We start from the raw sequence: 72,089 nt of genomic DNA, 5'->3' as shown, positions 1-72,089 counted from the left end.
TATGGCAAAGGAAGTAAGTCTCATTTATTTATTAGGAAAAGCATATTTTAAAGCCGAGAAGCCTTCAAATGAGTGTGTAGACAGGTATTTTGTTATACGGACTATCACATACAAAAACAGTAGAACGGGTTTAGGTATTGGTTACTCTCTCTGTCAACCCTAGGGGGTAGAAGATATGCATTGTGATATTCCTTGATATACCCAATTACGAGGGGTTGGACATCAATTTTCCAAACTTAGGACATCATTACGATGCCGGTTAGACCAAACGTCCTACTGCTGTCTACGCGAGCCCTTTCTGACCGCCGTGGCTGAGAAGAATTCTCCCCCTGCCGTATTACGATGCAAGCGCTATTACCGCTGCAGTAGCAGCTATGGCGGAGCACATATCCCTGAATATGTTGCTGCAAATGTGTACAAAACTCACAGAAAACATTTAATTTGTATACACATGCATAACATATGTGGAGATATGCCTTGTGCACCCGTACCCCATTGCTGAAGTGTGCCAGAATTTGCTCAGTCTAGCCAAAGGGAAACATACGGCAGAAGGACTTACCTGTATTCTGGAGCCCACAGGATTGTTGTCATCTGGGTTCAGCTGCCAAGGTATTGGGGGGACCTAGAGGAAAGAATTCACGGCGGAGTCTGCTGGAGAAAAGAGTGCTGAAGTGAGTTAGCACCTCAAATCCTTAATTTCCAATGACTAAAGGCAGTCAGTTTGACCGCAATGGTTGAGTCGTCAGTCGGTCGGAGTTCCCTGTACAGCTCTATAAATGCAGTTTGTCTCCAACTGCCATCTAGGCGTTCAGAGAAAAGCTGTCAGAGTCAGCGGCCTTTCAGTGGTCGGACAGAGTGCACAATATTGGCGGAGGAGCTCTGCCCCACCTCATGTCTCAGAATCAGCAAATGAAAAATAAAACGATATTCTAGCATCGTTTTATTTTTCATTGCCGGCTCTGAGCCAGCGCTGTAGGGAGGGGAGGAGTGCTATTTGCACTCCTTAAGTGCGCATATGTGTTTTGGCCGGCTGTCTCAGGCTGACCAAAACAGATAGGCGCATTTAGGTTTCTCCAGTCGGGCTGCAATGAGCAGCCGGGCTGGAGAGACCCCACAGGCTCCCTGACCTGAGTGGAGCGGAGCATCTTTTCAGCCCGCTCAGGCCAATCCCTGAGGCACGGTGATTGGATGGAAGTCAGTCCCAGGGGCTGATGGGAACCGGAAGAGGAGAGGAGGTGCGACGCGATGCAGGTGGCGGCCGGCGTCTTCAGGTAAGCTCTTTTTAAAATTAATATATTATTACTAACACCCACACATGACGCGACCCCTCCCACGTTCACTCCACTCGCCCCGGCTGGCACTGGTACATAATGCATGCATTGTAATCCGGCGGTTGGACTCACCGTTTCCGAAGAGACCTTCAATAGTCGGCAGTCACTTCGACCGCCCCTGACTGCCGTCGGACTGACTGCGGAAGTAAGTTTGACAGGCACCATAATCAGGCCCTTAATTGTGTACATATTTATTATTTTATGACTGCATGCCTGTTGGCTCCTTTGATGGAAAGCATATGTTCAGTACAATAGTCACTGATGATGTATATAGGCCTTAATTGTTCATAGGGAAATAATATGTCAGATGTCCTAGATCTACTGTATGAAAAGTCTTGACAAAGCAGTTGGCTGGACATGTTGAAGCCAATAGTCCTGTTAGGCTGGATTTTTATTAGACTGTGTTAAAGTTCATAGACAAGTATTTTGTTATAAAGAATCTCACAGACTACCATACAAGGCAAGAGTTTTGTTGTTGGACTCTCTTTGAAAAGCCCTGGGGGTAGAAGATGTGTACAGTGAGAACATTTGTCAATCCCTCTAAGGATGGGGCTGTGTATTGTTTTGCCAACAGTAATTTTGTACATAATTGTAATTTTATGGCTGATTTCCTGAGCGTTGCCTTGTCAGAGGCTCATTTTCAACCCATTAGACCAGATTACATTACGATGACAAACCCATATTGTTAGATCTGGGGTTTTCTAGTTGGCAGAGGTAGGTACCAATGTTCTAATAGGGACCCTTGCTTCTAGTAATGGTAAGGGGGATACACTCTTTGAATAACCCCTGCTCACCCCCTTGGTAGCTTGGCACAGGCAGACAGGCTTATTAAAGGCAATGTGTAAAGTATTTGTACCAACACTCACAGTAACACCGTGAAAGCACCACAAATGGACTCCACACCAGTTTAGAAACATAAAGTATTTTTATCTATACGACACAAGACCAAAATGACAAAAATACAATATACAAAGTTCAAGAATATGATTTTAAAAGAGTTCTAGGGTTTGCGTCAAAATAATCCACAGTTGCGTCACTTTTAACCCAAAGTACCTGTAGATGCAACAAAAGGTCCTAGCGACAACTGCAGCGTAAAAAAATAAGGGATGCGTCACTCCTGAGATCCTGGAGAGGCGATGCAACAACCCCGCTGCATGCAGCGGGTGTGTTGCGACTAATCCGATCTGTATGGGGAGTGATGTGACACCTTGTGTAGATTCCAGGGTGCAGGTTCTCCGGTAGAAGCATCACGCACAGGTACGATGAGACGATCTTCGGGACGACGATGATCTTCGTTGCAGCGGCGATGCGCGGTGCAGCGTTGATCCTTTTCTACCACGGCCCTCGATGCATTGGCACTGGACTCTACGACGATGTTTGCAGCGACAAGATGCAGTCTGCAAGCAAGCGATTCAACGGTCTATCAGTGACGTCAAGCTCTGTGACAATATTCGCAGCAACAGGAACCTTCCCGCCCCGGGGCGATGCACTCCGCAAGCAAACGATGCGTTGGTTCTTGCAGTGGCAACAGGCGTTGCGACGATCTTCGAGGCGACGGGATTTTTTTTACACTGTTGACGATGCGCTCTGCAAGCTAGTGATGCATGCAAATTGTAGATCTTCTTTTCCAGTTCCCCAAACAGCAGGAAACAACCTCCAGCAGCCCCAAAAATGGATCAAGCACTCTAGGCAGGTCAGAACTCACACAGCAGAGTTCAGTGGGGAAGCTGATAGTGAAGTCCTTTTGTTCCTGGGACTTCTTATCAGGAGGCCAGGTCTTCTCAGGCCCTTGGAGATTTCTTCAAGCAGGGGACACAGCAACCTCAAAGTCCTTCCCCACTCCTTGGCAGAATAGCAACTGCAGGTCAGCCTACAACACACAGCAGAACAATCCTTCCTCTTCAGTCTTACAGCTTTTCTCCTTGGCGGAGGTTTCTTCTTAATTCTAGGGTGATCTAAAGTCTTGGGGTCTGGGTATCCTTTTTTATACCAATATTCTCTTTTTTCTCTGTAGGCAGAGAGGCCTTTGCCTAGTCAAAACCAGTTCTGGTCAGTCCTGGAGCACTCTGTTTACATGACTCCTTCTTTTCTTTGAGAGAGAGGGGCAGGGTCATCAGCTGCCCAGCTGGAGATGGAAGCATTGTGAAAGGCAGACACAGCCTTATTCAGGCCCGGGTGCTATCCCCTCCCACCACTCAAGATGCAGATGAAGCTATTCAGCCTAGTGCTGACTCACCCAGTTTCCTGGAGCCAAACCAGCACCTGTCACTCACAAACAAGACAGTCAATTCACAAACAGGCAAAGGCACTCAGAAAGGTCAGACAAGAAAACAGCCACTTTCTAAAAGTGCTGTTTTCAAACACAGGATTTAAAAACCATTCTTCCTAAAAGATGGGTTATTAAATTCTGAGTTCATGGATACCAGACTTTAATTTTCTATCTTGCTCCTTTGGTAAGATATGCAGGTAAACATTATACACAGGATTCCCCATTCTAGCGTAGGGGCAAGATAGCCTTTCAACAGTGAAAAACGAAATTGGCAGTATTTCACTATCAGAGCTAACCCTGGGCGGAGTTCGCGGAGTGGGGCTTCGCGGAGCTACGCGAAGTGGGCGAGAAACTACGCCCACCTCCGCACTCCGCGTAGCCCCACTCCGCAAAACCACTGGCCGCCAGCCCCGCCACCCGCCTCCCTCCCGCCCTCCCTAAATACTTTAAAATAAAGGAATGCTATAATTTAAAAAGCACTTACCTTGCCGCCGCTGGCCGCCGCGTTCCCCGGGGCTCGTTATCTTCCGTCTTCCGTCTTTATCAGTAATGCGCATGCGCGGGCCGCCGCGCATGCGCATTTTCTCGTGAAAATGCGCATGCGCGGCCGCCCGCGCATGCGCATTACTGATAAAGACGGAAGACGGAAGATAACGAGCCCCGGGGAACGCGGCGGCCAGCGGCGGCAAGGTATGTGCTTTTTAAATTATAGCATTCTTTTATTTTAAAGTATTTAGGGAGGGCGGGAGGGAGGCGGGTGGCGGCCAGCTACGCTCCGTCTGCGGAGCGTGCGTAGTGCCGCCTGGCTCCGCCAGCTCCGCAAAATGCGGAGTGGGCGGAACTACGCACACTCCGTGCACGGAGCGTAGCTGGCCGCCCACCCCTAATCAGAGCATGTCACCCATACTAGTACATGCTCTACTTTTCACATACACTGCACCCTGCCTCGGGGCGTACCTTGGGCTTCCATAGGGGTGCCCAATGTGTACAGAAAGGGAAGGGATAGGCCTGGCCAGTGGGGACACTGATCAGAACAGTATGGCAGTTAGCAACTGCACACAGGCACTGAAGTGGCAGGCCTGAGACAACATTTTAGGGCTACTCATGTGGGTGGCACAATCAGTGCTGAAGGCCCATTAGTAGCATTTGAATCACCAGCCATGGCACACTCAGTGCACTTTACTAGGAACCTACTGGTAAAACAAATATGCCAATCATGGATAACCAATCACATTAACAAATTACACTGAGGGCATATGCACTTTAGCACTGATCAGGGTAGTAAAGTACCCAGAGTCCTATTGCCAACAACCACAGGTCGGGAAAAACAAGGGAGGAAGAAGCAATAGGCCTGGTTGGTGTGTGGCTATACTTATGTCTGCTGCCATATCGCTAGTCTGTTTATATTTAAAGGTGATGAAAAAGGCAGAAGGCCTTATCTATTGATTGTGCAAACATTGCCAAAGGCTGACCCCTGGTTCTTCTTAAGGGGGTCTGGATTTGCTTTGCTTTCAACAAGATCACAATGGCAAAAACGAAAGATACGGTGAGGGAAATAGTCTTCAGGATGAAAAGGCAGTGGTGCAAAAACACCAGCTCAAGTATACCTGCACTACCACTAGATGCAACTGGTACAACAATCAACTAGAACAAGCACTGATGAACCAATGATCTACAACTGTATTGAAATACTGGTGACTTTGTGCCTGATTTCAAGTCCACTGTCTGCCGCATTACGACTTTGAAAGTCATTGCTGTAGAGGACCACCGGCTGCGCCAGGGAAGAGACAGTCCCTGGCAGTGGGGCATCTGAACCACAATGTAAGATGCTCAGCGGGACTGGTGCAGTCCCACTAAGCATATTACTAGGTCCGTGACTGCCATGAAAAGGCTGGCGGTGGCCCTCCACTATGGCATAAATTCACGGGGGCTTAATATGTTGCCCCCCTTGTCCGCATACTCCCAAAGTCCAGCGCGGCATGGGCATCACCCATTGTGGTGCCTGTTTTTCAGTCACCGCCTTGGGAAAGGCGAAGGCCCTTCCGCTGTACACTAATTCATCTCATAATAGTTCCTTGCATGGGTTTTGCGCAGTTGCCCCGGCTGCGAGCCGGCGAAACTGCGTCAAACTCGTAATCAGCTCCTTTGTTTCCTCAGCTGACCTGTATGCCTCAAATCAAGGAAGTGACATACAGGCATAGGAAGACAAAATCGGTCATGATAGAATGGGAAAGCCTCTGAGAAAACTGCTTTGCCTCTTTCTTGGTCTGGTACTCAACATTAGCGGTAGACAATAAAAGCCATTAAAGATCCTTTGTATGTCTTTCTAAACACTGTTTAAGCCACACCTGCTGCACAAGCCTTCCTAAAAATCCTCTGCTCAGAGGAGAGCTGATGCACTGATGTTTCACCATCTTTAGCCACCAGTGGACTGACCAATGCTGCTTACTTACATGCGTTGAGTGCCTAGTCTCTCGAGTCCACTGTTCAGAGGGACCAGGAAGTTCCAGCATGGATGATGAGGCAGCACCCTGCTTGGTAAGCAGTCCAATCCATACTGCAGGCTGGCAATAAGCATGTTTTACGATCATTAGGTATTTCATGACAAAATACTATTACACTTTGGTAAAGCCTGTAGAAGAGTATTTTGTTACATGGAATCTCAGAGATCACTGTAATAGATAAGGGTTCTGGTGTTGGCCATCCCCTCTGGAAATGCATCTGGATAATATATTTTTGCTTTTAGAATCCTTTCTAGACCCTCTGAAGAGGGAGTTATGCTGGTTGCCAAAGGGAATTTGTAATTGTTTTCTCAGTTCTTATCGGTGTGTGTGTTTCAAGGTACTTCTGAGACCTGGTCTGATTACTTTAGCTTGTCAGGCCTTTGTAATTTACAAAACATCGTAAAAAATACAAATACATGTACAATTATATACCCATGTGCTCCAGTGCTTTAGTTTTCCATTTTCTAATATTAAAGGTCGCCTTTCATTTTCTTTCTTTTCCCTTTTATATTTTTTGGAGTGTCCTAAAACTCCCCAGTCAGAGCTTTTGGGCATGTTGCTTGTTTAATCTGCAGAGAATCGCAGCCTGTGTGGGCACTGCTTCTGAACCGGGTGACCTTCTTGAAACGGAATTGTTTACTGTTTCCTTGTTTTATGTTCCATGATGACCGGTGTGATTAGAAACAAAATATCAGCTACCTTGAATCAGTACAGCAGAAATATACTGTACACAATTGCAGTTCAAAATGACTGCCCACTGGTATGTTTAATTGTTTTCTTGTCTTTTTTTTTTACAGGAAGCACATGTACAGAACTTTTTTTTTCTTTATTTTGCGTTTAATATTTTTATTTGTATTGCACATGCTTGTTGATTTTGTGCTTTGTTTTTTGGATGAGTGCACAAATGAGTCAGTGGGTGGATGAAGGATGTATGACAGCAAGGATGAGTGGTAGAGTGCATGTGTGATGAGCAAATGAGTATCTAAACTCACTAGTAACTGAAGAGGCACCTTCAGTTATAAGCCAGGCCTGTTCAACTATTGGCATTGCCAATGTTTTTTCATTTAGTGAGAGTTGGGCTTTTAAATACAGGAGTAAGTTGGAACGAAGTAAAAAATGAGACACATCTACTCACTGAAAAAGCTTCAGAATCGGGTCCATTGCTTGTAAGTATTTTGACTATTTCTATTTGATCGAATGTAAATCCAGGAATAACTAACTAAACAAAGATGTATTGAGATACCTGCATTTTCCCCTTGTATCCTCACTCACTCCATGAAAGAATACATTAAAGGTAGCTTGTAAGTAGTGTATTTCAAGTATTCATATTCAGCACTGCTTGCTACAGAAGTTGCAGTTATCAGCTATATAATTTATGACCGACATGTGTCCTTCACATCACTAAGGCTTATCAGGTCAGGAATCTATCCACATCTATGCTGCACTTCACTACCCTATTGACGATGTGAGTTCTTTAGATTGTAGTGATCTCTAATTGTATATTGAGAGGGCAATAGAAGTGTAATTAACCCCCAACTCGGTGCAAGAGTTGTGCTTCGCCGAAAATCACGTGCAGACTCTTTACACGCAGATTTACCTTTAAATTAGACCTTGTTTGGTTCAGTTCCTTGTGCGCACTCAACGAACCTCGGACACCCACCCTCAGAAACAACCAGCCACTGCTATCTTCCTTCCCAGACTGCCACTGAACCGTTTAATACATGACTGGACATGATTGCAGTACAATATCTTTTCACTGTAGGAATAATTAGCTCGCGCGCTTTGGCAGCCATCTTTACACGCAGGTCATTTTGCCGCATCCGCGCTGCACGGCCCTCTCTATTGGGGTTAGGAGTGATCAAATGTGATGAATGGGCATAGTTATCTTCCACTTAACTGCCACTGGCACCGATGCCTATGTTAAATGTTAGAGCAAACTCTACATTAACATTAATCATGCAGACATGCATATTTATAGCAAGTGAGAGAGTGACATTTCACTGTCCTTTACACCACGAAATAATCAGATAAAATCGTGCAATTTTTTTAAAATCAAAAGATAAAATTAAAATCAGGTATTAAAATGCATATATTTAATTTAGTTGTCCATCTCCGTCAGCTTTTTTGCAACAATTGTTGCATGCAATATTAATATACTTTGTGTAGATAAAAATATTTATTTACAATACTAAAAACACTAAGAATAGAAAAAAAGTGTCCTTAACAACACTAAGAGATTAATCATGAACAATAAACAACAATCTGACCTAATAACCAAAATAATATTAAAAGATACAAGTAGTAATTATACGATTCCGCCCTTAGATCACTCACACCTTGTCCCATGTGTTAATCACATGCAGGAATATGTAAGGTCTAAAAATGTGTCTGGTTCCCCAATAAATTGATTTGCTTTTGACTTGTTTGATGGCCTGATCTGTATAATTCTGGTACTAGCTGTAATAAAAGCCTCCTTAGATATTTTGTCCCCAGGTCCAGAAGTGACAGACATATGCAAATGATATGCTCAAGTGACTTATCCTTATATCTGTACAGTCTACAGCTCTTCAATTTTGGTCACTGCAGTACCCTCAAATTGGCATATCGGTGTATGCAATAACCAACATCTCAGGTATTTTCATAGGGTGGCTCCAGTGATGACAACAGTAGTGCTTTTTGAGATTCAAATAGGTATGGATGTTTTAATCTGTATGTTAGTGGGAAAGCAAAGTATTAAAAGCCTTCAGCTTGCTATTAGTCCTGAGGGTCTTCTGTACCAAAGCCTTGCTGTGTGGAAACATAATTTACCACACAGTCTGAACCATGCAGTGCCTTTACAACGCAGTCTGAACCAGGACCTTGTCTTTACCATTCCTGTAGCATACACTTTGTTACATCGTCTTGCTTTAGGGAATGTTCTGTTGGATTTTAAGTCCAACACCTTCCCTACTGATACCCAGACTAGAGTTGGAATAGTAAATTATACTATTCCAAAGTCCAGCGCTTCCCTAAGGCAAGTTGTTGACTTGCGTGCTAAAGGAACGCATGGTAGTGACGCACTCATTGTTCAGACTGCATTTTTAAGGTACGCATGGTTTAGGCATGTGTGGTTCTGTCATATATCCCTAGCCGAGGGATCTTTATGAACGTTGTTGTCTGCAAAAATCTTATCCACAGCTGCAATACTTAAATCAGTATCAGGTTTGATGGTTTGTCTTAATCCCTCCACTGCGGGGGGTTTTCCCCCCGCTGTGCCGGGGGAGAGGGGCCACGCGCGGCTCAGCTATGCTTGTGACGAGCTCGGCTCATCATGAGGCATAGTGCAGCTGCACTCATGACGAGCAGAGCTCTTCACAGCCACACCCGTTTTTGAACGTTCAGCACAGCGGGGAAATTATCCCCGCGTGCGAACGTTCCAACGGCCGTGACGAGCTCAGCTCATCAAGAGTGCAGCTCAACCGTGCCTCATGGCGAGCTCAGCTCGTCATGAGTATTGGAAGAGGTTAACCTCACTTATATCAGATGTTTTAGGGAGTTTCTCTTTGCGGTGAATCATTTACAGACAAAACGTAAAAACCACTGCATGAAGAAACGACAGATAGGTTAAAGATAGCTCAAGTCGCAATATGTTCTGCGAAGTACATGATCATTTATTTAAGCACAGAAAGGATAGATGTGCAGGACGGAAGGGGGGGCTAACACTTTACTTGAATAGGTAGTGTCCTGTCCCCACAAAAAGGGCAGCTTTACCCTTATAGATAGCCTGGCAGACAGGATTGGACTGAAAGCGGAACCTGTGCACATCAGAGAGCTTCTTTGAAGTCACCTCCACTCATCCAAGAAACTTTTGGGTATAAGTACTGTGTCTCTGACCTCCTAAAATGTGACATTTCTGAATCTTGAAGTGAACCTCTGTCAGAAGGACTGTTGTGCTGCTGAAATGATTCAACTGGACTGCTGATCTGGATGACCTTCTTTTCTGTTTCTTTCCCTGCTGCTTTCCGACTATGCTAAAGGAGAGCTGGATTCTGCCTTTCCTACATGTGATCTCCAAGGGCTTGTTGGCATGCCCCTTGTTCATTAGCGTAAAGATGCTTGAGGGGGCACCCCTGCAAGGTACATGGAGGGGCCGGCCCCACATTAAATCTCAGCCCAGAGTACCTTTCTGAGGGGGTCCCCTGCAGCTTGGTGGCCCACCCTCATTGCAGGGTCTGCCAGGGCTACGGGGTCTGTGGGGGCCTGTGTTCCATTAGTGCTCCTGTTGCTTGAAACTCAGGGATATCAAAGTCGCTACCCCTGCTCCTGTGCCTGGCTCATTGGAAGTGGCCCGGATTCTTGCAACATAGATTTCAATGCATCTCCTGTCTATGTGTAACAGAACCAGTGCATCAACCCTCTTGCTGGAGTAAAAAAGCACATTGCATCAGAACCAGCGCTTTGCCTTCAAAGATAGATGCGTTGGACAGCATATCACTGTCATGGCATGTTAGTGAGATTGACGTATCCACTCAAAAGTATAGCAAATTCTAACTCCTCACTCAACACCCCTCAACTCTGGTACCCATGTTCGAAATTGATGCATCACCTTCACTGTGTGGAGAGGACCTGTGGTTCCACAAGGTCAGTTCAAACGATGACTTTGCCATGATCCAAGACAGAACAGAAAGGTCCTTCAGGTCCAGAGGCGGACGTGCACCTCTGGGAAGTCAGGCGGACAAGCCAATCACCCATGGCTTCTTAGAGCAACTGTTTGGGACCCTCAGAGATGACTTTGCTGGCTTGCGATGGGAGGTTGCTGCAGAGATGAAGCAGGTCTAAGCAGAGATGCAAGAACTTGGGTTCCGTGTGGACTCCTTGGAGCAGAGTGGCGATCGATGGGAGAAAGAGATCACCGAGCAAACCTGGGAGGTGTTAGAGCTAAAAGATCGCAACGAGGAGCTGTTTCTCTGGCTAGAAGACCTCAAAAACCGGTCCCAAATATCCAATATCTGCATTAAGAGAGTTCCTCTTCTCGCTGATGGGGACTGGGTGATCCGGTTCTTCAAACATGTGGCGCCACAGCTGGAGGAGAAATAAATTGTGCTGGACCGCACTCACTGCGCTGGGATGGCCGGCCAGAGACCCAGGACAACATCAGGATATCCTCATGTGCCTCCACTCGTTCCAACAGAAGGATCTCATTATGGCGGCCACCAGAGAAAGAGCGACCATAGCCTATGAGGGCCTCCAGATCGGGATCTTTCAGGACTTATCCCACTCATCCTCCAAATACACAAAGCCCTGAGACCGCCATGGCCTTTCAGCGGGACAAAGGAATTCACTATCGCTGGGGGCACCCCTTCCGTTTGTCCTTCGTTTGGGACCAGGTGACACACTCAGTATGTACTCTTCAAGAGGCACAGGAAGTGCTGGGCCGGGAGCTGACAGACGATGACACCCATGGGGCTACTGAAGGAAACGCAGCCGTGCTTGACAAACTGAGGATGGGAGGGTAGCATCATTGAAGGGTGAAATCCTCTCAATCCTCTAAACCCACTGCCACAGAAAGCCAGAAAGAGAGGAAGGTGCTGTTGCGACGTCTCCAGCACAGAGAAGGGTTCAGGGGCACCCCAAAAGCCGAAGAGTAAATTCCACACCCAAGCCCTTCTTCTAATGTTGCAGGCATGAGTCCAGAACAGGGGTGTTGAAAACCGGCTCCGGCGAGACGGGCTCCACCTCGCTGTCAAGATGTCGAACCACCAGACACATGGACCCAAGCACGACAGTGGATGTATGTTAGAAATGGGGGTCTCAAGTTGGCAAGGGCCTGCACCTTCGTCCAAATAGGGACCCTTCTTCCTAGTCAGGATAAGGAAGTTACACTCCTAAAATAACCCCTGCTCATCCCCTTGGTAGCTTGGCATGAGCAGTCAGGCTTATCTTAGAGGCAGTGTGTAAAGCATTTGCACATAAACCAACAGTAATACAGTGTAAGCACTACAAAAGGACACCACATCAGTTTAGAAAAATATCCAATATTTTTATATTTTTGAGACAAGACCAAAAACGATATAAATCCACAATACAGTACTTAAAAATCTTCAGTTATCAAAATAATCTTGAAAAACAGTTCCTTGATGTCGATAGCTTTGTCCGGGGCAATCACGGCATCATGAACTAACAAATCCAAACAGTTCTGGCTGACCGCAGCGTTTTGGGCCAGCTACGGTGTCGGGAAGACCCGCAAACAATACCTTTTAGAAATGCAGGGTGTCTGTGACCTCTCGTTGATCTTCTGAAAGCTCAGCATCCGCAGGATCTGGAGGTCAGTGCAGGAGTCGACGGGACCCTCGAAGCCACAAATGTTGCAGGTCAAACTCCTCTTTGTAGAAGTCAGGAGCATTGGCGTTGGCAGGCATTGGGTGCTGCGGTGCGACGTGCAGCAGTGCAGTGTGCGGTGCCCTCAGGTCCCGGTGTGAGCAGCGGCTTGGTGGTGGCATCAGATTGTATTGTCAGTGAGACCAGGGTTGTGGTGCAGCGTTGTGGCGGTGCATAGTTATTACGGTGCTCATTGCAGTACTGACAGGTGACGGTGCAAGCAGCGTCATCGTCGTTGCTGAAGTGCTGTCGTCGTCTGACGAACTGGAGTCGATGGCACTGGCGTCGGTAGGCCAAGGCTGCGGTGCGGGATGAGGGTGGAGCGTCATGTAACTTTATGAGTGGTGCCCTCGAACCAAGGTGCAAGCAGCGGCGTTGATTCTGGCATGGAGCAGAGGGGATACCTAGGCGTGGTCGCAAGACGGTGCGGAGTGCGGTACCCACAGGTCGCGGTGCGAGCAGCGGCTTGGTGGCAGCATCAGCAGGCATTGTCAGTGAGACCAGGGTTGCGGTGCAGCATTGTGGCGGTGCCCTCTGCTGTGCAGTCAGGACACAAAATCAGCAGCGGTGTCGTAGACGTCGTCGTGTTGCTTTTCTTCTGTTGCAGCACAAAACACACAGTCCCCAGTGCTGAGAGCAGAAGAGCTTGAAGTCTTTGCTGTTCCTGTGACTTCTTGAACAGGGGGCAAGCTCTACCTCAAGCCCTTGGAGAAACTCACAAAAGTAGATTGCAGAAAGTTCAGTCCAGTCCTTTCACTGCCCAAGACAGAAGCAGCCACTGCAGGCCAACAGAGCAAAGCACAAAGCAAAGTGGTAGTTCCTCCTCACAGCTTCTCCAGCTCTTCTTCTTGGCAGCCTTCTTGATCCCAAAAGAGTTCTAAAGTTCTGGGGTTTGGGCCCCAATATTTATACCACCAAATCCTTTGTTCTCTAAAGGCAGAGAGTTTCTGTACCTAGTCCAAACCAGTTCTGGGTGCATTCTGCCAGTGCACAACTTCTTCCTTTGTCAGTGTGGGCCAGGGTTATCAGACGCACCACAGAAGGTGGAGCCAGCCTTGTGGAAGCCAAGCACAGCCCTATTCAGGTCCAGGTGTCACTCCTCCCACTACTCCCAATGCAGATTGGTCTATTCAGCCTAGTGCTGACTCACCCTGCCTCCTGGAGCCACCCTAGCCCCTGTCACTCACAAACCAGACATGCAATACACAACCTAGCAGTGTCAGGCTGGATGGTTAGGCAAGAAAATACAGAATATTGAAACCAACTTCACTAAAAGATGTATTTTATCATTCTAAGTTCAGGCATATTAAATGTGTTTTTCTACCATGTTCCCTGGGTCAGTTATGATTATAAGATGTTATAAACAAACTGCCCATTCTGGCCAATGGTAACAGATAGCCTCGCAATACCGAAAAACGAAATTGGCTGTAATTCACAATCAGGACATGCCACAAATACCAGGGCATGTCCTACCTTTCACATACAATGCACCCTGCCCACAGAGGTACCTTGGGACAACCTTAGTGGGGACTAACATGTAGAAAAGGGAAGGTTTATGGACTGGCAAGTGGGTGCACTGTAGTGTAGTTCCTATTTTCCCAATAGGCTCTGCGCATTGGAATAACATAAACAGCAGTGTAGACGTAGGACTAGGTCATCTAGGTCTCTACTGACTATGTTAGACTTAATTTAATTTTGCCAGCTAGCTCAGAGGTCACTAGAAACTTTCTCGAATGAATAGGGAGGGGTTAACTTCCCTGATTTAGACAAGAAGGGATTCAGCTTCTGACAACCGCATAAACATGACCACTTTGCTCCCTCAGAATAAAGAGTGTATCTCTAGAGTTGTGTGAAAACAATAGACAGCTATTTCACTCAGCCAATCGTGCATACTTAGTTTCACCAGAGTGCAGAGAAATAGAGAAACAGGCGTTTTCAATAAAAAGGTGTTATTTTATTGAGCAGTCTTCTTTCTCATGCAAGAGAAATGAATTGCCACAATTGCAATACTTGTTATAAAGTAAAGTGCGTACAGTAAAAGTAGTATTACGAAATAATACTGTAAAAGCATAGATATGGTTTCTTAGCCATATGATACTTAGAATAGATAAAATATATATACATACATAAAACCATTGACTAACGTACTCAACGGTGCTTCTAACTACGCCTACCCCGATGTACCTGACCTAAGCCTAACACTTGGGAAGGAGTAAGTAAGTAGCAGTTTAAGTTAAGTTGGTTAAGATTGTTTTTGCCAAGGATCTGATTCAAGAATTCTCTTTAATGGTTTAGTCAGCTCCGTACCTTAGTAATAGAATGTGGGATGTCTGGTATCTCTTTCTTCAGGACTCGATCTCCCAGCAACCCGCAAGGGTGACTCGGGAACACCGGAGCTGGATTTTCTCGGTGTGAGAAAAAGTAGCTTCTCCGGCGCGTCAAAGGGGAGGGGCGGCTTCCGCGGGCTCTTGCATCAGCTGGGCTCTCGGGCAAGTAGATAGCCGCTCTGCTCCAAACCACTGTGTGTTTGCTTAAGGCAACCGTTGGTATTTTATACCTGAAAGGTGCCGGGTTTGACGTAAGGTTGGACATAAGACGTCACTAAGAACTAACAGTTGTTGCTGGACTCTAGGAGTTCTTGTTCAAATCAAAACAAAAGCAGAGGGGAAATTTCCCGGGCTGCTGGAGGCTTGGTTTGTTTAAAGAAAGCGTTGTGCTTTCTAGGAGTCAATGGGAGTAGCCGTGCTGTGCTTTGGACGGCAAGGGCTATTACTGAATATGGATATGATTCTTATGCCTTTGTAAGGATATTGTAAGGATATTATTGATTATAACCGCACAAGGGCATGAATCGGGAATATCGAATTAGGGTCCTAGATAGAAATACAACAGCACTTCATCAAAACGAGTAGATAAATATCCCCTCCGGTCCGGTGCACAGCCTGTGATGTCATTCACCATATATATTTGCCAAAAAAAATCAAATTAGCCAAAATAATCATTCCAGAATATTCCAAATGAATTTCATGCATAGTTTTTATTTCTCGTTGGCAATCAAATGTGTGATGCAGTAGCATTTAAACAGCCCTGGGGCCTTATTTATGAAGGCCTTGCGCCGCCGGTGCGTCACTTTTAACATGGGAAAAAGTGACGCACCGGTGGTGCAAGGCCTTCATAAATAAGGCCTCTGGTGTTTTGGGATTCGTAGTGCGGTGATTTTCCCCTGGATGCACCACTGCCTGAACTGAAAAGCAGACCATGGGGCTTGGAATCTTGACAAGTTCGTAACATGGGGCAGCACGCTGAGAAATAGACAATCCACGTCCTGGGGCCCATCCAGGGCAATGATTGGGGACACATTGAAGATGGCACCCATCCAGGGGAAAATCTCCGCACTACGAATCCCAGAACACCAGGGCGAAAGCTCATTGGAGCAGTCTATTGGGCTATAGGAAGGCAGAATTTCAAATAAAAGGTGTGGCAAGAAAAGCCGAAAGCTCTGTGAACCAGCTTATGATTAAGGTATACTCACCGAAACGCGTCAGGCTACATCCCGGCATGTGAGAGTTGGTCTGAAAGAAATTGTGGCTGCCAGAGTTCATTCTCGCCAGTGGGCAACTTTTGGAGCGTTATATATATATATATATATATATATATATATATATATATATATATATATATATATATATATATATATCACGAAAAGGAAAAACCAGCACTCCGCTCGTTGGAAGCAATGAAGATTTATTCAAACACTGTTACAGCTGTAACAGTGTCTGAATAAATCTTCATTGCTTCCAACGAGCGGAGTGCTGGTTTTTCCTTTTCGTGAAAGATTAACCTACGGGACCCGGTTCTGGCCCCCAACCAAGCATTGACTTGCCAAGTTGTTCCCTCTGCGACAGGATCGTTTGTGAATAATATATATATATATATATATATAATTTTTAGGTGGCAGACACTATTTTGTTGTGGTAATACGGTGGCTGGTACCTAGGCAGAAGCAATTTTGTCCCTGCCTGCCTGTCCCGAATTGAAGTCTTTGGGGGTGGGTATTTACCATAATATGGTCAAGTTTTTTGGTGGATCAGGGTTGTTTTATTGGTCCAAGTGAGCAGGGAACAATAGTAAAATATGCACATCGACAATGTTTCAAAGTCAATAGATAGCGGTGTGCCAAGAAAGAAATTTGCAATGGAGTAGAATCCTTGTTATGGAAAACAGTTTATTGTTCCTCTTGTTGTGGCCAACACGTGTTTCATCGCAGGGAAACAAACTGCGAATCTTCAGGGCTGGGTATAGATACAAAAGATGCATTTGTATGGTTGTTCTATATGAGCGAAGCATTAAAAGTGGTTGGTGAACCCTTCGTGATAAAAAGCGGGCATGCCATAGGGTGACATAGTGTCATACACGTGTGACTTGAAATCTGTAGCACTGGTGACTTCAGTGTATGTGAATGGTGATGTTTTTTTACCGTGATTATACAGATTGTGTGGCAGTGACTTCAGACAATCTACGGTTAGGTCATTCTAAAAGCAAACACATTGACCAGTATGCGTAGATACACTTTAAATTTAAGAAAATATCGGAGAAACATAAGAATTGGTAGAAACGAGTGAAAAGTGTCTGTGCTTGTGATCAGGTATACACCCCATTGTAACCTGTAGTGACTTTTTAGTGAGTCTTTTTCAACCAAACTATTTGTCAAAACATTTTGTTGAAGACATCGACAATTTTATAAAGTACGACAGGCAAAAGTTGTATATCCTGTTATACATACAGAAAGGGGTGTTATAAGGTTCTATAAGTTTTTGTATTGGTTAATGGATATTGTCGATTTACACGACAGAGGATGCAGATAGATGGAGTGATGATGCTCATCCCCTGGTATTTAGGACACGTAAGAACTGCTCCAGTTATTAGTTTGTTGTACAGCCATGTGGTGGTGTCAACATATTTTATAGAAACAAACGGTCATTCCGTACGCCACTGGTCAATGTGAGCGCTAGCCAGGGGATGAGCATCATCACTCCATCTATCTGCATCCTCTGTCGTGTAAATCGACAATATCCATTAACCAATACAAAAACTTATAGAACCTTATAACACCCCTTTCTGTATGTATAACAGGATATACAACTTTTGCCGGTCGTACTTTATAAAATTGTCGATGTCTTCAACAAAATGTTTTGACAAATAGTTTGGTTGAAAAAGACTCACTAAAAAGTCACTACAGGTTACAATGGGGTGTATACCTGATCACAAGCACAGACACTTTTCACTCGTTTCTACCAATTCTTATGTTTCTTCCGATATTTTCTTAAATTTAAAGTGTATCTACGCATACTGGTCAATGTGTTTGCTTTTAGAATGACCTAACCGTAGATTGTCTGAAGTCACTGCCACACAATCTGTATAATCACGGTAAAAAAACATCACCATTCACATACATTGAAGTCACCAGTGCTACAGATTTCAAGTCACACGTGTATGACACTATGTCACCCTATGGCATGCCCGCTTTTTATCACGAAGGGTTCACCAACCACTTTTAATGCTTCGCTCATATAGAACAACCATACAAATGCATCTTTTGTATCTATACCCAGCCCTGAAGATTCGCAGTTTGTTTCCCTGCGATGAAACACGTGTTGGCCACAACAAGAGGAACAATAAACTGTTTTCCATAACAAGGATTCTACTCCATTGCAAATTTCTTTCTTGGCACACCGCTATCTATTGACTTTGAAACATTGTCGATGTGCATATTTTACTATTGTTTCCACAACCAGAAACTACTGAGATTTTATTGCTATTTTCCTAGAGCAGGGGCTTTTGTTGTTTTTGTGCATTTTGTGTGGATTTCTGATCCACCTTTGAGCGGTTACGAGGGATTACCGCCCGCCCCTTTGCCTGGAAACTGATACCTTACAACACCACAATACCCTGCGGTCACTCGGCTGTGCGCCTGTCCTAATCTGGAATACCTTAAACCCTCCCAGTAGATCAACAAGTGAGCAGGGAAGCTATGTGTTCAGGCTGCCACTTGATTCAGGTGCACAGGCAGTTGGCTGAAGGTTGCCATGATTTACAGAAATGTATTGTTTGTTAATAGCAGTTCAGGTTGAAAGGGAACAGGAGGAAGTTCACACCTGGACAACATAGGAAGTTCAAGGTTAGGTAGAAAATTGAATGAGGTTCAATTGGTAAGTGACATAGGAAAAGGGAAAGGATTTTAGAGGTCCCCCTTACAGTTGATCAGCTCTGATACAAGTATGTTATTGAAGTTGTTATGGGGAGGGTTAATTTTAGGGTGGGGTAGTTTATCATAGGTCATTAACGATTTATAGTGAGGTTATATTTTTGTAAGGCAAAGGCCCAGGTTATGTTGTAATGTGCACCTGTTTCAATAAAGAGGCCTTTTTCACACAATCCTAGTGTCAATAGGCTGTGGTGTCCCCTCTTCTGCAATGCGCTGGCAGTGTCGACGCGCACTCACATGCCAAGCCTTGTGACTAGCTGTAGCGTGATCCGCAGCTCTTTACACTGGTACACATGTGGCCCTTATTTAATGCCACGCACCTCAGGCCCCTAGCTCATGGACGTACCAAAGGCACGATTTCTGGAACTATTACTGTGTTTATATATTTTATGAACAAAGTTCTCACCTGCCTGTCGCTTTAACAGAAGTAACATTTGCCAAACAATCACTAACGATGGCATGTCGCAATGTTTCCCATGCACCAGGGCCGGCCCTAGGCATGTGCAAACTGTGCACCTGCACAGGGCCGCCAAACCCCAGGGGCCGCCACGTCTCCAGTGGATGAAGGGGGCCCCTCAGCTGAGCTCTCCGTAGAGAGCTGTCTCTCTCTCTCTTAAAGCAGCTGCTGCTGTCTGCAGCCTGCTCCTCACTCCTCGCACTGCTGACCTTTGACTGAAGAGAAACAAAGTATCAACTTCAATTGTTTCTCTTCAGTCAAAGCCACGAGCCAGGCCTGGGAAGAGGAGGGGGTGGGGGCCCTGAGATAGTGCATTCTCCTCAGGGCACTATTCCTTTGAGAAGGGAGGAGGCCAGGGCTGTGAGGGGTGAGGGGTGGGGGAGGGGGGGTTGTCAGGGTTTGGGGGCCTACATGGGCTGGGGACCTCTTAATGTGGTTGTGGCACCCTTAAAAAAACTGCTTCCCTGCCACCGCCTAAAAGTTATCTAAAGACACAATTACAATGCTGAAGCTGGCTCAGTGTTTCCACATCAGCATTTTAAAAGCATGCTTACATTTTCTGGATGATTTTAGCCAGCTCGACTACGCATGTCTAACATTGCGAAAGTGAAAGCGATTTGCACACCCCTCTTGAGTGGGCCTCGGTAAATGAGGAGGGCTGGCATGCGGCGAAGACGCAGTGTTCTGCTGTGTGCCTTGTGCACAGGTTGGCCCATGGTGAATTATAATTATTAGAAAGAACGCTCCAGATGCAGAAGCACTTCCTCATCCACCAAGTTTGGGACAAGGAACGAGACAGTGAGTAAGTTTCTTTTTATTGTTGAAAGGTGAAACAGAGGTCCCAGTGGAATGGGAAAAGGGGCCTGCAAGGAAGGGAAGATTATCTCTGTTCAGTCAGCCTGTAGGTCCTTTCTCCAACATACGTGCCTGTGTAATATAGTTTGTAATCACTGTGACATTTTTAGGAACTTTTATACATAATAGAAATTGTGTTTTCTGACAAGTCATGGTTCTTTTAAACAAAATACAATTTTAATTGCTTGCTTTATCGTAGTCCGTTTCACGCTCACCCTGACATCTGTTTAAGTCCTCCGAGTCATTTGTTATTCTCTCGGTGTACCAAGTCAACCTTCCCTCTGAGTTCGGTAAGCTGAGTTACAGTGACAATCGTTATGTACAGCACATAGAGTTGTCAAAATGGCATTTGTACAAACATTAATTTTATTGTGAGAGAAAAGCATCCTCATTAAAACATGAATGCATGTGAGGGTGATGTGCTCTCTGCCCACCCTTGTTTGGCCGATATATTGTTGGTAGTTCTTAGTATTTAGTGTGCATCCTTGGCTTGGGATGGTGGCACTTTCCTTGTATAGCCAGAGTACATATGGATACTGGATGAAAACTGCAAACTGATAGTAGAGCACCTGCCATGCATTTACTAAAAATAAAAAGCTTGTCTATTAGGTCAAAATTATTTTGTTTGAAGAAAGTGATCAGCTTACGTTTTGGAGTCCAGGTGGAGGGGGAGAAGGGTGCAAGGCAGAGGGGAGAAGGGTGCAAGGCAGAGGGGAGAAGGGTGGAAGGCAGAGAGGAGAAGGGCGCAAGGCAGAGAGGAGAAGGGCGCACGGCAGAGAGGAGAAGGGTGCAAGGCAGAGGGGAGAAAGGTGGAAGGCAGAGAGGAGAAGGGCGCAAGGCAGAGAGGAGAAGGGCGCAAGGCAGAGAGGAGAAGGGTGCAAGGTAGAGAAGGGTGCAAGGCGGAGGGGAGAAGGGTGCAAGGCAGAGAGGAGAAGGGTGCACGGTAGAGAAGGGTGCAAGGCAGAGGGGAGAAGGGTGCAAGGCAGAGAGGAGAAGGGTGCACGGTAGAGAAGGGTGCAAAGCAGAGAGGGAGAAGGTTGCAAGGCAGAGGGTAGAAGGTTGCAAGGCAGAGGGTAGAAGGTTGCAAGGCAGAGAAGAGAAGGGTGCAAGGCAGAGAGGAGAAGGGTGCAAGGCAGAGGGGAGCAGGATGCAAGGCAGAGAGGAGAAGGGTGCAAAGCGGAGGGGAGAAGGGTGCAAGGCAGAGGGGAGAAGGGTGCAAGGCAGAGAGGAGAAGGGTGCAAGGCAAAGGGGGGGAAGGGTGCAAGGCAGAGAGGAGAAGGGTGCAAGGAAGAGGGGAGAATGGTGCAACGGGGAGGGGGAGAAGGGTGCAAGGCGGAGGGTAGAAGGGTGCAAGGCAGAGAGGAGAAGGGTGCCACGGGGAGGGGAGAAGGGTGCAAGGCAGAGAGGAGAAGGGTGCAAGGCAGAGAGGAGAAGGGTGAAAGGCAGAGGGGAGAAGAGTGAAAGGCAGAGGGGAGAAGGGTGCAAGGCAGAGAGGAGAAGGGTGCACGGTAGAGAAGGCTGCAAGGCAGAGAGGGAGAAGGTTGCAAGGCAGAGGGTAGAAGGTTGCAAGGCAGAGAGGAGAAGGGTGCAAGGCAGAGGGGAGAAGGGTGCAAGGCAGAGAGGAGAAGGGTGCAAGGCAGAGGGGAGTAGGATGCAAGGCAGAGAGGAGAAGGGTGCAAGGTGGAGAGGAGAAGGGTGCAAGGAAGAGGGGAGAATGGAGCAACGGGGAGGGGGAGAAGGGTGCAAGGGGGAGGGGAGAAGGGTGAAAGGTGGAGAGGAGAAGGGTGCCACGGGGAGGGGAGAAGGGTGCAAGGCAGAGAGGAGAAGGGTGCAAGGCAGAGAGGAGAAGGGTGCATGGTAGAGAAGGCTGCAAGGCAGAGAGGGAGAAGGTTGCAAGGCAGAGGGTAGAAGGTTGCAAGGCAGAGAGGAGAAGGGTGCAAGAGGAGAAGGGTGCAAGGCAGAGAGGAGAATGGTGCACGGCAGAGAGGAGAAGGGTGCACGGCAGAGGGGAAAAGGGTGCTCCAAGCACGGTACGACCACTCTTATTACGAAGGGATACTCCAAGCAAGGTTCGACCACTCTTATTATGAGGGGATACTCCAAGCAATGTACAACCACTATTATTACAAGGGGATACTCCAGTCAAGGTATGACCACTCTTAATACAAGGGGATACTCCAAGCAAGGTATGACCACTCTTATTACAAGGGGATATTCTGTGATCCGGGTAATGCATCCTGCTTTAGTGTCCAGAATCTGCTAAATGCCAGAGCACCGGCTGCTTGAATGAATTGTGTGATCGTGGGCAATATTTCAAAGTCTGGTAAATACTGTGAAAGCTGAGAGGCCTGGCTAAGTTTGCACTGCCCGTCATACAAGAAACACTGCTCTCCACTGATGTGGCTCCTTTTTTAATGCTTAGCCAATGGATACGTAGCCCCCCCCCCACACACACACACACACACAAACCCCTTTCTTTGCATAACGCTGGCACACACTTGGACAAAACTCTAGCCTTTCCACACTCTGGCATAGTATCAAGCCATGGCACGTAAAGGAGTGTTTGTCATTAAGTTGAGGGAACCTACAATAAATCAAATATTTGAAATAGAGGATGAATCATTTCCTTTTACTATTTATTGACTGTTCAGGTATCTTAGTTCACAGGATTCCACCATAAAAGGGCACCAGGTTGCACCAAGAGTACTCCAAAACTGGGGCGCTGCTAGGCGAGAGGGGAGAGACAAATTGGCAAAATTAAATTTTATCTGTGGCTCTGAAAATCTTTCCACCAAAGATGGGAATAGCCAGAATGCTACGGCAAGGAATATTCTAAATCTCTGGATATTTGACTCATGTTCTCAATATTTTTCATATTGTTTTCCAATTCACTGCCGCATTATAGTTAAGTTCGCCGTGCAGTGTGTGGCATTGCGCCCTAATTTTCCCCAAAAGAAGCTTTGGCTATTTTCCAACCCATTTTCTGCATTTCTGGAAACTCGCAACTACTATGTGTTCATGTACAGGACCTGGTGGAAGACCCTTATCGCTCCTTCTGCATGAAATACTCGGCTCCCCCACCCACCCCACGACCCTTTTAACCTCTCTTTCAGTAAAAAAATGAAAACATTTTCCTTCATTTGTCAGCGTAGGTAAATCCACAGTTTGATATCTCAACTCCACCAAACCCTTAGTGTTACACATTTTGCCAAGAAACTCTAAATTGAATAATAGAAAACTAAATAATAATAAAAAGCAACATTTAGGCTTGGATAACGTATTCAAAGATAGACCTCCTTTAAAATTTCTATAGAAATCTGAGCTAATGGCCCTAGATTTTTTCTCTTTTGCATTACATGTTTCAAATCATGTACAGAAAAGCTCTGTGATGCAATATCAATGGGAAACTGGGTGCTATAAAAAAACAAGCATTTGCAATCCAACAGGTATCGCATTATTAAAGTTTGAGCTATTGGTGTTGCATTCTTTAGCAATGCCAATAGCTAAAACTTTAATAATGCGAGACCTATTGAATTGCAAATGCTTGTTACCAATTGCCTCTATTGTGTGCACGCCTTCTGTGGCCTCTTTTTATAAGTTTTAATACACAATGGGATTGTGCAGCAGGAGAACACTACTAGCTGTGAAGTGCTTATGCAGAACCGTTTATTGCAGCGAGCAGTGCCCACTCTTTTCAGGGAGCGTTGTCACCAATGCAGTACAGGGAGCAGTGCTCATGCACGGCAGGCAACGGTCTCTACAAGAACACTGCCCCTTAACTGCGTAGTCGGGTGTCTACTCTCTTTAGGAAGCCACGCCAAATCACTACTGGTGGCAGTGCACGTGCACCGATGATGTGAGCTCAAATGCACCTCGTGGTCTTGTGTCGATTTACTGCTGGGACGGCTTTATTTCACTTAAGGAAATACTGGCCATAGCAGTGCAGGGCTCAGTGTTCCTTCACAACAGGGGGCAGTGTTCAGTTTACTACGAGGGGCAGTGTGAATTTATGCAGGGTGTAGTTCCAGAGTTACCGTATGCATTGTCCTAAATTGTTGACATAATACAGAATATTGACTTATACGGCCAGAAGGGGATTGTTCGGTGTCGTTGAGGTGCCTGTCCCACAGAACGTTAGAGCGGCCAGAGATGGTTTTTCAGTGCCAGGGGTTTTCTGTGCTATTTGCAGATGTTTCAGCCTGGTGCTCTGTCAGAGGCTGCCTAAACGCAGCAAGGTATTTTCGTCAGAAGTTACGCTTTATCTTGCCTACAGAACTTCGCAGTTTTTATGTGAAATGCCAGATTTATTTTTACTCCATAAGCACCAACCCATTTTTTTCAGTGTATACAGAATCCCGTTTGTACACAGATAATAAGATGCTTTCGAGGTTCAACAACGCAACCAACGCTGTTGGCGCATTTCGAATGTCAAAATCGATGCATATCCCATTGTAACTTTTTCTTGCAGAACGTGTTGTATGTTATTGTTCGTATGTTGCCATTTTCATGTTTTAATGCCCCACTAAAGTTGTTTAACAGAGTGGGCCTGTGGTATGCTCACTACTACCTCTTCTTGTTTTCTCTGCCATTTGTCTCATTGTTTGTCTGTAAGTGAATGTCATCACCCCGAGCAACACACGCACGGCTTCAGTTGTGCTGTAAACGTGTAATCACATAGTGCACACCTTGGTCTGAGGCTTCTCCTGAGCCAGACATAGCAGGAGCCCGGAGCGTCGCTGCCATTACCTGATCCAGACTGCACTGAATACGCGCTGCATTTACAACTCTACAGGTCGAAGTGCAGAGCAGTAAGCATGAGCGCAGGGGCGGGGGTAAAAGGTGAGGATATCGGGCGACCACTAAATTGCATTAGAACACCTGTTCTGTTGCACCGCCTGCCCTTCGCGCTCTTGCGCATGCGTCGGCTGTACACTTGTATACGTCAGGGCAATTTATGATTAACGAGTCTGAAAAGAGGCTTTACTCTCAAGAGCAGTGTCGGTTTCCTGACAAAGAGATTGGGAGAGAGTAGAAGCGAGAGATAGACATGGATGACATTTTGGGGGTGCCCAGAGGAAGCACCTGCTACAGTGTGTTGCCTTTTGACCTCCACCTTGCCCTTTGGTGACCGGTCTCTTTAGCAAAGTCCTTCCCACATCCCCTACGTTTACCCCTCCCCCAACCACACACACACACACAAACACACCACACACATTCAGCTTATGAAGAGAGAGAGATAAGAACAGAAGCTAAAGAGGGCCCATGGAGCTTTGTTTACTTTTCTGTTGTCTCCATTTCTTGCTCTTTCCATAACACCTCAAGCAGTAAATAAGAGGCCGTCGAAAGTCCAAGGTTAGACACACCTGTGATGTCACTGGGTGTGAAAGGGAGTGACATGTCGCTTTTGTCACCCATAACATTTTGGCGAATCGATGTCCATGAGGGTCCGGACCCCCTCTTCCGGGGCCCCCACTAACGCTCCCTGCACAGGGCCACCATGAGCCTAGAGCCGGCCCTGCATGCACAACACACCTTGAGTTTTCTCAAGACTCGGATACTCCATCCTTATCGGTACTTTTAGGAAGAAGGAATTGCCACAAACCTGAACAAATAGTGTGTTTATTAAGAAGTCACCAGATGCGTGCCATCCCTGGCAGGCGGCACACCAACTGTCATTTCTCTAGCCTCAGTCCTCACATTACGAGACAGAAGCCGCTACATAAATTCTTAAAGCAATATACAACACTTCCGTTGCCCGGTTTTCTGTGCAGGCTGCATTATACGAGCCATACGGGGCACTTAAAATCATAACACCTACTTTTCAGGTCAAGGCTGACCCTTCCCAAGGTTGGTAGCACCGATCATACAATTGCGCCCTGCTGAGTATAGGAGATGAAAAGTAACACCAAACAAATCACGCACGACCAAGAAGTAATTTTACTCACCCAGATCACTCTTGCTGAATTTCAACCTTCCCTTCTTCCGGTAATGTGTTGTTTGTACTTTGTAGCACTGTGCTTGCTTCTGAGATGCCTGACTCAGCTTTTCGTGCTTGCAAGATTTGTATACCGAATGTTTCTAAGATGGGTATTAGTAACACTTACTAATCACAGGGCTTTGAAACCACAAACTTGTGAAAGAATGAGCTATATATATAGAAACACGTTATTACATGTTACTATAGCATCCCAGTCTGCAGGTGCACACGCACTGCTGCCTGCTTAAAGGCAGGTGTTTGATGTGGCTGATTCTACAGTGAATACATATTCTTCCAGGGCTTCATGGGTGCTATCCAGCACATTACCTGATATAACCTCAGCAGTGTAAACAAAGTCAGGGTGCAATACAAGTCAACATTATTTGTATCATCACATCCAGGGCCTCATTTAGTAGAGAAAAATCCCTCCCAAGTGCAGCCACGCATCATCTGCTTCCCTCCTCGACTCTGACCTCTCGTTCTTACCTCTATCTATCACAGCTGACTCAGGACGCCTTTCGTCTCACACCAGTGATCGTGTTACAGCTTCATTCCATCATTTACAAAATGTTCTCCCTTGCCAGTGTCACATCTTCCTAGCTGGTACTCTCGCTATCCTTAAGGGTGCCCATGGTTTTGATCTGTGTCTTTTTAAGTCGTCATGAAGCTCTGGCTGACTCCAACTCGGCCTGTCCTTGTTCCTGCGCCTTCCATTGACCTATGACCTGACGTGCTGCGACGTAAGCAAGTGCATCGTGTAACACTGCATTCGTGCTCAACGCAATGATGCTCAAAAGCATTGTCCCTCCATCCTCCTGTAACACGTGCTTCACCTGCACCCATCCCTATGACGTATGTTGTTGACATCCCCTTTCTGTGCCTAGTCACCAATCTCACCGCAGCATTTTTATTTACTTCTCATTCACACCCCCAGGACAGCTTGAATAAACCCGCTACCCTGCTCCACGTGAGACATGAATGATCGCCATGACAAGAAGGATGTGACCGAAGGTACCCGAGTCTTATGACCTATTATTATTATTAAGATTATTGTTTCATATTTTAAAGGTGTAAATGTCCACCCAAAGGCATCTTGGAGCCGACAGAATTGGAACATCTGAAGTAACGAAGTTGGGGAGGGGGACCTGATAGTTCAGTAGAAAAATAATATTTGTAATGCTTCCCTGACAGGCAAATCATTTCAGATGGGCCGAAGGAGTAGGGGCAAGAAACGCGAGGCGTTGTTTGTAAAGAAGGGCAGCGACCGACCCTCAGCCCGCAATTTAATATTACATGTTCAAAGGGATTTCTCTTTTGCCCCATTCCGTTTTGCAGCGGGTGCTGCTGTTTTGAGGCAATACAAGTATTGGTTTATATGTTGTGTACTGCAAATAAAGCAAACATAGCACATCTTTACAGTCTGTAGTATTGTGCGAAATAGCACCTCGGTTCATTTTACACCATCCGAAAAGTGAATTCAATCTGGCCTCTGCGCTCAGGTTTTAGCGTGGGCGGGCAAAATATGAAACCACAGAGTTTGACAGAATCGGGTTAATTTCATCTCTTAAAAAAAAATAAGTTCTTCTCGACGAATGCATGAATTAAGCTGTGTACGAGGCAGCAACGAGAACACGAACACAGATGTTTTGCGAGCTTTGATCATATTAAATAAGTGTATGCAACATAATTGGAAGTCTACAGACGTGGGACGGTGAAGGCGGGATGTATGACCGAACACACCAAATGAGCGGCCTCTTCTGAGGGAATTACCTTCTGCAACAGAGACCAGATGTCCTTATTTCCATCTCAGAAAGATAAATTGCTTCAGCGACATACAATTATGTAAATACTCCGCTCGATAGGGATGTACTGTGAAAAAACCGAAGCCGTATCTGGCCTGACATTAACCTTTTCGCTAATCAGGCCTTAGATTTTCCTCATACTTCTTGGTATTAAACATATTAATGTTGACTTGCAAGCAATTATTTTTGATTGACCCAATGCGTTTAGGAAATTCCAAGACCCATGTTAGAAGGCAACGATGGATTCTCTGTATGAATATGTGCTCTTGGTAGTACTAGAGGTGGGTTGGGATGATGCACCTCTCAGTTGCAATGGGTCTGCACAGGCAAACATTCTACTTTAGAAGCACAGAGTACTTCATTTCCATTCCATTCAAATGTGCATAGGGCGAAAAATCCCAAAATGAAAAGACTCCGCCCTGACTAGATGATTATGTCATGAAAATGATCCGAGTAGGTACGTTTTGAATGGTTTCAGAAAAAGGGTGAGTTGCAGGATATGTCTAAAGCCACCAGGCAGAGAATTCCATAGCAAACTCACCATACCTAGGACAAACCTACGCTATGACATCGACACACAGGGAAGTGAAAGGAACATTGCCAAACATGAAAATTTCACTAGGTAGACCCTTAAATAAATATTTCACGGGGCATCATATAGTTATATGTCTAGAAAAGCCTACCTAAGTGTTGGTACTTACATCTCAAGCAATTCAGCAAATCTAGCTCTGCTATTTTAAAATAAAGGATGTTTTTTACTTTAGCTGTTTGTGGTAGCTTTTTATATGAGCCAGTTCTCAAAATTAATATGCTGCATCCTCAGTTTTTAATGAAAAAGCTCAGCACAGTGATCAAATGTTCTGTGAAGTGATCATAATGAGAGTAGGTGGTAGAGGGGGCAAATAATCTATGTTTTCGCGTCCACTACCCCAAACATTTTGGTGGAATTCGGCATCTGTCCTTGTTGGCATCTGCTGGAGGTAGGGGCTTAAAGTAGCCTTGAGTAGCTACTTTCTGCCTCAGTAAAAAGTTTTTTATTACCCCAGTTTACTAAGAGCTGCTCTATTTTAAAGCATTTTGTCGAAAATGATTGCAACATCAAGGCAGCCGAGAAACTGTACAAAGGTCAGCATTGAAAGACGTGGAATTTAACCAGAGACTCACACAGTGTTAGTTTGCCTTCTTTGATAGAAAAGAGACAGTGGGCTGGATCTGGAAACTAGGCAGTGTATTTTTCACCGGCCATTACAATGAATCAACTCAACCGTTAAGATGGTGCTGCCACCTTTGGAGTTATTCTTCAGGAAAAAGACTGTAGTCCCCATCAGAAGAGACATTTGAGAGAAAACCACACCAACAGAAAATCGAATGCGTGTGGCGGGTGGAAGAACTGCAAATGTATCTCTAAAGGGGAGGTTTAGTGTCTCTGACCACATAACTAGACTTCCTAACATACTGGAGGGTTTGCCAGCAAAGTTATGGACATCACATTTATCTTTCCATCACGCTTTATGAAGCCGTCGTTTACAGGTTTTGTTCACTAGATGTCCACTAGAGAACAGGCAGGGGAATTGACACTATTTCAGGAGGAGCCACCTGGAGTGAACGTGGGCGATGTTGGATTTTCCACCTGAGAGTCGCCATGAAACGCTTAACTCTAAATATAGCTATGCAGCAGAAGGCATAGTCAGTGAATCGATTATTTTTATGGTGGATTCTTTATAAATATTCTCCTCTACTCAGGCCTCGAAAGGGAGATTGGTTTAGTATACACAAGTATGCACAGTATTTTTATGAAAGTAAGTTCTGACCAGATTTCATTTCATTCAAATAAATCTACTGGTAATAGAATATCATTTACAAAGGCTGGAAAGCTACAGCATGAGCCACTGATATAGGAGCTAATTCTTTAAAATGAGAACATCTCTGCCTTGTGAAAGTCAACATATAACTTTAAGCTATTAACAGTATTTCCGAAGCTAGTTTGGATGAATTATTGAAATTCCTTACCATTGTAACATCATATGTTTTTCCTAGAAATATTAGTGAGTGCTGACTGGTCGAATTTTGGCTTTGGTCTTGAGACAGCTTCATATAATCAAATGAATCCATGAATAAAATATACATACATGTTTTTGGGACGGGAATGTCCCCTTCATGGTGAAGAGATGAGTACTGTTCCCCTGAGTCACGTGAATCTGTAATTCTGAAATTCTTTTGGCCCAGCACATACAAAATCCTGCATGCACTCTGAGGCTTAGGCCCGAAATCGACCATGAGACCCAGAATCTGGCTTTAAGATCAAGGAAGTGCACTAAAAGTGTCCTTCACAGTTGACACACTGTCTGTCTTGCTGGGCATATACCATGAGCAGTTGTGGCAATATGATTTTTTTTTTAATCCAAAGGCCCTCATTACATTTTCGGGCTCTGATCGTGGCCGGACTGGGCGCTGCAGGCATTGGGCAGTTCCCTGGGAGGCTGGGGACTGGCTTTGCATCGGTGCTGCAATATCGTCTCCCAGTAACAAAAGCAGCAGGCAAGCACTTCTAGCCTCCTGTGGCCAGGCAGTGTTTCCCCAAGGGCTGGCCCACAAACATTTCCTGGGCTGCTTTGGATTCCCAGTCACGCCCTTGGTCAACTCCTATCCCTTTGCAATTCGTAGTTTGTACAGAGATAGCAATTTTGCAATGCAATTTTCCTCTGATAGATTCCTTTAGATTAAACCTGTCAAGATGTATTGGGTAAAAGACTGTGAAAAAGCAAGCATGAGGAATTTAGTCAAGGGAACAACGTTTCTGGGCAGGACCTGGGCCTTTGGTATTCCCTTGAGTGGCCCATCAAGCAAAGCTTAACACTTACTGTATTCATGTTATAGGTACTCATGTTTGAAGTTAGCATCATCACTACCTGCTGTGAGAGTCATAACCGTACACAAAGAATCTGTCTGCAATACAGAGAGAAGATGAAATTATGAAAAGGAAATATCCCATACCGGTTCCTGCACTATAGGCAGTGGATTGTCATTTCTGTCTGGAAATCCTCTATAAAGTGGGCCCCAAACGTTCCCACTTATTTCCAGTTCACCAATCAAGGATGGAGGAACTCCACAAAATACATGAAGAACTGCTGTGATATATTGCTGGTATCACAAATAGTCAGTCTTCCAAAGGTAAGCAACCATTGTCTTAAGTGTGCACAACATGCTATAGAAGTTATGGGTCTATTTAAGAAAATGGATTATTAATTGAATGGGGTGAGAACCCACTTCAAATAATAATTGCAATCCTTGGCAGGCTGAATGATAAACAGTCAGTAAATTAACCTGTGCTTAACCCTATGGTAGCTTGGTACAAAAGCAGTCAGGTGTATCTTGTAGGCAATGTATAAAGTATTAATCCAGTGCTTAAACAGTAATAAAGTAGAAACACAACACAAGAATAATCCCAAACTAATTTATAATAAATAGAGGATAGTTTAATAAATAAAATAAGAATAACATGATAACAATTTAATCAGTAGAACCAAGGATATAAGAGTTTAAAGCTTCCATTAACAATAGTGCCAAAAAGCACACAGGGCCAATTGCATGTATTTAGTTTAGCTGGACCAGGTCAAAGTCACAAGTTCAGACTGTGAGAAATTGGGCTGTTAATTAACTGGGGTGTGAGCCCTAATCATACAGGAACCACAATCCTTGTCAGGGTGAGGCACAAGCCAACCCTAAATTAACCTGTGTTCAACACCCCGGTAGCTTGGCACAGAGCAGTCAGGCTTACCTTAGAGACAATGGCCTAGATGTAGGTAATTTTATTTTACCGCTTCTAAAATACCGAATTTTACAGATTCGGTATTTAAGACGTGGTAAAATAGAGGGGGGAGGGTGTAGGTATTACAGAAACGGTAAATACCGAATCGTTGAGATTCGGTATTTACCGATTCTGTAAATACCGATTCGGTAATGCCCATTGATTCCTATGGGCATTGAAGCCCATAGGAATCAATGGGCATTACCTAATCGGTATTTACCGATTCGGTAAATACCGATTCCAGCAAGGGTGCAGGGGGTGTCACTTTGACACCCTCTAGCACCCCAAATACAGGCATGTGTGCCATGTGGCACACATACATGCCCTTAGGGCATGTCTGTCTGTCACATGGCATAGGTGTGCATGCACACATGTGCATGCACTTTGGTATTTTACCACCCAATTGGATTGGGTGGTAAAATACCGATTCTGAAAGGCCTTTGTGACTCAGAAGAGTCCCACCTACATGTAGAAGTTACCGAACCGGTAAAAATACAGATTCGGTATTTTACCGAATCGGTAAATTTACCGATTCGGTAAATTTACAGATTCCGTAAAATTGGCCCCCTACATCCCAAAAACCCATTTACCGGTCGGTAACGGCCGAAATCGGCCATTATCGGCTGGTAAATGGCCACCTACATCTGGCCCCTAGTGTTAAGTATTTGTGCAAAACTTCAAACAGTAACATAGTGAAAACACGCCACAAAAGGATCCCACTGTAGTTTAGGAAAATAGAGTCATTTTTAATAAATAAAACAACACTAAAACAAAATGGCGCCAAAAATGCACAAAGCGGCATCTGTGCAAATCTTTTTGTGATGGACTGGGACAAAGTCAAAAGTGCAGGCCAACTACGATGGGGTGTGGGCTGACTACAGGGACCTAGTTAGGCCAGCTGAACAAAGAACCATAAATCCTGGCTTGCGGAGCATTGCGAGTGTCCACGTTGATGATGTGTCGTGCAGCTAAAGAGATTTGTCGGCTCTAAGAAGCAGCGAGGCTGTGATGTGAGGTCCCGCATTGTCATTGAGGATCTTGTTGACAAGAACTTGCAATGCAAAGTCTGGCATCGAGGATGCATAGTGCCCTTGGGGCAATGCTTCGTTTCCGAGGAGCTACGAGTCTGTGATGCGGAGTCCGGCATCGTCAACAGGCTGTCGTTGACAATGGATGAGAGAACTTGTTCCAAGCATGCGCCGTACAGCGGCGGTTCCAATGAGGCAGTGGGCTGTGATGTGACACAGGTCTTTGCAATGGAGGAGACCCACACAGCAGCAGCAATGGCCAGTTCTGCTCGGGTGTTGCCGTGCAGTAGAGGGGGTGCGTCAGTTCTGCTGGATCCACAGAGACTGACAGAACACCTTAGGCCCACTTCCATTAGTTCAGGGATGCTTGGCACCACTTGGCAGAGTAGACTCACAGATGGCCGAGTGGAGGTGATGGGGTCAAGCTGGTTGAAACCTTCTGTCCATGTGGCTCAAGTCAGGAGGCTAGTTAACTAGCCCTTCCAGTCATTTTATGGTCCTGGACTCAACAGATGAAGATCCAGTCCTTCTCACCCGGGCAAAAGGGCAGCAGGTGAGCACAGCAGGGCAGCAGTCCAACAGAGTGGCAGTCCTTACAGCAGCACAACTGCCCTCCATCCTGGCAGAGTATTAACAGGTCCAAAAGTGTACTGAACAGTTGGTGTCTGAGGTCCAGTATCTATACCCAGTTGTTTCTCTGAAGTGGGGAGGCGCTTCTAGAGGTTTCCCTTTGAAGTCCCCAGGCATCCTGCCTTCCCTCTCCCGGCTCCAAATTAGCTAAAGGAGGTGTGCAACCCTTTGTGTGGAGGCAGGACACAGCCTATTCAAGTATAAGTAGGGCTGTGCCCATCTCTGCATTCCAATCATGCTAGTGATGGCCCATCCAGGTACACCTAAGAACTCTATTGGTTGTGACTGTCTAGGAGGACTACACAAAGCCCAAATGTCAACTACACCCATTTATTTGACCCAGAAAGGCTACAGGCACTAAATGACTAGGGCAGGAAAATTCCAACTTTCTAAAATCTGAGCTCGCCCTAAGTTAGGATTTTAATAACAATTCCAAAGACACCAAACACGAACTAAGTACCTGTGCTTATTTACAAATAATAGCTTCTTAAAGGTAATAAGGTAGCTCCAATGTTTTCCTATAGGAGACGTGGGTCTTGCGGTAGTGAAAAACGAATTGAAGAGTTTTTTGCTACTAGAACATGTAAAACTAAGAAGTGTATGTTCTTCTTTTAAAGACACCGCACTCTTCGCTGTGCTGTGCCTGTTCTGGTAAAGCAGCCTATCAGGACCTGCGAGGGGCTCTAATGCAATTCCTGCATCAGACTGCATCTCAATGCATTGGTTGCAGTGAAAGCTTCAGTCGCACCATGAGAAGTACTCTCTGACTCCAGCCAAAGGTCAAAGACCTGGAAGACAGTACTTGGTGGGTCATGGCTCACGAGAAAGACAAAAGACATGGCAAGTCTGGTGTCAGGTTCCTTTGTGTGTACTGTGAGCAAGGTCCTTTGAAATATAATCAGGGCAGGGCCAGCCATCCTTCCAGGAAGATGCTCTCGCAGCTACACTCACGCCCCATTGTTCACTGTCTGGGCCCAATCCTTATTCTTGATTGGGGGAACGATTAACAGACCCAGGCAGCTGGAAACTCCTAAAAAATCCTCAGAAACGTTGGGCAGGAAAATGCTGACTTTCCAAAAGTGGCATTTTACAATCTAAAATCTAAAATCAGACTTTACCATAAAAGAGGATTTTAAATTACAATTCATTTTGAGTATAAACATCATTTCTCCAACTGTTCCCAATCTGAAGTTAACACTTATTAACTGAAATAAGGGAACCCAGTGTTAGCCTACGGGAGAAATATTAGTGTATAGTCTACATTTACATTTACATTTACAGAAATAGGCCTTACAACAGTGAATACCTGCTTTTAGAATATTTTGTTGCCAAGATATGTAAAACTTAAACACACATGTTCTGCTTTCTAAACATTATGCACCTGCTCCAGGAGTGGTTAGTGCCATTTTTTAGGGTGACTTATAAGTTTCAAAAAGGAAGTTTTAGACATGGCAAAAGGTTTATTTTGCTCAGGGTGAAATTGCAGTTTAAAACTGCACTGCAGGATGCAGTGGCAGACCTGAGGCATGTTTGTAAGGCTACTTTAGTGGGTAGTACAATGAGTGCTGCAACCCTTTAGTAGAATTTAGTTTATGTGCATTGGGTACATGTAGTACCATTTTCTAGGGAATTATCAGTAAATTAAATATACATTTAGGTACAGGCCAATTTTCCATATTTAAAGGCGAGAGTACCAGCACTTTAGCACTGGTTTACATGGATAAAGTGCACATTGTCCTCATGCCAACAGAAACCGGTTCAGCAAATGAAGGTAAAGGAAGGACACATTCTGTGGTTACCATGCAGGTCCAACAACCGGAATTAGTTACATGACCAGGGTCCAGTTGTCATATGAAACAGGCATCCAAATACAAAGGTGGAAAAGGAAGTTGGGTCTGTAACTTCATAGCTTGTCTCCTGAACAACAGCGTTTAGTTGTTCAGGCCATAATTAATCTTGAGTTAGCAACAAAAAGGCTGTCTTCCTAGGTCTACAGAAATATCTCATTTCAACATTGCAAACTGTAATACAGCTGTCCACCTTCTTCTTAACCTTCCTTCACGCTTTCCTTTGCTTCCCATTAGGGAACAAATAATCTTCAAAGCCAGCTTTGTAGTCCAAAGCTATAACGGGTGTTGGTCCTTCAAAACTGAGATCACAATATCATGCCTGCCTCCCCACTCACCTACATATATCATCACTGTTAGTGCTTCTGAAAGTTCCTTAGCCAGTCTCTCAATTTTGGGTGGCAAATATTTCTCAATATAACACGTCTCCCTCTTTGGAATCATCCATCCGTTCATTTCCATCTCATTTCCAACTGTGTGATGTTCTGCAAAAAGTCTTAACACCTTATTTTTCACTGATAAACTATAGTGTTGCTTCTTTCAGTGAGCAGACACCTTTGGGTAATTGTGTGGCATACAAATGCAGCAACGAGTGAACCAATCAAACAATCACTGAGGTGAGGTTAAAGAAAAGGTTTGTTTTAGTAATGCCAGATTTTAGGTTGGCAATATGTTATGCAACTAACAATTGAAGCAATTTTGCTGTGATGGAGCTTCTACATCTTTTCCTGGCACACTTGGATTTGGTGGTGGCTGGTTAATTGTGGAGAATCTCTTTCTAGTTTAAGACATGTTCTGATGGTGTGGTAAGTGATGGCATTAAAATGGGTAGATAGGCTGAGGTAATTGATAATCATTTCGTCAAGCACCCAGGTAATAAATACCCACTCCTGAAGGTAGTCCGACTAGCGGTATCACTTTATGATCCAAGCAGAGAAGTGTGATTTAAAGGGCCACACAGGCCGGCTTGATAGGATTGAGATAAGGAACAAGCAGAATGAGGTTAGTGTCAGACTAGAAGGGTGTGGCTAGGATTACTGTGCAGTGTAAATGGACTCCAAATAATTCCATGATGACGATGCCTTTCTATCTAATTTCTCTACCTATTGAACAAAGTCTTTTTGCAGAAACATGGTAGGCCTTTTGGAAGTTCGTCCATTTTGTTCATGGTTTTAAGGATACTACACAGTTTCTTCTGTACAAAAAAACCCAACAGTATTACCTTATTTGATCCCAGTGAGGTAGAAGTTGACAGTGCATCAGAGACAGACTGCAATTGTATCTCCAGCAATATAACATAGCAACGCCAGTACTTTATACTGCATTCACCTCCACCAACCGCTATGCAGAAAAATGGACCAGTATATCTAGAATTTGATTTTTTTTACATATTTAACAAAGATATTTAAAATATTGTAATCTGTTCTAGATAATTGAGGTTATCTAAAATATAGTATTCTTGATGTTCCCTGTGCAGACACCCTAAATACCCTAAATTCACATTGGGCAGGTTGAATCCAGTTGTGGCCTCTGCAGGTAAGAGCTGTAGGGTGGTGGGGCCGGGGGATTTTGAGAGACGATCACAAGGGAAAATTAAGTATTTATTTAATTCTCCCTCATGGTTGTCTCTCGAAATCCCACCACCCCACTGCTCTTACCCACAGCGGCCGTGGCTGTTTTCATCATCCATTTCCACATATGAAGCCATTAAAAGATATCAAAACTGGTGGTAATGGCATGACAAATGTCATTATTAATTTATGTTTCACATTTTTATATAACAAATCTGAGCACACAGAACAGTTAGTAAATACACATAGAGTAACTTGCAAGTGGTGGCAGCCAAAAACAGACTACAAAGCTTAAATATTGAATTTGCAGAGTGATAATAAGAAAGAAAACTCAATATACAGTATAGAACTGCACACAGTTTGTCACTAAAATGCAGTTAATTGTAGGACCAGGAAGGTAAGAAAAAGAAGCTGGCAAGGGAATGAGCATCCATGCAAAATATATAACACAACATCATAATTTTCAGTCGTTAATGGATTACAATGACTTACTCCCATCCACTACCTGCAACATGTTTCTGCCCGTCGTCAATAGCCTGAAAGGTCTGGGGAATTCGTCAGGGCAGGTGAATCCCTATTGGTGAAATATTTCTCAACAATCTAAACTTAGGACTGATTGGGTTGGTCAAGGAGGTATCCTACCCTAGAGCGGAGGGTCCTTCACTTCTTCATTGTCGTCGTAGGAGTGGGTGATGTCGGGGAGCAAGGAAACAAAAAATACCCACCAAGCAAAGCAAAAAAGGTATGCCATGTCAAAGACTGCGGACCCAGACGGAACGACCAAGGCTGAGGTAAAGGCTGGGCAGTGACAAGACACCAAAAACTCTACACTGAAACACATTATGGACGCCATTACAGGAGTACGAACTTTACTCAAAGTTCGAATGGATTCAATAACAATCAAAGTCACACTCATCAGAGCAGACCTCTCAAAAATGAGTGAAAAAGTTAAAACAATGGAAGGTGTCATGGCTGATCTTTGCCAGGACTATAAAGTCATGCAGCAACAGATCAAACACCTCCAGGAAATCAGCAAAGCAATAGCAAGTAAACTGGACGACGACTATGAGGGAAGGTCGTACCACAATGACGTCAGAATTATCTGAGCGTGGGAACAAATGGAGGGGCCCACTCCAGATGTATTTGTCAAAGAGCTGATTACTAAACACCTCCAGCCTAAGAACCTAGCTCACCGAATTCAAGGGGTAGATAAAAACCAGGGGCTCCCCCTAGACCTTTGCTGGTGCAGCTCTTCAATTTTAGATACCGTGACATTGTCCTGCAAACAGCCCGCACCACCCCACCTATTCAACTAGACAATAACATGATAACTTATTTCCCCCACTTCACCATCAGTATGCAGAGGCAGAGACGCTCCTTCCAGGGAGTTAAAAGCAGGCTTAGAGACAAAGGTTTTAAATATTCAGTGTTGTCCCAGCGCGACTGAGGTTAGAGGTGTAAGGGAAGGCATGATTCTTGTAGACTCCAGAATCAGCACAAGAGTGGCTAGATGGATGGAGACCGGCCAGAAGAGGAGGAACCCACCAAGGGAGGGAAGTATCCTCCAGATGACAATCCGACTCAGAGACATACCCAAAGCAACTAATAGATGGAACCAGAACGGAGGCTTAGATACAACAGATCAAGCACAGAAACAGTAGAGACTTTTGACTGGAACCCAAGGATTCCTGACGGTGCACATGACAGATCAGCCACCTGAACATTCTCCTGCAGCAGCAGCCAAGTGACTCTCAGTGTCATTACCTAAATACTGCAATTGCATGGACATTCTAGCTTGACAATGGAATGGGCAGTGGGTACAGGTATGGAGGTTGCACCACCCTACTACTCTTAGAATAGTTTTTACATGGGGCAACAGGCACTCTGCATGGATTGAGACAGGGGCAGTTGTAAGTCCAGATTGCAGGGAAGCATGGAGGTGGGACAGGGGGTTTTGATAATTTTCACATTAACTTTAGATGACACTTGCACACAATATTAGAAGGAATCTAGCAACTCTTTAACACTTAGCGCAAAGATGAAAGCACAAACTACAGCGGATTGGCTGGTTATGTTGGAGAAGGGACATGCAATACTCGCACGGCCCCTTACACCAAGAAAAGGATCATAACATAGTGCGAATAGGACCATCCATGAAGCAGGGATTTAGGTTCTTGTCCTAAAAATGTAAACGGTCTGGGCTATAAGCTCAAGAGGAGAATAGTTCTCCTGTACTTGAAACAACACTCATTGGGTGTGGTCCCCCTGCCAGGGACACACTTGATGGGGAACTCAAGTGGGGCACTGACCAGGTGGGGATTCAAGCTTGTGGCACATTCAGCATTCAGCTCGGGATCCAGGGGAGTAGGGATGATGATTAAGAAAAAATTTCCAATAACTATTGAATGTTAATGGACGGGTAAGTTGGGAAGGTTTGCTGCGGTCACCGGGAGATGAGAAGGCCAATCATTAACACTTGTATCAGTGTACGTACTACAGGGCCTCCACGCTTTGGCCTTTGAAGACCTTGGGAATCTTTTGATTGCCGTCCCCGTGGGATGGCTCCTAGAGGGAGGAGACTTCATTCGATAGTATTGGGACACCTTGACTGATATTCTCCCATGGAGGTACCGCCCTCGCGAACTCAAGTCCACTATTTTATGGGAGCTATGGGGCTGGTGGATGTGTGGCATGCCCTCCACCCTGGGGAGATGCCGTTCACATTCCACTCTGAAGCTCATCGCAGTATCTCAAGAACTTAATACATCATAGTGCCAGCAGGCCAAATAGGACAAATCAAAGAGGTACGTCATCTTGCGAGAGGCATTTCAGACCACTTCCCAGTCTGGGCCCTGGTGGGGGTGCGAGAACCACAGACAGGTAGAACAGCTCCAATAAACCCATTGTTTCTCAAAATCGTCCAAGAAAAGGAAGGATCGGTGGACTCCACTAAGTCACTCTGGGAGGCCTTTAAAGCAATGATCAGGGGTCATGCGGTCTCCCTGATCGCAGGGAATCGAAAAGAGAAACATGCACAGCTGGTCAAACTAGAAGCCGATATATTGCAGATGGAGAGAAGGGTACAAGGGGTAGATGCAGAAGAGGCCCAGCATTTCCTGAAATTGAAAAAAGAAAAGAGTACATCACCATAGTCACTGATGCTGTGCGGTCACAACACAAGGCAACACTCAGTAAAATCTCGGCCACAAATACCTGATCGGGATCCAACTTCTTTATAGAAATCCTCTGGCCCAGGTAGTAGTAAATAACCGGAGGTCTCTAGTGTTTACCCTTAAGAGGGGAACCAGACAGGGCTGCCCTCTGTCCCAGTGACTCTTCGCTCTAATGTTCGAACCACTAGCAATGTGGATATGTAAGGACCCAATTATTAGGGGTCTAAGATGGTCAGAGGAATAAGAGGATTGTATCTCCCTATATGCTGATGATATCCTCTTATACCTGGCGTCACCGGGAACCTCACTAAATAGAGCATTACATATTTTCACCAAATTCGGGAATTATTTGGGATATAGCATAAACTGGTCCAAGTCAGTCATATCTGTGCTAAGGGTTAAATTTCCTCCCATACCCAGGGGATATACTATCGAAGAGGCATCTGAGGGCTTTAAATACCTGGAATATATGTCACCAAAGACCCAACATTTACTTTGAGCATAACCTCTTGTCCCAGCTACAACGACTAAGAAAAGATATCAAGCACAGGAAGTCACTCCCACTGTCACTACTGGGCCGTGCGGCACTTTTTAAGATGATATCCTTACCACGCTTCTTATATATCCTATAGAATGCACTGGGACCAATTCATTCAGATTATTTTAAAGCCATCGAAAGCGAGGAGAGAGAGCTCCTGTGGGAAGGTAAACTACCTCACATTTTGACCCAAAAGATCACTCGGGTGGTATGCCAATAACCAATGCAAATAACGACCTCTGGGTGACCCGAGATATCAAATGGATAGGTCGCTTCTCCCGGAAAGGAATTTTGCTTGGTTGCTCTGCTCCAAACCCAATAAAGTATGATTAACAGGCCCAACTGCACATGCGGTCCAGATGTGGCACACAGTCAACAAGAGTCTGGGATGGGAGAAGAGGGTCACACAGGCCACCCCTCTCTGGGACTCAGAAAGATGTGGTAATGTAAGAAACACCAAAGGCTTTGAATGATGGAATATGATTAGCATTTCCAAGGTTGGAGATTTATGGAAAAAGGGAGACGTGATTTCCTTCGCACAACTGCAAAACGAATTTGAAATGGCAGACTCTGAGTATTTCAGATACTTGCAGATAACGCATGCATTACTATCAGTTATCCCAAGGGGAGAGTTGCTCCCAGAAAGATCCCTACTCGAAGATAGAATATTGGATAAATACATGCCGGACAGGTCCATTTCCATGACGTATAAGAAACTAATAAATAATATACCTGACCCCCTCCTCCAACTCCGTGCACACTGGGAGCAGTATGGTCCGGTATGGAGGACAAAGAATGGTTGGAGGCCTTGGCCTCCCCCAGGAAAGTCATGATTTCCTCCATATTGAGACTGAAACAACTAAAAATACTGCACAGAACTTATTTATCTGGTCCAGTGTTGGTGAAGATGGGCCACAGGAATAATCCTGAGTGCAGGAGGCGGTGCGGTCAAGAGAGCACATCCACTCGTATTGTCTGGGAATGCACATTCATTAAAAAATATTGGTTCACACTGATACAATGTATAGGGGAAGGGCTGGCGACCAAAATCGAACCCAACATTGGTTTCTGCCTACTAAATGTCTGGGGACCCACTGACGTAAACAGTAAAGGGAAAACATGGGTAACATTGGGAATGATGATCGCCAAGAGGAATATTGCTTGGTTGTGGGGCTCTCTAGAAACACCATCAATCACTGAGTTAAAGAGAGACATGGACTGGTGCATGTTAATGGTAGGAGCAATATATGAATCAAGGAGTTGCCCCAGAAGTGGTCTCAAATGTGGGGAGAGTGGAATGAATACAGAGGAAATGTTTGTGAGCCTTCAAGTATGAGCCAGAGCCATGACACGCCACATAGTGAGTGATACTGTTTAGAAATAATTACGTTAGTAAGGAAATTGAAGATACAGAATTATCAGTCACTGTTGAAGTTGTCATCAATAAAAAGAGCATTAAAAAAAGGATGACTTTCCACAGACAGTAATCTAAGGGTTAAGTTCTGCTCAGCCTATAAATGTGTCAGACCCAACAATTTTGGAGGACTTATTATACAGCGCATCAATTTTCTGATAATTGTCACCATACATGATGTTGTGTTAGATGTAATGTCGAAGGAACGTATGGTGCCATACCCTTCTCTTCTCCTTCAATTGTGTTTTTATCCATGCAAAACTTTAATTGGCAGTAAAATGGAAGCACTAAAGCTAGTACTGTAACAGGGGGTTAGTTATAGTGTCAGGCGGTTTTTCAAATGGGATATGGCTGCCCTTAGAAACAAGATACCTCATCATACCAGCATTGAAAGTCTCATTGTCAAATAAATATGAGTGACAGCAGCACATATCAATTCAAATCCAAATGTGTTAAGTGAATTCAACCTCTGCAGGGCTGAGGAACACGCCTGGTTCTACCTGAAAGATCAACAATTACTGTGGTGGGATTCTGAGCTGCTGGATTTCTGCTGGTTATCCATGTTCACACCTATTTTCCTCCCTGACCATGAACCCCTCCACCCGAGTCACCTCTACCAGGGGTTTGGGTAACTCTAGGGGGGCTGAAATACTCCAAATTATGGGATTTATGGTATTATTTAGGGATTGCAAGGTGTCACAGCTGCGACCCCTGGATTCCCCTTTGGACACCTGGCACTGCCTTTGCAACCCCTGGCATCAGAGGTAGCAAAATCAGTGCCTGAAACACTGGGGCAGCTCATCCTAATGGACGTCAGTTGGGGCTCCACTTTCCTGGTTTTCCGTCTTTTTTTATTACACAAATAGTGCATAGTATTCACTCTTATGGTAATAAAAAATACAGTATACAAATACAGGAATATGGCACTATGTGACAACTAAGGTAAATAAAAAAATGCTTTATAAAGGATTTTGTATGCATTATTGTGGGTGATAGTTTGTTTATATAGGAGAGAGAGTATGTGAATGTTTAAGCATTTGTGTGAATGAAAGTAAAGATCAAATGGCGTGTGATGTCACTTCCGCTACCCAAGGCATTTTGGTGAATTGATGTCCATGAATATAAAAAATATCATTCAGCAGTGGCGCCGGGTAATTTTAGTAGGGATTGGGCGGACAGGATACACACTCACACATACACATATACACTCAGAACCATGCATTCACACACACGCATACATACATTCACAGCACTCAATACCAAATATTCAAACACGCATGCACCAAACATTAATAAAATAAAAACATCCCACTTACCTGCCGCTCTGCCTCAGAGGTCACAGGAGGCTTGGGACAGTTGCCTTTCCTCATTGGCTGACCCTGGCTCCCTCATTGGCTGACCTTAGGTCACAAATAAGCGAAAGGAGCAGTCCCTACGTGGTCACAGAGTGGGATGGGGTAAGTCAGACTGCTGACCCTACCCCACTCCTGTGATGAACTGTCACTGATTGACACCCGACCCTGGCCCCTTTAGGGCTTAAAACTGAAGCACCCAGGTGCGAGGAAATGAGTGACTCTACCCCTCATCAATGAAGGGGAGGGCCGCAAGAACTCTTGCTGAGCTGAGGAGGTCACACCCACAGGAACTGTGAAATGCTCAGCCCTGCAAAGTTCAGCCCAAGCAGGCAGGAGTATGAGCATTTAGCGCATGTCTCATTCCTGGCTGCCTGACCCAAAAATTAACAGTGACTGTCAGGCTGACATTTGCTCAGCCTGACAGACACTGTTCTTGAGGGCCAAAGGCGAGGGGGCGCGGCCACTCAGCCCCAATGGACCGGCTGCGGCTGTCCTTCAGGACTACTTCCTGGATGGTTTTGCTTGGTGTTTTCACCAGGAGATTCAGGCTGCTTTCAGCATGTGAAATGCTCATTTTATCATTCCGACAGTGGGGTGGGGGAGGGGGCAACTCTCCCATTGGGATTACCACAGGCACTCGAAAGAGGACCCATGTGGAGTACTGAAATCGCACTGCATCACATTATATATATTTGAAATGTACCGGTGGCAGCTCATGCGCATTCATAAATATTTGCCCAACAAACTGATGCAGAAATGTAGGTCACTAATCACGCGTCGCTTGATGATAGTTCTTTTTTTAAGGCAGTTCCACAGAATGGAAGTCAAATATTTAAGCTTGTGACACGCGCACATCTGGGTTCATATTGTTGATTTTAAATACTTGCTATCCAATATGGTGGAAGCAGATGTTAGCTTGGCAGTGGCGGTGGACGTGAGCGATCGCATCAGAAGTCCCAGATGCAACCTGGATCCGACGTGCACTTCCTACCAGACGGGTCCGGCCCTGGGTTTGTTTACTCTCCAGACAAGATTTATCTGGGCTCGCAAGTCTGAACCCTGCACAACCTGAGAGGAAACTGCCTTGTAAAACGCACGCAACGTTAGGAGTTCACTGAGTGACCTCAATACTTCCCAAACCACTTTCATTTAAAATTGAAATATGAATATAATATCTAATCCTTTGAATATTGTATGAATAATTTACTGATGAACGATCTGCCCACTCTGCTCAACATAGGTTTCTGTTAACGCCAGTGCTAAAGGTCCACAGTGGCTTTTGGAGCTCAGATAATTCATTCATCTCATTTGCACAGTTTGAATTTAAAACAGCATAAAAATGAATATTAAGGAATTTTATTTGTGATTCTGAGAACCTCCTCTCATCCTATGAATTACTGACTGAACAATTCCTTCAAGAAATGTTTATTATGAATATTGTTTCCTTCAATGAATATCCAGCTCAGCCCTGCTCTCTGAACGGTCCTGTCGTCTAGAGCTAATTTCTGAAACCACGGTATGTATAATTATAACTTTTCTGAAGTCACAATGTACCGAAAATTACTCGCTTCTTTTACTGAGTTTATAAAGGAAATGTTTTAAATATAGAAAACCCTTGAACTCTCCAAACCACTCGCCTGTCCCAGACTTAATACCAATCAATGTGCTATCTATTGTGCCGTCTGCACCATGGTGTGCCAGCCACAGTCTACTGCTCGATCACACTGCACACGGCAGCAAGGATGCCCCAATAAACATACCATTCTATTATAAGCGCTTAGTGCCTAGTAAGGTGCAGGAAGACGCTATATGAATATTAACACAATAAAATCAAATGATATGCACCACAATTGCATTAGGTGAACACTTTCTAAGTGTGTCAGGAGCACAGAGAAAGAGAACCCGATGCCCCCCAGAGGACAGTAGTCTCACCTGTTGCTATCCAGACTGAAGATGCCCTCAACCTTTGGAGGATTCTGTCGGAAGGAAGTTGGGGTCAGTCAGGACCAGTACTCTTTCTGCTCGGAGCTGGTGATTGGCTGAAAGACGATTGCATCCGCCTTTGCTAAAATCTCTCAGATGGGACAGTATATCCTCAGATACTATGGGTCTCAGTTAGATCTTGGCGGACAGATCACTCTGTCACAACGGTGACGGATATCTGGTCTTCTAAAATATAAATCTAATTGGATATAATGATATTTATATTTCGGCAGACGGGATCTCCATCGCCGTTGTGATGAGTAACCTGTATGCCAAGATCAAAATCAGGTCCTAAGTGAAGAAGATCTCTGATGCAGGGCCAGGTGGGAATAGTCAGGGTCTGTGATCAGACTTCCTGTTTGCTGTGGCTTTGGGAAGTGGGGTGAGGGGTTGCACAGTGATTGATACTGTCTCCGAAAGGTCTGCTTGGGGAGAGAACAGTGAGAAGAAATGCTGAAGTAACAGGGATTCCCTAAAACACATGAATTGGTCCTGGAGGGCCGGATCCATGCCAGATTTTTAAGATAACTACATTTATCTAAATGGGAATATGCTCAAAACTGGCGTGGATCCGGCCCTCCAGGACAAAATATGGAGACCCTTGGTCTCGAGCAAGCAGATTACAAGAGGCAATGTGCAAGAGAATACAGTTGTTGATAGTCATACGTTGATTGACTTTGTAGTCATTAGAAACTTTAAAAGGGACCTGTGCAAATATTTTCAAACCAGCCTTTCTCTTATGATGTTGTGGTACATACCCATAGTCTACCCCGACACACTACACCTCTAGAACATGGATACTCACAAACATTATCCAAGGGGCCAAAATGTTTGGGCTGTGATTTTACCGAGGGACGCACTGATGTGTGCAGGGCGGAGGTCAAGCGAGGGAGTTTCGGAGGGGGGTTTTGGCAGTAAGGTCCGAGAAGGAGAAGCCAAGCATATAAATGTAGTGGCAGAATTGCACAATGTGAAGTTAGAAAACATGGGAGTAATCTTGGCTCCCCCACTCTACCAAATTGTGTGGTCCTAGGCAATTGTTTCATTTCACTTTCCCTCTCTTTTCTTTATTATCACATATGAGGACTTTGCTTCTCTTCTGTTTGATTTAATAAACTATAATGATTTTCATGTATAATATGAACCCTGGACACCCAAAGTGTGCAGGTAACAACTGACTTGGCTCTTAGTTCACTATTGCCATTGTTGTCAGGGTGGGGGGGGGGGGGGGCTGGGGAATTAATGTTTCTAGATTCATGTCTGAAAACTATCACTTTGAAAAAAAACTCAATGCACTGATATAATATGATGCACTAATCTGAAAAAATGTCTGCATGTTGATGAAATCAACGTTTTGAATTTTGAAGAAACTTTATTATATTTAACAGTTTTGTTGCAAGATGTCTTTAAAATTAAGTTGTTCCCAAGTTAAGTGGTGTAGGACTACCTGATTTATTTCATTTTGTTAACTTCAATTAACCTGTAAATAAATGCTCGCCTGTTTTATTTATCATCATCGCAATGTTAGAGCTGAGTCAAGTAAACAGCAGCCCAGTGCTGATGTTGACCAGAGGACCGCATGTAAAGGTCAGGTGGGCGCATGAGACCCCGGGCCGTACTTTGCGTATCCCTGCCCTAGGTACACCTCATACACTCATTTTTGTATGCAGTTTCTTCTCTGTTACATCTAAATTTGCCAATTGAATCATAGAGATAAAAACCTGACCAAGGTAAAATTCATCAGTGATTGTTAAACACTTTTGAGAGGGGACTGTTTTTTCTAGGTAAATTCATAAAGTGTTTTTGTCTTTAGTCTGTACATCAAAGCAGCAAGTGGTTTGGGGCTGCATGTGTTCCTATTCAGATGGGACCCGGCCTAGTAGGTTAGGCTTGCACTCTTCCTATTGTAGCAGGATCAAGGATGATTTGCATGGGTGTCTTCCCTGTGCCTGGTAGCACAGTGAGCAAAAAACTGATGGACTGAAACGAGGCACAGAGTAATTACCAATGGATGATTTTAACTTAGTCATTCCACTCAGCACGTTTTAGGTCCGGCATAAGCCTCAATATTTGTTTTCATCATATATACTATACACTTAGAGTGGCTTTCAGTCCGCCTCCTTCATCTGTTGCTTCCTTAACTCACAGACATTGTTAACCACATCTCACATTTGCCCAAAGGAGTATTTCGGTCTCATCTCTTTCTATTGGCTCTTAGTTTGTATCCATATGGCTGCACTGTGATGAATGAGGAACTATCAACATCATATTTAGTTATTATGTCACTCGTAATTGGTTTCATAGCACGGTCTTTTTAACATGTGTTTTACTTCAGTATCCATTTTTCAGATGCATTTGTCAGTTCTTGAAAGTGAGCCGGAGCTGAAAATGATCGACCCATTGTCATGTGACTTGGGATAGTCTTACCTCAAGGTGGCCTAATGCATGCCCGATCAGTAACAGTGGATGATGCGTTAGCCAGTCATCATGGGACTAGGTAGCCTCATCTGTAGCATGTCTGTGATTGCCCAAGGGATCCTTGCCATTCTGCAAACGTTAACAAGCACTGGCAAAGCCACCTGACGTGACTAAAAGCTCAAACTGCAAGACAAACCTATTGGCTTTGTCAATGTGTGCTTATTTTCCCTCTCTGCCTTTAGATTACATTATGATTCTGGGCTTTTGATTTTTATCCCTGAAGTGAAAATACGGGTGTTTTGAATGGATAATATGTATACACACAATAGGTGCTTGCTTCTGGAACGAAACCTCTCGATAGAGGACAATAGGGTTTTTTGTGCTTTGAGATTATCACCACTAATGCCTTTTTCTCCTGTAGGAACACACTTTTAAAAGGATGGCTTGATGTTAACTGCAGCATATTAGTCAAAATGTACAGGACATGACTTTACATATATACCATCAGTCAATGTTTACATGCAGAACACGAAAGTAGCACATTGCTGTCATACACAAAATGGAAGATGCCCACAAATTCAACAGTGGGTTAAGCTACACAAAGGGTTAAGCAGGGCAGCTCATCAGTTACCTTGAAATTATTATCGATGGCTCGCTTCAGCATTGGGTAATCTCTCCCATTTAACTGAACTGTATCAAGCGATGTCGCCCCATATTTTAGGAAGGAATGGTAGTAGAGTATCATAATTGAAATATGGTTGACGTAAATAATGTGTTCTAAGTATCGCTTATTAAAGGTTTGCCTCATTGGAGTTAATAATAGACATTCTTCACCCACTGGGACAATATTTTTGTAAACATTATGTGGGACATATTATTTCCGCCTGAAAATATTTATATGATATTCTGACGTACAGCCATCTAATAACTGTTGCAGAATCAGGCTGTTTGCAACCTCAAAAAAGTATTTTTATGTGTACAAAGCCCTATTTTGCAATCCTGTAACCTGTTACCAAAAAGGAAAATGGGTTTGCGATTCAGTATTTGGAAGGGGCGTGTTTAGGATATCCCTTCCTAATAGGGACTCGCAGTGGTATGTGTGAATGTTTTGCGACCAAAAGCAGTGGCAAAACAATCGCATTTTACCGGCAACTCCAAGTTGGTGGTTATACATTTACACATGGGAACGATTCCAACTGGACCTCTTCCACTTTGTGAATGTATGCAAAAACGTTTTTTTAGGAATAGGCAGAGGTCCCTCTATCCATGCCACAGCCTACTCTTCTTTGCAGGCAAAATGAAGAGAAAAAATGGAGAAAAAAAACTTTTAGTTTTACATTTTGCATTCTGTTTTCCTTTAAGGAAAATGGGCTGCAATGGGTCCTACACAGAGAACTACCTCATGAATTTTTATACGGTAGGCCTTTTTGTGACCCATTGGGAATCACAATCACTGTAAAACACACTTTAGTACATTACTGTTTGTAATTACCAAATAGCAAATTGCATACATTCACTATTTGGTAATCGCAACAGTAAGTTAGTACATCTGGCCTTTAGAGCCGTAAAGGGCTCCACAATAAGCACCATTTCTACCGGACGCATGCTATCTATCAGTACAGGCAACACTGTCACTGAAAATACCATCACGTTTTTTCACTTTCTCATAGTGCTTAATTTGTGCTAGTGGTTGGTGGTCCTTGGCACGGGCACTCTTTTTTGGTAATGGCAAGAGAGTACAAGGCAGAAAAGAGAGAAGATGGAGGAAGGGAATGAATGGAGATAAGTCTCAAAGAGGGAAAAATGAGATACAAGAATCCCCAAGGGAGAGAGAGGGATAAAGGGATAGGAAGTGTAGGGTGGTGAAAGAAAGAGGCGTGGAGTGGAATCAAGACTAGGCAGCCTTGGTATTCAGCCAACCAAGTAATCAGCAGCACAGGCAGCTGGCTCTTGAGAAAAACTGAATCACCGGCTGATTGTCTAGCTGCATGAGGTTGCTTACAGCATCATCACCACTGAACAAAATTAAGCCTGTATCTCACTGGGAACAGGACTTATGCTTTGCTTTACTGTACTTTACCATAGGTTAGAACATCATTGTTGCATGGAAATTAGCCAGATATGCAGTCATCGAGCTGCTGAAGCTGCTAAACACTAGGGAGTGCCATTATAATCTAGGTATCTTACTACTGGGCCAAGCAGCGACAAAGGGGGATCTCTCAGGACACATTTAAAGGAACCTGGAATTCAGGGGAAATGGTAGAACTTTAAAAGAGGCAAAGGTTTGGCACGGTATAACAAAACCTTTGCACTGTTGAAAATACAGGGAAATACATTTTTCAGTAGTTTGCTGCTTGTATAATTCGGTGTGGAGTAAACTATTTATTACAGAAAGGCAATTCCATTGTGGCACACCAATACATTTTGTTATGGAACCAATGCACACACATATAACACATATTTCTAGTTCTACCTGGTTTTATTGGTGTAAAAGAAATTTTACCCAAGAAAATCTGTTCGATTAAAACCCATAAAAATAAAGCAAAATGATATTGAACATTTAGTATAGTAATCCAACAAGTAAGTAAAAAAAATATTTTTCCTTAAATAGTTTGTTCTTTCACATTTGAAAGAAAATAATGTGAAATTACTTTTCTTTCAAGTGCACCCTGGAGCAAATCTGTGGCGTTGCAAGGAGGCGGGGTCTACCCTAGGCAGCCCGAGTTTTGGGGGCAGTTGCCCCTCACCGCTCTTACCTGCGGCCACGGGGCAGCAAAGGGTGGAATGGATCACTAGCACCCAGTCGCCCCGCTCTTACAGCCGCTGTGGGGGCGGCAAAGGCTGCGACCGCCACGGATGGCAAATGGCCTAGCTACGCCACTGGAGCAAATCCAAGTTGTCCCATTCCCTCTCACAAAACAGTGAAAATGGAGCATATGGATTTAGGTGGGGAGCAATAGGGCTGGAAAGGAATGGGATATCATATTTCGCAGAGTAATTAAGATTGCAGTAAATATGTCTGCCTCAGTTTTGGTTAGTTCTGGTCACTCACAGAAAAACCCATTGTCTGTATTGTATTATATTAGCATTTACATGATGCCCTGCAAAAAGCAAAGCTGTTGGTGCTCTATGTCATAAAGAAAGGCAGAGCAAAACTGCAAACAAAGAGCCCTATTCACAAAGGTAAATTTATGCATGCCTATTTATGCGTGTAAGTTAACTCTTACACCTAAGGAGCAACTGTGCTACTTTTTTATTATTCATCATTTCTGAGTGTAATGTTACTCCTATGTTTAGACTTTCTTCACACCTTCCCCCCCCCCCCCCAAGTTTAGGGGTGGAGTCTGCATAAATACAATTATGACTGTAAAAGTACTACTCGTTGCTTTACAATTGTCTTTTTGTTCCACACACTTGGTGGAGACCTCCATACTTAGATTTGTGAATAGCATTTTGTAGTACATGAGCAGTAATTTTGTTGTGTTACATAGGCCCTTGTTACAAATGGGAAAAAAATAGGAGCAAAGAGGGAAACAAACAGCTAGGACGTCCTCCACTCAATAAGTCAACAAACTACTATTGTCCTAGTGTTCAAGGCAGTTACCATACCATACAAAGATCTGCAGGCATGGCTGGTTGTACATAAATTACAACATACCTCTCTTCTTACAAAGAATCTAGAATAGGGGATGTCTCAGTCTACTGCCACTGTTAAAAATAGCCCAACTCTGATAGACAGACTTAAATAAGTACAAAACCCACATTCACCTAGTGTAACAACAGAAAAAAGGTGAGAAAGCGAGATGGCACCTCATGGGCGCACCAATGGGACCCCTGGCTGGTACTCACCATATGGCCGGGATGCCCGCCACCCCCTCCCAACACCAATTCCCCATGGGAGGAGACAGACACAAGTTTGAGCTTTTGGAAGACGGGGGGGAGTTACCCCCCCGGCCGTATTTATTAAAATATGAAACAAAATTTTAAACTTTAAATTAAACGTTTCATAATTATGTACAATTTTACTTTCATTACATTTTGATGAAGACATGTTCTTTGGCTAACTTAACAGACCTCTAATAATAGAAGGACAGCGTGGACTCCCCCCCTTCCCCACACTCTCTTCCGCCGGAGCGGATATCCGGCCCCCGGGAAATTCATAGGAGGGGCATATAGCCGTCTCCCCCCTGGGAGGGGCCTATGGCGACCCATCCGTAGTGGGTGCCGCCTCCCTGTGGGAGGGGCCAATGGCCGCCTCCCCCCGGGCGCTCCCATCCATACTGGGTAGCGCCCCCCTAGGGACCTTGAAATCACTGCTCAGCGATCATGACCTTACCGCCACAGGCCGGATAGTTGACCGACTATCCGGCCCCCCCACACCTCCTAAAGGTCATGCCTCCTCAATCCCCTTAGCCATGCTATGAAGTCTCCTATGAGTAAATCATTCCCCGCCCTGGACAGGTGAACCCCATCATTCAAGTAATAGTGATCACCCCGAATACACCCATGAGGAATGCTCTGCAAATGTGCGGAACGGAACAATTTCCCAATTTTATTGTTGACCCTCTTTACCGAGTGGTTCAACGCTGTTACAGAGAAACCCCCCCACCAGACTCTCCTGGGGATCATGTGGGACCAGGCGATTGTGCACCCCGGGAGCCTCTTAGCCAACCAGCTGACTGCCGACAATATGTGTTCCACTAACACTCGTCTTCCCAGTCTTACCAAGTCATTGCCCCCCAAGTGCACTATGATTACAGATGGCGGTGACCTCTGCCGCCCTAAGAGTCCCTCCACAAACGCTTGAAATTGGTCAAAACAGAGTCCTCCCTTCCCATGGAAGGTCACTCTGAACCCGTATTCCCCAGATGCGTGAGTCGCGTCACCTGCCATGAATACGTCCCCAGCACGCCTCACGTATGAGTGGCCCACGACCCATACCACTTGATCTCCAGACGGTGATCCATGACCGCTGGTCCTCTGGTGCTGGGTTGATCCCCAATTCTGCCCCGCGTCACAGGCTTGCGAAACTGAAATTCAAACAAAAGACAAGCAGCGTGAGTGCATTTCATCAGTCTTTTACAACATGTGCAGTCGCACATACCTCTTGAAACAGTTCGAGGACCAACGGCCTAACTGTTTCACTTCTTCCGCACCCAGACCCCGAGCCGTAGCCTCAGTAGCGGCCCCTATTCTTAATGAGTGGGTCCCAAAATCGCACGGGTTCATGCCCGCCGCAGCAATTGTAAGTGCCAGCACTCTCTGAAACTGAAATTTCGTCAACGGGGTGCCATCCTTGTGTCTAAGCAGGCTCCCTCCCCATGTTGCCGGCCTCTGTGCCAGGTAGTCCTCTAAATACCTTATCGGACAACTGGGGCTCCCCCGAGCACGCTGCACAACCACACTACTCCCCAAAGCCTCCTGGTCTGTCTTGGACCTGGCTATCGAGATTAGCATCGAATCACCCCGTATTTGAACGTGATCCCTGCATAAGCCTCCCTCCATATCCTTCTTGTTCCTCGCCACAAGTTCACTTACCCGCATGGCCCATGGAATGCCAGTGCGAAAGCCGCTCGGAACAGAACTACCTCGGAAGGGGAGGAGCATGTCTCATCAAGTTTTGCCAGTAGCAGAGACAATCTCTCTAAACCAATCGGGCGCCTTGTATCTTGTCTGCGACCATCCAGGCGCTGCCATCCGCGGAGTGCCTTTCTGACTAAGAAGGAACCCGTCGGGTCCCGTATGCCGTGGAGCTGTGCCATGAATGATATGGCCGCCCTATGTCTATTGGCTGTTGCAGCTGATCGGCCTTCTCTATGAAGCGCCACTAAGAACCCCAGGAAGGATTCCTCCTGCCCCCAGCTATGTCTCCCTGCCGGTCCTAAAAAGGCACAATATGAACGAACCGCTCCCTCATAGGCTTTTCTTGTCCTGGGCGCTAAGCTGGCTGCCACGAGGTCCTGTAATCCGGTGAACCTATCAGCCATAGTGCTTCGGGGAACGGTGCCGCCACTAGATCCTCTGTAGGTAGATAGCCCCTGAAAGCCTGCATGTGTGAACGAGAGAGTGCGTCAGCTGCATTATCCAGTACACCCGGCACATGTTTTGCCCTGAACTGTACATTCAATCTCATGCAACGTAATACAATCTCTTTCAACAGCCTCAAGATCCACTTGCAGCGTGCTGCCTGCTGATTAATGCACTCGACCACTGTATTGTTGTCAGACCAAAACACTACTGAGCGGTCCCTAAAATCTTCTGGCCATGCCAGCAGAGCCACCCAAATGGGAAATAGCTCCAAGAACCCAATGTTACCTGTTAGGCCACTGGAGTGCCACCACGTCGGCCATACTTGTGCCGACCATCGGTTACCAAAGATGGCGCCAAATCCCACGCTCCCAGCTGAGTCGGTCCACAAACCCAGTTCGTCAGACGATGCTGTAGGTTTGTTCCACGCCACTCGACCGTTGAAGTCCGCCAGAAATGCCAACCAAATGCGCATATCCTGGCGAACCTCTGCCGACAGTCTCGTGCAGTGGTGTCCCTCCTTGAGGCCGGCCATAGCCTGTGCAATGGAACGTGAGAAGGGGCGAGCCATCGGTATTACTCTCAAGGCAAAGTTAAGCTGGCCCACTGTTTGTTGTAACTGGTGCAGGGTCACTTTTTCTTTGCCCAGGCAGTGTATTAAGGAGGCCCTGAACTTGGCCACCTTCTCCATTGGCAGACGGAAGCAACCTTCCACAGAATCGAGCTCAATTCCTAGAAACTCCAGTGAAGTAGATGGCCCCACTGTCTTACCTGGTGCCAATGGAACCCCAAACTCCTGCATGAGAATGCAGAAGTCCTGCAGTGCCTGTGCACATTTCGTAGTGCCTGCCGGCCCTAAGAACAGGAAATCGTCTAAATAGTGCATCACCTGTCTATGCCCGGTGGCCTCAGTGAACGCCCATTCTAAAAAACAGCTGAACATTTCAAAATAAGCACAAGAAATTGAGCAGCCCATGGGCATGCATTTATCCATGTAATACTTCCCTTGGAACGTAAATCCTAGCAAGCGCTGGTCCCGTGGGTGTACCGGGAGCAACCTGAATGCTGATTTGATGTCCGATTTTGCCATCAGAGCACCGGGGTCTAAGTGATTCAGCAAGTCAACGGCATCGTCGAACGATGCGTACCGAACTGAACAGACTTCCGGGTCAATGGCTTCATTCACCGAGGCCCCCCTCGGGGCTGACAGATTGTGAATGAGTCTATACTCCCCTGGGTCTTTCTTCGGAACCACTCCTAGAGGTGAACACACGAAATCCGCCAGTGGCGGGCATGCAAATGGTCCCGCTACCCGCCCCAAGCTGACCTCTTTGGTAATTTTCTTGGCTGCCACTGCCGGGTTGTGTTGGACAGATAGCTGATTCCCCGCCGGGATGTTGAAGCCATATAGGAAACCATTCCTCAAAATCCCGGCGGGTACATGATCAGGGTATTTGTTCAGCCAGGGAGTCAAAGCCATGATGTCGATGGGTGAAGATGATTGCTTCCCAAGCCTCACATCAATCCTGCTTGGATCCCCCTTTCCTCCCGAACTACCGCTCTTGGACCTACAGCTACTTTCCGGGTGTGAGGAGTTCCCACAGCCCGCACAAGCATGCCGGAACCTACATGTTCCCTGGGGCCTATTACAGTTACCTCTGTTGAAACCCCAACAAACCCCGCGCTTGCCCCCATTTCCGCCGGTCTTGGGCTGTGATTCGCCACCGGCGCTTGCTCGAAAGGGCTGTGCCAGTTTTTGTTGAACTGTCCCAGGCCCGCTCCCGCCCGGCAAGGACGTACCCGCCGATCCAGGCAAGAGCTGTTTGTGCCATGACACTGTGTCGAGGCAATGCCATGTTAACGTTACATCAAACTCTTTAGATTTTCGAAAGTGAACATCATAACCTTTCCATTCATTCCCCCCGTACATGTTATAAAAATCCATTATCCTGTTCTGGTAACAAGATAGATCGGGCAACACTTCAGGTTTACGTTCCCCCATTACTGCCGTAAATATAGAGAAGGACGGCTTCATCTAAAGGTAATCTTTCAACCGTGTGTAGTTCCCCGCCATTTAAAATTTCCTTTCACTGTATGACCCTCACACAGTGTGCTCTGTCGCAGCCCAAACTACACGTGGCATAGACGATCCTTCAATCCTACGAGGACCCATGGCACCAAAATAATGAGGTAACCCGCAAGTCCACGCGTGCCCCCCTTTTCCGTTAAAAATGGCTTGAGGTAACAACTCCATTTAAATCGTTCTTTCCTTTTCCCACCAATAGTTTCCCATGGACCACAATCACAGCGCCCTGATGAAAATCCTGCAAACAAATTCCAGGATTTGAAGCGCGTCGGCATTTTCACTATCACTAAGAGACAATACGACTGTTGCACAAATTGAGCTTTCTCGTGAATAGCACATATTGATTGTGTTTGAGATGAGTGGAGAGTAGAACTTTCACATAAAATTGCTTCCTCTCGCTCGCTTCTTAATTGTGATTGGTTCTTGGAACTGTTTATTCTTTGAGTTCTGTTCATGACAATCTTTGTCCATGTTATGATGTTGAATATTCTTCCTTAATTGTGTTTGATTGTTTTTATTATCGTTCTTTTTGGACTGTATATATGCACAAATCACTGTATGAATTCAATATGGCTGGATATGAGGTTGATGGTGATCTCATGTCTGTCGTTTAAGAAACAATGAAAAGAATTGTTGCTAACTAAAGCATAAGTCAAAGACATAAATCAATGTCAAAGGGTAAACTAATAAACTATTGTTTATCCATAACGAAGTGTTGTCTAACTCAGAGGCTGGAGGCATAGGTGAATATTTTGTTGTGCTGTAAATATAGAGAAGGCCTTCACCCAGTTCGCTAAGGTCTCATCGACCCTAAATTCCGCCATCTTGGCCCGCCATACGCTGGGGTGCCATAAATCTTTCTGGGTCTTTGCGTGTTCCATCTCACGATGGTCGGTCAACAGTGAAAACATATTAACATATTTGTCCCCCCATATCATTTCCTTCGTGGCCGCCGGGATGTGCTGGGCCACCCTTTCACGCCTGGAAGGCACTGAACTCTCCCCAACCAATGGCAACGGGTTCTTACCGGGTTCAACAGCCGTGTCTGCTGTCTTTTCTCGGCCAACCGCCGTTAGTCCCGGCTCCACCTGTGGAGGAACAGAAGGAACATTCGCCGTCCCGGCTTCTCTCGACTGCCGTAACTGCTCGATTATTAACCTGGCTTCCTCGGCCAGATCCCCCGCCGCCCCTGCCCCCCCTGTTTTCTTCTTAAGCCAGGGTAACACTGCCGCTAACTGAAGGGCCAGTTCTGGGGGCATCTGATCATCCTCAACCGGAGTTATTACAACAGGGATTGGTAAACCCGCATCCGAACTCAGTACCGGGCTCGGTGTGACGGGGCCTGCAGGGGGTACCTCCGGGACTGGGCCCTCCCCGGAACCCGCCCTCTTCTTACTACGTTTCCCCTACCCTCAGGGGCGACTCCCGGCAAGGCCGGTCCTCTCACTTTCTTAGGCCGCCCCGAGAGGTCGTTCTGGGCTGCAATCTGCTTTTTAACCTCTGCCAAGCCCCGACCGATCGAATCCACTTTACCCAGTTTTCGGTCCATGACCGCCATTCGGTTCGACAAAGTGCGTAGTATCTTCTCCAAGTCGGAGCTCTTTCCCGCTTTCTTGCCGGACATGGCTTCGTTCACTCCGTTCGATTTGATCGACGAGGTCCTAGATCCTACACACGCCTGATACTGAAAGAGAAACAACAAGATTACAAGTTCTCAAAATTGCTGCTTGTTCCGTCGAGGGCTCACGAGCAACGGGTGGTGCAGCCTTCCGAGCACTGGAACAAGAGGCCGCTTCATTGGATTCCCGCTCTATTTATCCGTCTGCGAGAGGGCGGGGACCCTCCTCGGGTACGCCCACCTGGGCGCGGTCTTCCGGGCGAGTTTCTAGGACAACCCCTTCTGGGCGGGAAGGGCGCGCTCCGGCTACGCTGCTTTGGGCATACCAGCCGAACCACGCCCCCCGCCCAAAATGGTTTCCCGGGGGGAACGGGGCACCCATCCATACGTTCGGGGGGACCGAGTTGTCTTCCCTTTCCAGGATGGCCCTGTTATCATCATTGGTGCCATCAAGCTATAACGGAAAGGTGTCCTAAACCCAAAGAAAAGACAGTGAGTGGTGCAGTGAACACAAATTATATGTAACACAACGTACAACATTTAACAATTAACATATAATATACTCTGCAACTGGGACAATTTCTTTAATGGTGTTCCTTCTTGTTGCATACGGTACATATATGAACAATAAAAAATAGGGATGTAAATACTACCAATCTATTCACACCCTACTTACAGCCTGTAAGTAGGGTGTGAATCGATTGGTAGTATTCACATCCTCCATTTAGCTTGATGGCACCAATGATGATAACAGGGCCATCCTGGTGAGTACCAGCCAGGGGTCCCATTGGTGGTGCGCCCTAGGTGAATGTGGGTTTTGTACTTGTTTAAGACTGTCTGTCAGAGTTGGGCTATTTTTAACAGTGGCAGCAGACTGAGACATCCCCTACTCTAGATTCTTTGTAAGAAGAGAGGTATGTTGTAATTTATGTACAACCAGCGATGCCTGCAGATCTTTGTATGGTATGGTAACTGCCTTGAACACTAGGACAACCTTATTACAAATGACCTGGTCTTTTCTGATCCCTGAGCAAACTATTGTTTGCATAGGGATCGCAATTTTACAAATGTTGTGGTAATTACCACATCCCCAGAATTTCCCGTTCTAAATTTTGGCAAGTGTACAGTACCTCGGAAAAACAAGCCATGTAAATACTGGGAAAAGAGGATTTTTTTTGTTAAGTAATGCATCAAAATCCGCATGTTATGCCCCACTCTGTCATACCTTGTGATAGAAAATAAATATTGCATCTTTTAAATTCTAATCAACGTGGAATCGGATTTTAAACGGTGCAATCATTGTTTCATCCCCAGCCGGGCCACTCGTGAAGAGCACCTAGAAGTATTACAAAGTACAGTTTGTGAACAGGCCCCAAAGTAGGATCAGCGTTCACTTGACAGGCAATTAATAGATTACTCTGGTTGGGACTAACGATCTTTACTAGACAGCATCTTTAATATGCCCTATTTCTAATGGTCAGGAGCACATGCCTCCTTTATTTGTGCCCAAGTCAAATTGACATGCCCAAAAGTATTATATCAACCCTTTGTTTTATTATCAATTTTGAACTTATTTGTTTAAGTGACCATCAATGCGCTAGCTCAATGCAGCATTATCTTTTTGAATAAAACAGTAAAAACTACTACATCTAAACAGTGTTTTAACTAGAACCGCGATGCAAGATTAACAAATAAGGCATGGGTCGAAAACGGGTTGCAGCCGTATATTCAGTTTCTGCTTTGGTAGTTTTGCTATTTCGAAATCTGATGTGGCGAAAAGACTGACTATAAATAAAAACTATGGAGTGAAATAACTTTTTGCATAAAAGCCTACCGTATAGACTTAACAGTGAGTGAAATATTTACAGTTATAATCTTTGAAGAGTTGCAGAATATTTCGATATGATCTCCATTTTTAGTAGATGTTGCTCTCTGTCTCCAATAGATGGCAGTACGTTTCTCTTAAAAGAGCAACAAACGACCTACCGTTTGCCCTGAAAGTCTAAATAAGATGTCATTTGACTATTCCTATTCGTTACATATATTTTAAAAGGTGCAGGAAACGCGAAATATACTCGGGTGAAACTTTGCTAAATGATACATTTTGTAGAAAAATTCTTACTAGTATTTACCAGATGAGTCTGTTTCCGAGTAATTCTGCAGTTTGGATTAATACAGGCAAAATAATAAGAAAAAGTGAAAACAATTTAAGAACGCTCTAAATAAAGGATTTCTGGTGTCTCCTCATAATACTTTTGTTACCACTAAACGACAATGTCCCTTAAATGCATGGGAGCAAGCCTGACTTAAATATTAAAAGGTCGATATACCGCGTTAGTATTTTTTGCTTGTTTTTCCATTTTTTTGGTCTTACGTGCAGCGATTTAACTCCTCAAATCCTATCCAATGCAGGTATGAAGTCAGTTCGCACATGTCCAAGTGAAATTCGGAGGAGCGCTTGAAAGAACAGCAGACAGCGAGGAACTCAAAAATTAAATGAGTGACATTTAGTTTGAAAAATGCTATTGCACTGGAGCATTGAGGTTTGTAATGCTATTAAGGGGCGCACGAGACGTGTTTGTGTTACAGCGGTTCAAAGACTGCGTCATCGCAAATGTTATCGCGATGGCTTCCTTAATCTAAAAGAATGGCTCGGTGATGGTGCATATATACGTCTCTGTTCATAAACGGAAGCGTGTCTAATAGACTTCTGCGCCGATGCTTCTGGTTCAGCAAATGAAATGCAGTTTTTTTTTTAACTCATCAAGAAATATTACAGAAGAAAAAAGGAAAATGAAAATATATTTTGCCAGGTACTAAAGCTACAGAAATTCCATATCAGAGACTTCTGAGTTGGACTGGTGTGTTAAGAACTACCCGAAGTAAACTCTTCGATGCATAAAGTTAATTAAGGCTTTATCAAAAGACAACAATTGTATTCTTTTTTACTGAATGAAACTGTGTTTTCAATGTCTGGCGCTGATATTTGTGAGAAGTGGGCTGCATGAGCCCCCGAAGGTGCGTGTTAAGGTTTGAAACATTGTACCATCTTTCAGCTTCATTTTCAATTAGTCCGAAAAAATGTATTAAAACCTGGCAAGTTAAACGGCACAATAATACACTGTTTCTGGATTCCATATATACATTTTAAAAGCATTTTTCATACCAATAAAACCTAATATATTTGTCAAAAGATATCCAAAGGACCATTGAGATGCAAAATAGTGTTTTTTTATTTGTTTTATTTTTTATTTTTTATTTCAATCCATGATAAAATTAATACACATCGTAATTCAGTAACACAGTCTTAGTAAAAGTTAATAAAAACAGAGTACAAAGGGTATAACTCCACCAAAGATTAAGACATAAGCGGGAACATAAAACATAGACCCAGATATATTACATTATACATAGTTATTAATAATTGATATTTAACCAACTTCCACCTACGTGGGCCTTTAGGAGCGTATAAACTATATTCAAGATTAAAAATTGTATAAAATCTAGCTTTCCACAGCTCAAAGATCGGGGCGTCTTCTGCAGCCACCAAGAAGCAATACAGAGTCTAGCTACAGCTGTGGCAAAGAAAATTATGTAGCAGAACTTATGTGCTGGTTGCCCCACCCTCACATTTTCTTCCATCCCTAACAGCATAGTAGAGGCTGATATCTTTATGCCTGCCCCGGTTATTTCTCAGAGGAACTTCTCCATCTGCTCCAGGAGGTTGGTCAAGCACCCACATGCGAAAAAGGTATGTACAATGTCCGCCCCATCTGATCCACAGCGAAAACATTTCCCATCATTTGCCCCTCCCCATTTTAACATTTTGACGGGGTGTGGTACAGGGTAAACCTGGTCTTGTAGTGTTGTGATCGCAAGTTAGCAGAAAATAATATCTTCCCTGCTAGATCGAAAGATTGCTCAACACGAATGCCCTGGCACCATAACCTACTATTCCACTTTAGATTTTGGGCATCTAAATCATCATTCTGAGTGTCGAGCAACATATTATATAGGGTAACAATACAGGATTTATTTCTAATAGCCTCGACAAAGGGATTCAGGTATATCATCTGTTCGTTTTTTACATAGGTAGTCACGAATCTGTAAACATTTAAAAAATTCAGTTTTAGGCAGCTGATACCTATCCGCTAACATAGCGTAGATTGCCAAACTCCCATTGGCATAAAAGTCACCAATGTGTAAAATCCCTTTGCGTCTCCATCTGTCAATAGTCCTATCCCAAAAAACCAAAGGGAATATCCCTGTAGCAGATGTGGGAGTGTAGTATGAGACAGCTTCAAATTTATACATTTTCCGTATGACCTTCCAAACCTTATAGGCGGTGCATAACACCTTGAACTGAGTTTTTTTTTTATAGTAGCTGAATTCCAACATCACAAATAAACGGCTCTTGGCATCAGCGCCCAACAGCATCTGATAAATAGATGGAGCTTCAGCAACATTACTGACCTCTTCTCCAGTTAATAACATTTGCATATTTTGAAGGGTACAGGCATATTAATACAGTGTAAGATCCGGGACTCCCCACCCACCTTTCTCCCTGGGTAGCGTCATAAAGTGCATTGTTCTCCGGGAACTCTCTTGGGCCCATAAAAACCTAGTGCATATCGATTAAAGTAGTTGTAATTGGGGGCGGGTACATTCTAATGGGACACATCTAAAATAATATAACATTTTAGGTAAAATCATCATTTTAAGAACATTACATCACTCCACCAGTGACAAATGTAAGCATTCAAATGATCTAGTTGTTGTTTGACTGTTATTAAGATGGACCCCCAATTGACCTCTACTAGAGCTTTCAAACATGTCCTTAATCTGATGCTCAGATATGATACCACATCCAAGACGCTATGGTACTGTGGTCTTGATTAATATACAATGAGAATAGTAAAGGGGTAACACGGACAGCCCTGCCTTGTACCTCTGGTAATACATACCGGTTCAGATTCTATATTTTAGCAAAAGGGGTGCAAAATACCTGTATAGCTTTGACAAAACCGGGATGAAATCAAGTCTTTGTAAAACGGCCCATAACAATTCCCATGCAACCCGATCAAATGTCTTTTTCGCATCTAAAAGAATCAGACCAAACTTATTACCCTGAAAATTGGCTGCATCTACCAAAGTTATCACTCTGTTAATATGATTAACTGTGCATCTTTCGGGTATGAATCTCTGTTGCTGGTTGACACCAGGGGAGAGATGACTCTGGCCAGCCAGGTCACCAGTATTTTGGCATATATTTTACCATCACAATTTAAAAGTGATGTTGGTCAGTAAGAAACCGGGATATCGGGTGGTTTGTCTTTTTTTTTTTTTTAAACGATTATGCTTGCTTTGTCCCATGATAGTGGTGCTGGCCCTAACTCTACTTGTTGAAAAACAGTTAACATATCTCTTTTCAATTCTTGAAAAAAAGTTTTATAAACTTCCAATGGTAGTTTATCGGGTCCTGCCGCTTTTTCGTTAGCTAGACTGTTAATGGCTGACTCAAGCTCCTCCATAGTTATTGTTGATTCCAACATATCTTTATCTTGTTGGCTTAGCCTTTCACAATTAAAATTATGTAGCAAGATCTCACTTGCTCTTACAGCAGTACAGTCTTCCCTGTATAGTCCCTTGAAAAACTCATAAAAGACTCTGAGTATCCTATCAAGGGGTACCCATAGTATTCCTGTGTTTATCCATCATGCCCTTAATTCTTTGCGCTGCTTTCTTTGATCGCAGCCTTTGCGCCAAGCATCGCCCTGCTGCTTCGCCATATTCATAGCTTTGTTCTTTATTGAGAGTATGTTTGATAGCTATTGATGTGCTCCACAGCAGGTTAATTTTGGCCTTACATCGTGCAACCTCAGATTGCTGTAATATAATATCCCTCATTGCTTGTATGCCCACCATGAGATTCTCTTCAGCTATCATAAACTTTGAATATAGTTCTTGAGACTCCAATTTCAGCTGTCTCTGCTTGTGTAGCCCGAAGCTAAGAGTCTCACCCCTAAACCAAGCTTTTAGAGCATCCCAGATGAAAGCCCATGTAGTAGAATTGCAGTTTATAAGTAAAAACTGCTTAATCCATTCATTCATGTGCGCATGAAATGTTGCGTCCAACAATAGCTTCATGTCAAATGAAATGGATCTAACATTTGGACCCATGCGAATTGCATGTATATCAAGTACTAAGGGGCTATGATCCGCTGTGATCTGAGGAAAAACTTGTATCTTTGCTTCTACCAATAATGCTGTTGGAATAAAAAAATAATCTAGTCTGACCAGTTTGTGACGCAGGTGTGAATAAAATGTAAAACCGGGGTCAGGGGCTGGTAGAGTTGCCCAAGCATTGGCCATTCCATTATACGCCACCAAGTTCTGAAGAGCCTTAAACACTTTGGGTTTCCCTCCATTATAATTTTTGACATCTAACTGCAAACCTAAGGGTTCCAAGTGTATATTAAGATCGCCACACAGGATCAGGGGAGTCAACAAAAATGCTCCTTCAACATTCAGCCCCTCTAACACTGCTGACTCATTGAGGTTGGAGCCGTACACCGAACACACCTTGCATCTGGCATTCCCTATTATACATTCAATAATGACCCACCGACCTTGTTTATCTGCCAGAGCTCTTCCCGACCCCTGCACAGTACTTCTGGCGAATACCGCTACCCCTCTATTCGTAGTAGTTTGTTGTGTGCTTATCAACACCGGATATTCAAGTTCAGCTAACAGATTTCGTTTGCCCCATGGGAGCTGAGTTTCTTGCATACAAACCATGTCTGGTTGGAACACCCATAACTCCACAGCCACCCATTGTCCCCACATACATTGAAAGAACAAATCTGTATTCTTGAATGATATTTCCTGTCCCCCATCACATATCAATGTTTCAGTCTAAGACCATGTACTTTAACTGTGTGAGCTTTTCTCTTTTTACTCTTGAAATTTCATGGATTTTTTTATCCTGTGCTCCTCCACACCTCCTTGCCCAGGTGCCCCTCCTCCTACAAACCCCCTCCCGATTCCCCCCACCGTCTCCTCCATCACAGAGCTTCAGCCGAAGCCCTGTCCCCCCCACCCTTACCCTGAAAAGAGGCTTCAGGACCAATGGTGCCTGAGATGGATCAAGCTCCTGCCCCCCTCGGACCGCCCAGCCCCATACAATAGTGCAATACCCACCTTACAGAACTCAACTAAAGAAACAGAAAAAAATGTAAACCAACCCCTCTAAGAGAGCTTTACCTGAGGAAGGATAAAGAAAATGTAGGAAAGAGGAAGGAAACCCCAAATTACATCCCGCTATACATATAGATCATTTGGAACCATATCATTTTTATAAGGAGTGTAGATATTCTTTTGTTTGTAGTTCTGGATTTAGCAAGTAGGCCTGCACCCCCTTGCCTTGAAATGGGATTATGAGTTGACCTAATTGCCATCTTTTCTCCATGTCAGGGGAAAATAGTGAGGACGTACAAAGAAATCCAGGCCTTTCCCTGTTTTTTTTTTCGATCTGGTCATGCAAGATCGCAGACTATCTCTCGAGCCAGAAAATTATTAATTGATATTAGAATTGCTCTAGGTCTGGGCGTGCTCTGCCCTTGCTGTGTACGCTGAGTAAAGGGGAATCTATGTGCCCTCTGAATCTCACGATTCCAGTCCCATTGTGACAACCTTGGGAAGGCCTCAGAAAAGAGCTCAATTATGAATTTCCGAGCGTCTAATCCTTCTGCACCCTCTGGAATTTCCAAGACCGGCGAGTTGTTGTGTCGAAGACGATTTTTAGGGTCCGTTATCTTCCACAGGGTATCATCTTTCGATGTCTGCATTGCTTCTGTTGTCGCCTTTTGCACTGCAAGTTCATCCTTCAAGTTGGAGATCCGTGTTTCTGCCTCATTAAATCAGTCTGTAAATTCATGTACACGATTTAGCAATCCTTTGAACCGAGTTCTGTAATTTCCAACAAGCCCTTTGCAAGTGCTGGCTCTCTATCCGAGTCTCCTCCCTATGGGCCATTATGCTCTGATATATGACTGCTAATGAGATGTCCTCTACTTTCTCCAATGGTTTTTCACATGGTGTGTCCCTGTGGCCTCACTCCTTGCACCGGATTCAGCCTAAAATGAATAGTCTTATAACAAGGCATCAGTGCATTCAGTGCTTTCGGTGGTTCTAAGTTTTTTGGTTGCTTCATCTCTCTTGCATACCATACTTGGACTGCTTCCTGGTGTGCCCATTGTGTCTGTTCCCCGATCATCTAGATGGGAGCTGCTTATTCTACTGCTGCCGCTGTCTAGGATACCCCTCCCCCGATTTGAGCGAATAATCAGTTCAGTCTCATCCTCAGTAGTATCTGAAGGATCGGAGAGGGATAAGAAATTATCTGCTGAATCGACTTCTTTTACCAGCCGCTGGACAGTGTTGTTGTTTGTTCCGATCGACCTAACCGCATTGAAGGATTTGCCATCTGGTAACTTGGCTGTAGCCAGTAGGTTCTTAACAGGGACCATACTAGGTTCTACTAATGTGTTCTGATTAATAGCTGGATCCCCTGAGTCCAAAGTAGTATAGACTTCTTCCTTATTGTTTGTTTCTTAAGTCCTCACTTCTTCTTCTATGTTAATATCGCCAGGTGTGTCCCCCCCTTTGATAGCCCCCCTATATGCCTTCCTCTTTCTGTCCCAAACGAACAATTGGAGCTCCCCCCTTCTCAATTAGTCCATCTGCCTCTTTGAGAGGCCCACCGTGTGGGAGGGTTGGTTGTTTTTTTCATTTTCCCGGACAAAAATAAAGATGGCACAGTCGGCTTACCAATGGTGCTCTCTCTCCTCTCCCCACTCTCTGCTACCGGGTCTCCTGCGTTACTGTTCTTGCCAGTTCATCCCACAATTCCACTGGCTGCCACACGTCCAATTCCTTCAGCGTCAATGATTACGGACCTTTACACATCCCGCCTTCGGAGGCATTCCAGCAGAGGGTTCTGTCAGGTCGACCCTGCCTTCAATCCTGAGCATCCCCGCAAACCCGGAAGATCGCCAAGCTACCTCCAGAAGCCGCCACACCAAGAAGCGAAGAGCCGCTGTAGCTGACTGGGCACACAAAGCATACCACTGTATCAGGTAAATTCCGTCAGCCTTTGTATACCTTGCGTAGTTTCAACTCATCTTCCTGTAGTTTAGTCAGGGGATGTCGAGCATGAGGCTCGAGCGTCCGGAAACTCGAGTTTGCACGACCGTCCACATGGTTGCCATCTTGCCCCCAGAGTCAAGCACTTTGAAGGCCGAGATGCAATATCAGTGTTAAGGGATGAAACGAGGTGTAGGGAAACAAGGAGGTAATAACTGACTGTTTAATTACTCTATCATTTTTTTTTTCATTTCATAATCTTTATTTCGGCAATGCATGCCCTAAAAGATGTACATACAATCATAAAAACACATTTCTCATTTTAAAAGACATTGGATGAGGAAACAAATTCATACTGATACAAGTCTGTGTGGTAGATAATTTGCTATCATAAAGCACTAGACTTTCATCTGTGTGAAGATGGTAAATTACTGACATCCAAAGATCTTAAATCACTAGTGATATGGATGACAATGTAGCTTGGAAATACACATTTCCCTGCTCATACGTTCTTCCACATCCAACACCCCACAATAGCCAGTCCCCTAATTCACCAGACTGTTGGTCCATGGCTTCCTTTACTCTATGGTCTAATACTTCATTGGCCTACAGTCACCTATTTTACTGCACTGTATCCTCTGCAGTGTTGGGATGCAGTGACCTCTTAACACCGGGGCACGCTGGACGGTTGCCCCGGGGGCCCCGCAAGCATGGGGGCCTTGTGCTAATTTCATACTGTAAATATAAGTTAATTTTATCGATAATTTAAATTTTTATTCCTGTGACTGGTTGTGTAGGCAAGACCCCAGTGCACTGCTTTGCTGTTAATACGGCCCTGCTGGGATGTCTGTTTTCTTGTTTTTGGTTGCTGCTTTCTTAATGCACATCATCCAGGTCTTCTCATTCGTTCTACATGCATGCTACTTCTCTCACGCCACAGACTCAGTATCTCAAGCTGCCCCCCTTCATTCCAACTCTTCCTTAGGTGCTGTCCGCCACAATAAGTTTTCTGGCTCTGGTGGATCTTACTACAAATCTATGCACAGATTTCCCAAGCAGGATTTTTAAGGTATCTTTGAATAGCCTTCTTGGCCAGTCTGATACCCCTTTTCTATCAGATCTCTCTGCCTGTTATCTTTTCACTAAGATGTGTCTACTAAGTATTGCTTATGTGAGTTCTGAGTTGCAAGTGTTCACGAAAGGAAGTGATAGTGATTTGCGCCTTCCATTTCAACGAAGAGTATAATAGCCAATGGTAATACTGTTTGGAATGGAAGACTGAGATAATGGTAGCAGCATTGCAAGAACACAGTGTTTGTCAAAGCAACCAGATGCCCTTGCCTAAGGCTTTAGATGAGCGAGTGAGACTGCTGGGATGAGGTTGGTGGGATTGCTAGATTAAAGTGAGGAAATTCTGGCTCATCAGAGATCACAGTGATTTCAGGGATGCATTGAGAGTATAAGGAAGACAAATCATATTTTACTGGAAAGGAGAGACAGCTGAGAGAAGAAAGAGTGGAATTATATAAGATGAATGGATTGCATTGGAGAAATAAAAAGAGCCATAAACATTATGGGGCCTTGTCACAACATTTTGAAGTGCATTTCGAAGTAGTACAATATTACTACTAACATGCTACAAAATGCTATTCACATACCTATGTGCAGAGACCTGTGCCTCCACCTTTCCTATCTTTTATGTGCAGAGATATTCACTTGGACTGCAGAAATCGCCTCACATTCAGGGCCTCCTTTACAAGGAATTAATGCAGCGCAGTGCCGCAAACCATTCGGCTGTGCTGCGCTAATTCCGAAGCTTAGGGATGCATCATATCAACAATGATATGGCGGATCCCTATGCTCTACGCCCCACCTGCCATCCAATTTGCTTCCATGCCCCGACGCAGACACCCTTCCACCGTAGTGGAAGACTGCTTGCGTTGAGGGGAATGATTGTTTATGTGCAGGAAGATGTTCCTTTCTGCACATAAACAATCAGAAATTGTATTTTTAAACTTCTATGTATGCTGGTTAATGCAGCACACACAGAAGTTGTAAAACTGAATTTTTTTAATGATAGTCAAGAGGTGATTTCCACTTCATATGTGTTCTCCAGAATGCTGCACGCATAGAAAGAGGAAAAAAGAGGTGAAATAAAAACATTTCTCCTCGTTGCCCCTCACTTTGCCCCCCTTGGGAGGCATAGCATTCAGACGCATTCACAGGTTTACGATTTCTCTTAAATGTGGGAATGTGCCAGGGCCAATGTGTGTTGTCCACAGCATTACCCATGGAACGCCCCTTTCACGCAAAGTGCTGGATGTAAAGGGGCTGTATTTGCAAGGACAGGAAAAGCCATGCAGGGTGGCTTTTCGTGTCCTTGTAAATATGGGGCAGCAGGTTACGCTGCCAGTGTGTCACAAAAGTGACGCACCGGAGTGCAAGGGGCTTGTAAATAGGCCCCATAGTATATACTTTAATGTGAACGGCACAGCAGGGAGTGTTGAATACTTACTACTAAAGGGCATGGAATTAAGAGAGAGTGAGGAGTGTTACAGAAGGCTTGTGGATGTGCTTTAGGTGGCAAATGCGCTTACTCAAAAAAAAGTACGGCCATTTCTATTCACAAACTGCCCATTTATAATTACCACAGCAAAGAAGACCCCAAACAGTCGTAAATGTCCTCCATCTCAGAGCTGGAGTAAGTCCACAATCACACATGGCCAACCACTGGTACTACAACACCCTCCTACGGTAAATACTTAAAAAAAATCTTTATTTATTTTTCTTTAATCAACAATAACAATAAAAAGTCAGAGTGCATCATCAAGTGTGCCGGAAGTTCGTTGTAAGCAGAGTGATAAACATCTAGTCTATACAGGGTAGCAATTCAGTTCCCAAGATGTTGATTTCATTTAATCTCCGGCATCCTGCGGGTGGGTTAACAGATAATTATGCAATGGATACCACATATCCATGGTTTGTGACTAACCCTAGGCGAAGTACTACGCTACGCTCGCGTAGTTTGTGAAGATTGCACTACTTCGCATTATACAAATTGCACGTAGCACAGTGCAAACACTCGTAGCGTAGCGGTCATTTTTTGCTTGCTTGTGGTCCTCAACATCAAGTTGGCGACCGCGAGCGAGCAAAATGACATCCCGGCGAGACTTTTTCCTCGTTCGCGATCAGCAACATCAAGTTGCCGATTGCGAGCATGGAAAATAAACCTCCCGGCGAGATTCTCAACGCGGGGAGGTCAGGTTTCTCATTGCGAGTGGTCGCGTATGCTGGCGACCGCTCGTGAAGAGAAACCACCAGTCCGAGTTGAGAAAGCTACTGCTCGAGTAGAAATCTACTGGAGTGGCAGAAAATTACTGCTTGCACTGTGCAAGATGCAGGTTGCACTGATTGCACAGTGCGGAAAAGCAACTGGCACTGTGCAATCAGTGAGAACAGCATTTTGCACAGTGCACTATGCCGTTGGCGTAGCTGGCGTAGTGCGAAGTGCACTTCAAGTAGCTATGCATAGCATTACTACGCGAGCTACACCCAGGGTTATTCGTGACCAGGGGAAGGGGGTGCAACATTTTGGCATATAAGGACCCACCCTACTTACAGCCGACATGTCTCAGCACTCGAACCAAGAAGACGCCGGACAGTTATTCTCCACCGAAACAGAAACGAAGGGAGACTGGACCCAGCTCACCTATGGGGGCTGTATTCCTTTTAAATTCCTCTTGGCTGGTATGAGAGGCAAGGCTAACTGAAGGCACGCAAAGCCCAGTGTCCTTTGCAGTGGCATTTAAATTGGTTTGCCCTGAGGAAATTGCCTGATAGAAACCAAGGCAATGAAACATGTCGGCTGTAAGTAGGGTGTGAATCGATTGGTAGTATTCACATCCTTCTTTTTATTGTTTATATGTGTACTGTATGCAACAGGAAAGGAACACTAGTAAAGTTTTTGTCCTGGTTGCACAGTGGATTATATGTTAAGTGTTAAGTGTTGTACGTTTTGTTACATATAATTTGTGTTCACTGCACCACTCACTGTCTTTTCTTTGGGTTTAGGACACGTTTCCGTTACGGCTTGATGGCACCAATGATGATAACAGGGCCATCCTGGTGAGTACCAGCCAGGGGTCCCATTGGTGGTGCGCCCGTGAGGTGCCAACTCGCCTTTCTCACCTTTTTCTGTTGTCATTTTAGGTGAATGTGGGTTTTGTGTTTGTCTAAGTTTGTTGATCAGAGTTGGGCTGTTTTTAACAACGGCAGCAGACTGAGACATCCCCTACTCTAAATCTCTGTAAGAAGAGAGGTCTGTTGTAATTCATGTACAACTAGTGATGTCTGTAGATCATTAGACGAGAACTGCCTTGAACACTAGGACATTGGTATTTTGGTGATTTACTGAGTGGAGGGCGTCCTAGTTTTCCTTTCCCTCTATACTCCTACCTTGTTCTCACACTGTATGGCTCAGTGCCCGTGAGCACACAGATAGTACAGTTCCATATCTGGGGCCTTGAACCCTACCTTAGGGAATGGCAGTGTGAGGTTGTCCCATTGAATACGCGGTTGCTTGCCTGCCCATGCTAGTGGTATCATATACGTTTTAAGTGGCTGGAAGAAGGGACACCCCAGTGGTAGAGGTATGTTGAGTAATAGATATAAATATTTTGGTAGTGTGATCATTTTCATTAGCACAATACAACCCGCTAGTGACAGGGGCAGTGACATCCAGAGAGTAATACTATCAGTGATTTCGGATAGCGCCATGCCATAATTCCCTCTGAAAACCTCCTCTTTATCTCTTGAGATTCCTACCCCCAGATACCTAAGTTCAGAATTAAACCACTGCATGGGGTAGTCTGGGCTGAAATGTTGCATAGCTGATGTGAGAGGGAAGAGGTGGGACTTTTCCCAGACAACCCCCAAACCAGACAAATTTGCAGAGGACTTAATTGAGACTAACTTGCAGATCTCTCAAATAAAGAGTAATGTCTTTGTCATACAGTGGGACTACAATATGTCTGAATGGGTAATGGAGTGCATAATCTTGATGACATTGATATAGTTTGGCTGCTAGTGGCTCTATTATAAGGGCAAAAAATAGCAACGAGAGTGGATACCCCTGCCGTGGGCCTCTAGTAATATGTAAAGGAGCGCAGATTGAGACATTGATCCTAGCTTATGCTACTGGCTGTGAGTATAGAATGGCAATCCAGGTCAGAAATGAATGGGAGAACCCTATCTGGCATAGGACAGTCATTAAGAAATACCTCTCAAGGGAATCAAAGGCTCTGGTGGCATCCAGGAATGCCGCCACCATGCCAGGTCTGGATCGATGTCTTGCATCAGAGCAAATAATGTCCGTAGATTATGGGATGTGGTAAGAAGCCTGACTGGTCAAGCCTTACTAGGAAAGGCATGAGAAGAGAGAGCTGGTTAACAAGTATTTTAGCTTGGATTTTGACATTGCAATTAATCAGAGACAGCAGAAGGTAAAATTTGCACTGCCAGTGACTTACCCAACTCAGGCAGAGCGATAATCATAGCTTCACACATAGATGGGGGGAGTAGGCCATTAGTCTTTGCCTCCTGATATATAGATTTTAGTATTGGTATTTCTAGG

This window comes from Lissotriton vulgaris, chromosome 2_1 (assembly GCF_964263255.1).
Source record: "Lissotriton vulgaris chromosome 2_1, aLisVul1.2, whole genome shotgun sequence".
NCBI lineage: Eukaryota > Metazoa > Chordata > Amphibia > Caudata > Salamandridae > Lissotriton > Lissotriton vulgaris.
Note: the sequence above shows the minus strand (reverse complement) of the source record.